The sequence below is a fragment of the Triticum aestivum genome, chromosome 5A (assembly GCF_018294505.1).
Source record: "Triticum aestivum cultivar Chinese Spring chromosome 5A, IWGSC CS RefSeq v2.1, whole genome shotgun sequence".
In the NCBI taxonomy this organism is placed as follows: domain Eukaryota; kingdom Viridiplantae; phylum Streptophyta; class Magnoliopsida; order Poales; family Poaceae; genus Triticum; species Triticum aestivum.
In genome coordinates, this window is record NC_057806.1 from 663,896,670 (window position 1) to 663,967,137 (window position 70,468).

Genomic DNA, 70,468 nt, shown 5'->3' on the forward strand with positions numbered 1-70,468 from the left:
CTCATGGGCAAGATGACTAAAACACCGTTCTCCGGTACTATGGAGAGAGCAACAGATTTGTTGGAAATCATACATACAGATGTATGTGGTCCGATGAATATTGAGGCTCGTGGCGGATATCGTTATTTTCTCACCTTCACAGATGACTTAAGCAGATATGGGTATATCTACTTAATGAAACATAAGTCTGAAACATTTGAAAAGTTCAAAGAATTTCAGAGTGAAGTTGAAAATCATCGTAACAAGAAAATAAAGTTTCTACGATCTGATCGTGGAGGAGAATATTTGAGTTACGAGTTTGGTGTACATTTGAAAAATTGTGGAATAGTTTCGCAACTCACGCCACCCGGAACACCACAGCGTAATGGTGTTTCCGAACGTCGTAATCGTACTTTACTAGATATGGTGCGATCTATGATGTCTCTTACTGATTTACCGCTATCGTTTTGGGGTTATGCTTTAGAGACGGCCGCATTCACGTTAAATAGGGCACCATCAAAATCCGTTGAGACGACGCCTTATGAACTGTGGTTTGGCAAGAAACCAAAGTTGTCGTTTCTTAAAGTTTGGGGCTGCGATGCTTATGTGAAAAAGCTTCAACCTGATAAGCTCGAACCCAAATCGGAGAAATGTGTCTTCATAGGATACCCAAAGGAGACTGTTGGGTACACCTTCTATCACAGATCCGAAGGCAAGACATTCGTTGCTAAGAATGGATCCTTTCTAGAGAAGGAGTTTCTCTCGAAAGAAGTGAGTGGGAGGAAAGTAGAACTTGACGAGGTAACTGTACCTGCTCCCTTATTGGAAAGTAGTACATCACAGAAAACTGTTTCTGCGACACCTACACCAATTAGTGAGGAAGCTAATGATGATGATCATGAAACTTCAGGACAAGATACTACTGAACCTCGTAGATCAACCAGAGCGAGATCCGCACCAGAGTGGTACGGTAATCCTGTTCTGGAAATCATGCTGCTAGATCATGATGAACCTACGAACTATGAAGAAGCGATGGTGAGCCCAGATTCCGCAAAGTGGCTTGAAGCCATGAAATCTGAGATGGGATCCATGTATGAGAACAAAGTATGGACTTTGGTTGACTTGCCCGATGATCGGCAAGCAATTGAGAATAAATGGATCTTCAAGAAGAAGACTGACGCTGACGGTAATGTTACTGTCTACAAAGCTCGACTTGTCGCAAAAGGTTTTCGACAAGTTCAAGGGATTGACTACGATGAGACCTTCTCACCCGTAGCGATGCTTAAGTCTGTCCGAATCATGTTAGCAATTGCCGCATTTTATGATTATGAAATTTGGCAGATGGATGTCAAAACTGCATTCCTGAATGGATTTCTGGAAGAAGAGTTGTATATGATGCAACCAGAAGGTTTTGTCGATCCAAAGGGAGCTAACAAAGTGTGCAAGCTCCAGCGATCCATTTATGGACTGGTGCAAGCCTCTCGGAGTTGGAATAAACGCTTTGATAGTGTGATCAAAGCATTTGGTTTTATACAGACTTTTGGAGAAGCCTGTATTTACAAGAAAGTGAGTGGGAGCTCTGTAGCATTTCTGATATTATATGTGGATGACATATTACTGATTGGAAATGATATAGAATTTCTGGATAGCATAAAGGGATACTTGAATAAAAGTTTTTCAATGAAAGACCTCGGTGAAGCTGCTTACATATTAGGCATTAAGATCTATAGAGATAGATCAAGACGCTTAATTGGACTTTCACAAAGCACATACCTTGACAAAGTTTTGAAGAAGTTCAAAATGGATCAAGCAAAGAAAGGGTTCTTGCCTGTGTTACAAGGTGTGAAGTTGAGTAAGACTCAATGCCCGACCACTGCAGAAGATAGAGAGAAAATGAAAGATGTTCCCTATGCTTCAGCCATAGGCTCTATCATGTATGCAATGCTGTGTACCAGACCTGATGTGTGCCTTGCTATAAGTTTAGCAGGGAGGTACCAAAGTAATCCAGGAGTGGATCACTGGACAGCGGTCAAGAACATCCTGAAATACCTGAAAAGGACTAAGGATATGTTTCTCGTATATGGAGGTGACAAAGAGCTCACCGTAAAAGGTTACGTTGATGCAAGCTTTGACACTGATCCGGACGATTCTAAATCGCAAACCGGATACGTGTTTACATTAAACGGTGGAGCTGTCAGTTGGTGCAGTTCTAAACAAAGCGTCGTAGCGGGATCTACATGTGAAGCGGAGTACATAGCTGCTTCGGAAGCAGCGAACGAAGGAGTCTGGATGAAGGAGTTCATATCCGATCTAGGTGTCATACCTAGTGCATCGGGTCCAATGAAAATCTTTTGTGACAATACTGGTGCAATTGCCTTGGCAAAGGAATCCAGATTTCACAAGAGGACCAAGCACATCAAGAGACGCTTCAATTCCATCCGGGATCTAGTCCAGGTGGGAGACATAGAGATTTGCAAGATACATACGGATCTGAATGTTGCAGACCCGTTGACTAAGCCTCTTCCACGAGCAAAACATGATCAGCACCAAGGCTCCATGGGTGTTAGAATCATTACTGTGTAATCTAGATTATTGACTCTAGTGCAAGTGGGAGACTGAAGGAAATATGCCCTAGAGGCAATAATAAAGTTATTATTTATTTCCTTATATCATGATAAATGTTTATTATTCATGCTAGAATTGTATTAACCGGAAACATAATACATGTGTGAATACATAGACAAACTTAGTGTCACTAGTATGCCTCTACTTGACTAGCTCGTTAATCAAAGATGGTTATGTTTCCTAACCATGAACAAGGTGTTGTTATTTGATTAACGAGGTCACATCATTAGTTGAATGATCTGATTGACATGACCCATTTCATTAGCTTAGCACCCGATCGTTTAGTATGTTGCTATTGCTTTCTTCATGACTTATACATGTTCCTATGACTATGAGATTATGCAACTCCCGTTTACCGGAGGAACACTTTGTGTGCTACCAAACGTCACAACGTAACTGGGTGATTATAAAGGAGCTCTACAGGTGTCTCCAAAGGTAGATGTTGGGTTGGCGTATTTCGAGATTAGGATTTGTCACTCCGATTGTCGGAGAGGTATCTCTGGGCCCTCTCGATAATGCACATCACATAAGCCTTGCAAGCATTGCAACTAATGAGTTAGTTGCGAGATGATGTATTACAGAACGAGTAAAGAGACTTGCCGGTAACGAGATTGAACTAGGTATTGGATACCGACGATCGAATCTCGGGCAAGTAACATACCGATGACAAAGGGAACAACGTATGTTGTTATGCGGTCTGACCGATAAAGATCTTCGTAGACTATGTAGGAGCCAATATGGGCATCCAGGTCCCGCTATTGGTTATTGACCGGAGATGTGTCTCGGTCATGTCTACATTGTTCTCGAACCGTAGGGTCCGCACGCTTAAGGTTACGATGACAGTTATTATGAGTTTATGCATTTTGATGTACCGAAGTTAGTTCGGAGTCCCGGATGTGATCACGGACATGACGAGGAGTCTCGAAATGGTCGAGACATAAAGATTGATATATTGGAAGCCTATGTTTGGATATCGGAAGTGTTCCGGGTGAAATCGGTATTTTACCGGAGTACCGGGAGGTTACCGGAACCCCCCGGGAGCTATATGGGCCTTAGTGGGCTTTAGTGGAAAGGAGAAAGGGGCAGCCCAAGGTGGCCACGCGCCTCCCCCCTTCCCTAGTCCTATTAGGACTAGAAGAGGTGGCCGGCCCCCCTCTCTCTCTTTCCCCCCTCAAGGAGTCCTATTCCAACTAGGATTGGGGGGGGGATCCTACTCCCAGAGGGAGTAGGACTCTCCTGGCGCGCCCCCCTTGGCCGGCCAGCCCCTCCCCTTGGATCCTTTATATACGGAGGCAGGGGGGCACGTCTAGACACACAAGTTGATCCTTGAGATCGTTCCTTAACCGTGTGCGGTGCCCCCTACCACCATATTCCACCTCGATCATATTGTAGCGGTGCTTAGGCGAAGCCCTACGACAGTAGAACATCAAGATCGTCACCACGCCGTCGTGCTGACGGAACTCCTCCCCAACACTTTGCTGGATCGGAGCCCGGGGATCGTCATCGAGCTGTACGTGTGCTAAGAACTCGGAAGTGCCGGAGTAACGGTGCTTGGATCGGTCGGATCAGGAAGACGTACAACTACTTCCTCTACGTTGCGTCAACGCTTCCGCAGTCGGTCTGCGTGGGTACGTAGACAACACTCTCCCCTTTCGTTGCTATGCATCACCATGATCTTGCGTGTGCGTAGGAAAAATTTTGAAATTACTGTGTTCCCCATCAATTACATCATCCAAACACTCATGGCCCGACTACGGCGCCAAAATAAAAGATAACCCAACATGCGACATGGTCCCGATCAACCCCAACTGGGCACCACTACTGATCATCAGGAAAGGAAACATAGTAACGTTGAGAGTCCTCGTCGAACTCCCACTTGAGCTCGAGCGCGTCTCCTGGAGCGGAATCATCAGGCCCTGCATCTGGTGTAATAGTAATCTGTGAGCCACAGGGACTCAGCAATCTCGCACCCTCGCGATCAAGACTATTTAAGCTTATAGGTAAGGCAAGGTAAAGATATATATGTGGAGCTGCAGCAAGCGACTAGCATATATGGTGGCTAACTTGTTCGCAAAAGAGAGCGAGAAGAGGAGGCAAAGCGCGAGTGAGAAACTAGAGAACAACCTGCGCAAGCATTACTCCAACACCGTGTCCACTTCCCGGACTCCGCCGAGAAGAGGCCATCACGGTAACACACTCATTTGATTCATTTTAATTAAGTTAAGGTTCAAGTTATCTACAACCGGACATTAACAAATTCCCATCTGCCCATAACCGCAGGCACGGCTTTCGAAAGTTCAAACCCCTGCAGGGGAGTCCCAACTTAGCCCATGACAAGCTCTCATGGTCAATGAAGGAATAGACCTCCTCCCAAGGCGTTCTGATCAGACTCGGTATCTCGGTTCTTCAAGACAACTCCGACAATGGTAAAACAAGTCCAGCAACACCACCCGTTGTGCCGACAAATCCCGATAGGAGCTGCACATATCTCGTTCTCAGGGCACACCGGATAAGCTAAGCGTACGGGAGCCAACGTAACCCAAGTTGCCAAGGGACGGCCCCGCACGGTGCTCTAGGTTGGACCAACACTCAGAGGAGCACTGGCCCGGGGGGGTTAAAAATAAGATGACCCTTGAGTCCGCGATACCCAAGGGAAAAGGCTAGGTGGCAAATGGTAAAACCAAGGTTGGGCATTGCTGGAGGAGTTTTATTCAAGGCGAACTGTCAAGGGGTTCCCATTATAACCAAACCGCGTAAGGAACGCAAAATCCGGGAACATAACACCGATATGACGGAATCTAGGGCGGCAAGAGTGGAACAAAACACTAGGCGAGAGGCCGAGCCTTCCACCCTTTTCCAAGTATATAGATGCATTAAGATAACAAGATAATATAGTGATATCCCAACAAGTAAATAAATGTTCCAACAAGGAACGGCCTCTAATCTTCACCTGCAACTAGCAACGCTATAAGAGGGGCTGAGCAAAGCGGTAACATAGCCAATCAATGGTTTGCTAGGACATGGTGGGTTAGAGGTTTGACATGGCAATTTGGGAGGCTTGAAAGCAAATGGTAGGCATCGTAGCATTGGCATAGCAAAAGAGCGAGCAAACTAGCATAGCAAAGATAGTAGTGATTTCGAGGGTATGATCATCTTGCCTTCACAGTTGTCAGAGTTGACTGGATCCTTGAAAGCAAACTCAATGGGCTCCTCGTTAGCGGACTCGTCTCCCGGCTCTACCCAAACAATACAAACAAGCAACAAGGACACAATCAACCACGTCCAAGGATCAAACAAGATGATGCAAAGATGGTATGCTATGCGGGATGCGATGCGGGATGCATATGCAAGATGTGACAAGGCATGCATGAACCTGGCCTCAACTTGGAAATCCAAGTGTGCCACTAGAAAGATGAGATGAAATCGTTTGAAAACGATATAGAGAACACCGGAATCGGAGTTACGGTTTGGAAATGGCAAGCGATGCAAATATGACACCGGTCTGCGATTTACAGCAAGTAGCCATCTAAATGCAACGAAATGAACATGCTACAGCACCCAAACATGGCAACAAAATACATGGCAGGGATGCACAAAAGATGCTTAACAAAAGTCTAGCACTGAGCTATGGCCAATTCATCCATTAACAGGTTCAAACAAGCATGGCAAAAATGCATATGACAAACAGATTTCAGACTTAGTGAAATTAACACTTGTCTGGAATTTCAGATCGGATAGCACTCTTCGGAGCATCAAAACTACATGCTACAGGACCTGAACATGGCAAAGTAAAGCATGGCATGGAGCTACTCAAAGAGCTTAACAAAAGTCCCTTAGTGACCATGAGCCAAAAGGGATCAGAAAATACAATTGCAAGCATGTGAACATGGCAAAAACATAATCAGTTTTCAGACTTAGTGAAAACTGGCACATGCTGAAACATAACTCAAGTAGGCATGTTTACGAACTCGATGCACTCAACACGGAGCAAGTCATGATAAGCTAAGCATACATCTATCAAGAACACATAATATGCCAGATAGACAAGGCAAGAACAAAAGCATAGCATGCACGGATCAACTACAACATCAACGGCAAAATTGCAAACAAGTTGACAATCTGCCCAGATTCACAAAGTAGCAAAAGTAGAGCTCGATTGACTCAAGCTAGGGTGCTCCATAATTGCAAACAAAGACATGGATGGATATAGCACTACAAGATTAACAAAACATCCTTACTGATCATCCTCAAAAGAGGCACGGATCACTAGGAAACAACATGAACATATGGCCATATGAGATAAACAGCGCAAGGACTTAGTGGAAATGCTAAGTCCCTGAAATCAGAATTACCAAGTGCACCACTTTGCAAGCTTGTGCTAGTCACCACACACATCATAAAAAAACATGGGTTGCACCTTTGGAAAGATGACAAGACCCTTAACAAAACATATGAAGAGCATCAGGGCATATCATGCACACAATAAACATGGCAAAAATGACAAAAAGGCTAGATGGAGTAGCAGATCTGACAATAATCTCAAGTAGCCCTCTTCTAACAGCATTTCGGGCATCAAGATAAACTTAAATGAAAATGATGCAATGGAATGAAATGATGTACTCTCTGAGATGAACATTTTGATATGCTATATGCATGAATCGGAGCTATGGATGCAAAGTTACGAGACTATGAACATGGGCATATGGATTAGGGACTTAGGGAAAAAACATGGGGTCAACCCTGATATTCCAGATCTGGATCGGGGCACGCAATCCGAGGCGATTCCGGCGAGCACTGTTCACCGGCGGCGGGGACGACGCCAGAGGAGGTCGCCGGAGGAGGGGGAGACATGGAGGAGGCCGGTCGGGGCAAGGTCGTCGACGGGGCGGCTCCCACGGCGCGGGGCGCCGGCGCGGAGGCGGCGGCGAGCGGCCGGGCGGCGGGCGGCGGCGCGGCGGCGAGCTCCGGCCGGGCGGGGTCGGGCGGCCGCGGGCGCGAGGAGGCGGGAGGCGGCGGCTCGGCGGCGGATGGGCCTCGGGGGCCCGATCTGGGCCTCCCGGGCCGGCGGCGGCGACGAAGTGGGGCGGCGGCGCGGACCAATGGCGGGACGCCACGTGGTGGCGGTGGGGCAGGTCGGACGTGTCCGTCGGTGGGGAAAGTGTCCGGCTGCGCGCGATGAGGGTGGATCTAGGGTTTCGTCCATGATTTCGAGTGGGGTTCTTTAAATAGGCATAGAGTGAGCTAGGAGAGTCCAAATGAGGTGCGGTTTTCGGCCACGCGATCGTGATCGAACGCTCTAGATGATGGAGCAGGTTTAGGTGGGTTTTGGGCCAAATTGGAGGGGTGTTGGGCTGCAACACACACGAGGCCTTTTCGGTCCCTCGGTTACCCGTTCGAGTATCAAACGAAGTCCAAACGATACGAAACTTGACAGGCGGTCTACCGATAGTAAACCAAGGCCGCTTGGCAAGTCTCGGTCCAATCTGGAAATGTTTAATCCCCACACATGAAAGAAAGGTAGAAATGACCACCAGAGGAGAACGAAGCGCCGGAATGCAAAACGGACAACGGGGAAAATGCTCGAATGCATGAGACGAACACGTATGCAAATGCAATGCACATGATGACATGATATGAGATGCATGACAACGATAACAACACACGGAGACAAAAACCTGAAACCGAGAAAATAAATTAACTTAACGCCGGAAACGGCAAGAGTTGGAGTACAAATTGGGAAAGTTACATCCGGGGTGTTACACCTCATGACCGGGCTGAACAGAACTAACAGCTGGAACATCTAAAGGCACATCATCGTCCTCAGACTCCTGATTAGAAGGTGCTAGATCCGCACATAGATTATCTAGCACTCTAACCCCTAACGCATCAATCTCCTCATCATTCATGGGTTTAACCGCTGCAAGATTACGAATAGTCTCTAAGGCACGCTCCGCCTCCAAATCTAACATATCATTTGCCGAATTAGAGATCTCATTAGCAGTAGCACCAAGTGAAACTCCTAATTGGTTCGCATTATTAATAATGTCCTCATGAGAAAAATGCAATAAAGAATTAGATATGTTGACGGACATACCAGAAGATATCGCAGCATTATGAAGCTTAGCCGCCCTCATAGCGCACCGCTGCTGCATATCATCCACCTCCGGAAGGTCCTGAACGCGAGCACTCATCCATCTCCCCGTCGAGACCGGGTCCGGGATCCCGCCAAAGGCAACAACCTCCTCTCTAGTGAACAGAGGAGGCGGCTGCGGGCTCCCAGGGCCCTCAGACAAGTTCCCCGCGGGTAGGACAAGAGACAGGACAGCTGGGGCCACCTGCCCGCTCCCTCCCCCTGCCCCACCCATCGGCTCGGAGCGAAGTGTCGAAGTCGCAGGAGGCGCGATCCTCCTGACCGCAGTGGAGAAAGGGAGGACTAGGGCCACCTGGCCCAACGCCCCCTCTGCCAGCGCCTCGGGAGACGCAGGTGCCATCGCCAAGACCTGAGGAGGAAGAGCCGAGGCCGCCTGCCTCGGGCTCCCAATCCCAGCGCTGGGCGACCCCGACGCGAGCGGCGTCACCGGCGTCGGTACAGGGAATGGAGAAGTCGAGGCCACCTGCCCTGACCCCCCTCCCCCAAGGCCCACCTCGAACGTAGAAGACATCACCGGAGCCACGACCACCGGTGAAGCAAGGGAAATAGAAGCGACCTTCGGCTCCCCTTCCCGAACTGCAGCCCCCTCAAAGTCCAACAAAGGAAGCGTGTGTTCAAACATATCATCAGTCTCCACCCGATCACTCCAAAGTCTGGGAGGCGCAGAAGCAGGCTCAAAAGACCCAAATCGTAGTGACGTCATAGGCACCGAAGGTGAGGGTGCCGGCTCAACCCCGGTCCCCTCCCCCGGCAACTGAGCATCTGGGCGAGACCCGGTCGACCCCTCTCGAGCGGACTCGGCTGATGCCCCCTTGGCTCCTGCACCGTCGTCACTCTCGTGCATATCAACATCATCCTTATTAACCTCCTCAGCAAACATCTCAGTGTCCTCGAACTCTATGTCGAGCGGAAATACCTCTCCCCTATATGTCCAGTGGACCACATCAGGCACGAAATCAACATTCAGAACACTCACCAAGATCCGGGCCACTCCATGAGCACGAGTGAAAGCCATATCCACTCTCTCCGTCTTCCCAACCATGATACCCATACTGGCCACAACTCGAACATCCTGCAAAGGCTTAGATGGGGCCCCAGAAAACCTTAACCATGCCTGCGTAAGTGGCTTTCCTTTAGGCTCCACCTTAGTCCACTTGTGAAACTCCAAAATACACTTAGTACCAGGAACTCTACACAAGCCAAAGCTCAGCAGTTTCTGCAAATCCTCCACAGAAGGGAAATCCACCTTGAAAACATTAGCTTCGAGGCTGACCAGCTCCCACTGGAAGTCACCCGGTGCCAACTCCTGAAGCCTCCGGATAATCTGAGCCTCAGTCACCTCGCCCTGGATTGCTTTCACAATCCCGGTAGTCAAGCCTTGTGTCTCCTCTGGAATCTCCCTCGCGACCAGGGACTCGAAGAATAAAAGCTCCGCACAATATAGTCCATACATAGTCAGAGCAGGAGCCTGGTCACGCAATAACGGGCACTCTCCCGAAGCATGTACTGGCTTGCCACACGAGTCACACAGCTCTGCCACGCACTCTGCAATAAAATGGCCCTTCTCACCACACCGGTAACAGAGCATCTTTTCCTTCTTGCGCGCCCACTTGGTCGCCCTCTCAGAATCAGACCTGTCAGACGCCTCAGCCACAGCCCCAGGCACAGGAACCTCAACATTAGCCAGGGCCGTTACCACATCCATCGCCTGACTAGTAAGATCAGTAGACTGAGCATTATCTGTCTCAACAGCTGTCGCCGCATGGTCAACAGCAGCTAGGGGCGGAGGCTGTCGACGAAACCTCCCACGGCCACCACCCCGACCACCTCGATGTCCACGGTAGCCACCTCTCTGCATGTGAACGATGCATGCCGTCATATTATTAAAATCTCAAAGAAGTACAAAGTATTCAAAATATTACAGCTCGCAAAAGGAGCAAATAGACATAAAAGAACGCAAAGTCACAACCGGTATGAATTAAAGGACTAGGGCCCTAGACTCCTATCTTGTTATGCGACGGTCATCCAAACCGGTCGAATATAGCCTGTGCTACCATCTTCCATTGGTTGCACCCAATAATCAATGGCTCCCTGAAGTCCATAGGAGTGAGTAAGGACCACGTACGGATCCATGTCGTAGCTCTGAAGATGACCTGCAAGAAGGTTAAAATATGTTGTCTATTAAAAATCATATCATTCCTGCAGTTCCATATAGCCCACATAAGTGCACATATTCCAATTCGAATACGAGCCACGGTAGTATGGTCCACGCCAGCTAACCACATCCCAAATAATGATTCAATGCTAACTGAAGATGTTGAAGGCTATATGAATCTTTCGCCAAAGTAATTTGGCGAGAGGGCAGTCTATGAAGAGATGTTGTATTGTTTCATCATGATCACAAAAACAACATTGTGAACTGCCTACCCATCGTCACTTTAACAAATTATCTTTGCTAGGATCACTTGCTTGTGGACAAACCACATAAAAATTTTAATACGCAAGGGAACCTTAACTTTCCATATATGAATAGATCTCGGGATTGGGCCAGAATTAATGAGATCCAAATAAAAAGATTTTACCGTAATCACTCCGTTTCTAGCCAACTTCCAGTGTAATGAGTCAGGTTGGTCGGATAATTGAACATCCATCAATCTCCGTACCAAATGCATCCACGAATTTCACCGCTCCCCAACTAAAGATCGCCTAAACTGAATATTTAAGGGAACCGATTGTAATACTGTGTTTACATAATCTTCCTTACATTGGACAATATTATAAAGGCTTGGATATTGTATGGCTAATGTCGTCTCCCCTAGCCACGTATCCTCCCAAAATTCTTGTTGTCATCCCATTGCCAACAAGAAATTTGGTCCTACGAAAGAACAAGCCTTTCAGTCTCATAAGCCCCTTCCAGAATGGCGAATCATTCAGCTTCGTGGTGACTTGGGCAAGAGTTTTCGGTTGCAGATATTTATTGTGTAATATTTGTGCTCACATACCGTCATTCTCTACTGATAACCTATAAAGCCATTTACTCATAAGGCATTTATTCTTAATTTCCAGGTTCTCCATACCGAGACCTCCCTGATCCTTGGGTCGGCATAATATATCCCATCGTGCTAGGCGATATTTCTTCTTGGCCTCATCTGACTGCCAGAAGAATTGATATCGAAAGAAATCCAGTCTCTTATGTACCTCTTTGGGTACCTCAAAGAAAGATAGTAGGAACATCAGCATACTAGTGAGTACTGAGTTAATAAGCATTAGCTGGCCACCATACGACATTAGCTTTCCCTTCCAACAGCTAAGCTTCTTTTCAATTCGATCTTCGATGCATTTCCACTCTTCATTGGAGAGTTTGCGACGGTGAATTGGTATGCCCAATTAACTAAAGGGCAAAGAACCTAATTCGCAACCGAACAATTGTCTATATGTGTCTTGCTCCTTTTTGGCCCGACCAAAGCAGAACAATTCGCTTTTGTTGAAGTTGACTTTTAGCCCCAACAATTGTTCGAAGAGACATAAAACTAATTTCATGTTCCGAGCTTTTGCAATGTCATGCTCCATGAAAAGAATAGTGTTATCCGCATATTGTAAAATGGAAACTCCCCCATCAACTAGATGAAGAACGGTCAACATATTCGCCACTATATTAAATAAGAGGGGAGACATCGAATCCCTTGTCTCAAACCTTTATGAATCTGAAAATAGTGACCCATATCATCGTTGACCTTAATTTCGACACTACATTTTTGGACTAGAGAACCCACTTGGTTCCGCCGTATCTCATTAAAACCTTTCATGCGCATTGCTTGCTGGAGAAAAGGCCAATAACTTTATCGTATGCCTTCTCAAAATCCACTTTGAAGATAACCCCATCTAGCTTCTTCGAATGGATTTCATGGAGCATTTCATGGAGAACGACTACCCCTTCTAGGATGTGCCTCCCAGGCATGAAGGCCGTCTGACTAGGTTGCACCACTGAATGGGCGATTCGTGTCAGTTTATTAGTCCCTACTTTCGTGAATATTTTGAAACTCATGTTCAGAAGACATATCGGCCTAAACTGCTCGATACGAATCGCTCCTTCTTTCTTTGGCAATAACGTAACCATACCAAAGTTAAGATAAAATAGTTCTAGATGCCCGTTAAAAAAATCGTGAAACGTAGGCATAAGGTCATCTTTAATAATATGCCAACATTTTCTATAGAACTCCGCAGGGAACCCATCTGGTCCCGGTGCTTTGTTCGGTTTCATTTGTGATATTGCATCTAGAACCTCCTTCTCGGTAAATGGTGCGGTTAGGATCTCATTTTCCTCTGACCTAAGTTGAGGGATATCTCCAATAACAGACTCATTCAGGAAAACCGTGCTCTCTGCCGGAGGCCCGAATAGTTGTTTATAATAGTTGAAAATATACGATTTAAGATTCTCATGACCCAGAATTAATGCGTGATTGCGTGAAGTTGTAGGCCAGCACACTATCTTCAAGCATCGAAGCGGTGCTGGACCCGAGACCCAAATTGAATATCCACTTCATAAAGCACCAAGAGCATGGTACACAAAACTTGATAAAGGCCTAGTGCCACTCATGTTTGAGAGAAGCCCACTTGAGCATGCTGTCTACAAGAGAATTATTGGTGATACAAGTCTCCTAGTTGGTGTCTATGTGGATGACTTGATTATCACAGGAACGAGAGCACCCATTGAAATTGCAAAATTCAAGATGCAGATGAAGCAATTATTCAGCATGAGTGACCTCGGATTATTAAGCTATTATTTGAGGATTGAGGTAAAACAGAAAGATGAAGAAATTTATCTTGTGTCAATTATCTTATGCAGCAAAAATATTAGAAAAGTGTCGGCTTGCTACTTGCAACGTCACAGACACTGATAGAGGCGAGGTTAAAGTTGAGTAAATCAAGCGAGAGGCATCTAGTTGATTAGACAGACTACCGCAGTGTAGTTGGAGGCCTTTGATATTTGGTGAATACAAGACCATACATAGCTTATGCGGTTGGAATTGTGAGTCGCTACATGGAAACACCAACTAAGAAACATATGGGTTGCACGACTGCTTAATGAATTGAAAACCCAATCAGATGGCAAGGTTACGCTCAGGGTGAACAACAAATCAGCAATTGCATTATGCAAGAATCCGGTTTATCACGACAGAAGCAAAGCACATCGACACAAGGTACAACTTCATACATGAGTGCATGGAAGATGGTAAAATCGAGGCAAAGTGCGTCTCAACTAAAGATGGCCAGTTAGCAGGTATCTCTCACTAAACCCCTCGGCAGACCCAAGTTTCTGCAAATAAGAGAGCGAATAGGCATACAAGATATCAAAGATAGGCAACACGATTAAGGCGTGAAATGTTGCAAATAATCATGTTGCCTGGCAAGTGCATCTAGCAGTGAACTGATTGCTGGAAATATCTAACATGCATGTCGGCAGTGCACAAATATCTGGAGAGAAGAAATATCCTGATATAGGAAGTCGGCAAGGCTGATACCTTACCGGTTATAGTATTAGCTTCTAGCAATATGTGTGCTGGCTGCTCACGTGCAGCTCCATGTGGCTAAATTTTGTGTTTTGACTCTTTTTTGAAATCTATTTAAGATTTGACCCTAGTTTAAAAAAAATCGAGATCTGACCCTTTTACTACCGTCAGGGACCATGACGGTAGGGTATAACAGCCTGCCGCCAAGGTCCCTGGCGGTAGGGTTGCATGCCCTACCGCCAAAAATCTTCTAAGTATTGAACACAGTGTGTGCTCGTGCCTACCGCCAAGCACCTTGGCGGTAGGGTTATGCAGGCTACTGCCAGCCCGGTTGGCGGTAGCGATGTTTCCTACCGCCACAGTCCCTGGCGGTAGGTTGTTAGACCCTACCGCCATGGACTCTCGCGATAGCAAAAGGGTCAGATCTCGAAAAAAAAATCAAATTAGGATCAAATCTCGAATAGATTTTAGAAAAGGGTCAAAACACGAAAATTTGCCGCTCTATGTCACCTTGTAGTAATCTCCTATATAAGGATTGGAGTCCTCGTGCAGCTGCTCCGGTCCTCTTAGGTTTGATCTTGGGACAGCTAACTATATTTAGCTAACACTAACAAGGAGCCGAGCCCCAGCTCTATCCCGCAGCAGCAAGAGCAATGCCGGCCACCATGCCGCTAACCTTGTCCCCGGCCCGCCTCCTCCTCCTCCACCGCGGCCGCCAAGCCAAGGTCCAGCAGCCGCGCTCCCTCGCGCGGCTCCGCTGCGCCCCCGACGAGGTCGCGGCCACGACCGCCGAGCAGCAGCAGGGGGAGGAGGAGGAGCTGGTGCTCCTCGCCTCCTACCGCACCGCCTTCAACGAGGTCATCATGGTCATCGACTCGCCCTCCAACCGCTACCTCGTCCTCGACCCCACCCGTACGTGTCACCGCTTGCTCGCCGATTTGGACTGGTGTTGGTTTCTGAATCGAGTGAGTTCGAGCTCCGTGTTTGGTTGTCTCGTGCAGAGAACATCCACAGCATTCTCCCCAAGAAGAGCGCCTGGACCAATTCCTACTGGGTAGGTATCTGAACAGAATTTGGATGCATGAGCCGACATTTTTAGATTACCGCTCTACATCCATCATATGAGTATATACCTCGTATGACGGTAGAGCTTTTCTTTTCTTTTCTTTTCTTAACAAAACGTATGACGGTAGAGCTGTTTTAACATGGCCCCTCTTACCTCACGGGAGGTAGTAGAGGGCATAGAATATCTGAACAGTTGAGAAAATTAACACTTGTAAATATATTTGCCTTAGCCGGTCATCTCTTACCTCAGGCCACATAAGGAAACGCCCCCATTTCCAAAAAAGAAAACGGAAACGCCTCCAAATCACATGGTCCAGGCCAGATAAGGAAACCTAGCTGACGTGTTTTCTTTACTATTTTCGTTCGTAAAAGTTTTTACCCATATATTTCCCACACGAAATAAAAATATTGAGCGATATTTGTGGATGGAGATTGAACAGCCTGGTTCACTATCAATCGAACGGTTCTACCGGTTTTTACTAGTTTGATGATGGGGATAGTCGATATGCTTAAAAACCACTAAGGCTAGTTTTAGCTTTTCTCCTTTGATGTATGGTACGGTCCGGTTTCTATAATATATATATCAAGTACATTGATGTTTCCTAACTGAATTAAACCAACGAAAGCCAATTTAAGAGACATTTATGTTTAAACTTTAGGTTGCTTTTGTTTTTTGTTTCAAAATTTCATAGTGTCCAGTCCTACTCGGAAGGGGAAATTTTGAGATTGACGAGGTCATTCTGGTTCTCACGACGTTATTTCGCCGGTCATGACATGTTGAACGATATAGGTTGTGTAGCCATATCCCTCTCCATAAAACCACAATAGCCGCCACCGCTCCACCTACTCCCCGCCGACAAAGCCACGAGTCCCCTCCTCCTCCGGTGCGGAGTGACCCATATATGTGTTGCGGCATTAAAGTTAGGTCTCTTAGGGTTAAGAGTTTTGTTCCCCAGTAATGGCATTGTGGTGGTCCACCTTGATACACCTTGTTGGTGACGGTCATGTTGGCACCATAGAGGAGGTCGGTGGATCGTGTGGTCACTGCTCTCCTAGAGTGTTGGATCTTGACGTGCCTTGGTGTTAAGTTCTAGTCCACCTTCTTGTTGTTTCTTTACCAACATCTTTCTAGTTCATATTAATTTCAATTATTTTTATGTATTTGTACTAATCATCATGAATTATCAAAGATATGGAGGTAAATACAAGTTGAAAATTAGAGCCAATGTTTGTATTTAAAAAAGTTAGGGCCTTTTTAAGACATTTTAAAACAACACATTGTTGCATTTTATCACTCTTAAAACAGATGAAATATCATCCTCGGACCATCCCAAACTGTTTGAACAGCGTTGCACATGTTGCATCCACATGATCCGTAAATCTAGATTAATCTTGATTGAAATTTTAATTTTCCAAAGAAATTACCTGCAATCACATCAGATAAAAATAGTGAAAAATTGTAAAATAGATGAAAATAGCAAAAACACAATACAAAGTTTTGAACTCACAACCTAACCAAAGGCTCAATACTAGAAGAGCGTGACATTTCCAATGTTTTTCCTGGCAGTTCTAATTGTATAGGGGGTGACAATTTCTTCAAAACAGCATGACATTTTTTGGAGGATGGCGGTTTTGAGTCTTCATTCCAGAAAATGCCATGGCTTCATTCCAGAAAATGTCATGTTGTTTTAAAGAAACTACCACCCGCCAACCAATTAAAATTGTCGTCAAAACGTGATGTAGACCGAACCTCGTGGTGAGATCCGATCTGTTGTTGCGGCCCGATCTTTCACGACACTCCACCACCAGTAGTAGCAACCTCTCGCCCGCGCACGCGATGTACACGAAGTAGAGGGTTTGAACCTTGCGGCCCAGCACGAGAAAACCAATCTCAACGAAAGTACTCACGCTCAAAACAATTTCCACGAAGAGAAATCGCAACACAGAGGTTTTTTAAAGATCCCTTCAAAACTTGATACGGGTGTCTACCCTGAAAAACACATCGTGTCTATTTCATATAAAAATAACCTGCCTTTTACATGGCGCACCTTGACTTTTATATTACCCGACCATCTAAGAAACTTGATAAGCAAGGACGGAAAATCCTATCTCTACTCTCACGGCTGAAAATTAAACAAAACAAGTCCAAAGACTTGCCTAAAGATAACTTTAGGACTCTAAGAAATTTGCCTTTTACATCTTGGCAGTTTTTATTTCCTAAACAAAACTGATGCGCCAACTTAACATAATCAGATGTCGGTGGCCCCCATCCGCAGGCTTGCAAGGAGAGCACGTCACGTGGTAAAAAGTGAATGGACCTGGAACAATCTGGTGGACGAACTCTGCCGAAGTAGTACTCCACACGGCTTCTTGTTTTCTTTGTGTTACATGCATCTAGGACTCCTACGTGTGCACCAAAACCACAATGTGCTAATATCTTGGTTGCACGCCAATTAAAATCATCAGCGTAATCACGTGCACGTACATGATCTGGTGCATGTATGACTACATCCAATTCTTTTTCACTTACTTTATCTTGGTAGTTTTCTTTCGACTGAACAAAACTCATCTGAGGTCTTGTAGCTTCAGGTTTACCGGCAGACGCAACAAAAGTCTCAGCCTCCTTATTATCTGTACCAAATTGAATTAATTTTGGCATGCAAATATTATTGATCCGTAGTTCATTAAAATGCGATAATGTCTGAACAGCAACAACATCATCTGCAGTCGTGGTCATATCATCCTCTCCCTCTTGAAGTGAAACCGTCCTCGGTTTCGAATTGACCTCTTGAACAATATTTTTGTTTGCAGACTGAACGACGGCTGTACAAATTTCAGTAGCTTCGACTGTATTCTTTTTTGCATCTTCCTCTTCTTTTATCTTCTCAAGATGTTCTTTCCTCCAAGAAATAAAACGCTCATCATCCATTGGCACAAGGCTGCACATCTTACCCCTCTTGACGGTATATCTATGTGTTTTGCAATCATACGCAACATCATGCTCTTTGTACCATGGCTCGCCCAATAATAAGTGACATGAAATCATTGGTACCGGAATCACGTCGCACAAAACCTCGCAAAAATAATTTCCCAACAAAAACGGTACCTTGGTTTGCTGCGTGACAGTGAGCTCTTCTTGACCCCAACGAAACAAGTATGGTTGTGGACATGGTGCCATTGGTACATTCAGCTTCTCCACCATCTCGATGCTTGCGGCGTTGATCAAATTCATGTGATCGATCGGCATGGCACATGATCTCTCTCTCACCACCACACGGGTGTGAAATAGCCCGGCCCAGCGGCCTTCCTCCTCCAACTGAAATCCATAGCTTAACTTACTGAATGATGATGCGCTCGTCATCTTCTCCATAGTGTCGTGAACAACCTTGCTCTGAATACCACCTGATGTAGACCGAACCTCGTGGTGAGATCCGATCTGTTGTTGTGGCCCGATCTTTCATGACACTCCACCACCAGTAGTAGCAACCTCTCGCCCGCGCACGCGATGTACACGAAGTAGAGGGTTTGAACCTTGCGGCCCAGCACGAGAAAACCAATCTCAACGAAGGTACTCACGCTCAAAACAATTTCCACGAAGAGAAATCGCAACACAGAGGTTTTTTAAAGATCCCTTCAAAACTTGATACGGGTGTCTACCCTAAAAAACACATCGTGTCTATTTCATATAAAAATAACCTGCCTTTTACATGGCGCACCTTGACTTTTATATTACCCGACCATCTAAGAAACTTGATAAGCAAGGACGGAAAATCCTATCTCTACTCTCACGGCTGAAAATTAAACAAAACAAGTCCAAAGACTTGCCTAAAGATAACTTTAGGACTCTAAGAAATTTGCCTTTTACATCTTGGCAGTTTTTATTTCCTAAACAAAACTGATGCGCCAACTTAACATAATCAGATGTCGGTGGCCCCCATCCGCAGGCTTGCAAGGAGAGCGCGTCACGTGGTAAAAAGTGAATGGACCTGGAACAATCTGGTGGACGAACTCTGCCGAAGTAGTACTCCACACGGCTTCTTGTTTTCTTTGTGTTACATGCATCTAGGACTCCTACGTGTGCACCAAAACCACAATGTGCTAATATCTTGGTTGCACGCCAATTAAAACCATCAGCGTAATCACGTGCACGTACATGATCTGGTGCATGTATGACTACATCCAATTCTTTTTCACTTACTTTATCTTGGTAGTTTTCTTTCGACTGAACAAAACTCATCTGAGGTCTTGTAGCTTCAGGTTTACCGGCAGACGCAACAAAAGTCTCAGCCTCCTTATTATCTGTACCAAATTGAATTAATTTTGGCATGCAAATATTATTGATCCGTAGTTCATTAAAATGCGATAATGTCTGAACAGCAACAACATCATCTGCAGTCGTGGTCATATCAAAACGTTCACAAATGCCACCCCCTCCCAGCGAACGGTCGCCAGATAAGAGGGTCTATGGACAAAGCATGCTAACCGGTATGAATACATAATTGTTATAAGCATATTATCGAGCACCTAGTAGGCTGTAGGCATTAGGAATTTATGCTCGATGCTTCCAATAGGTCTGTTGCTCTGTTAGCATTATAAATGTACCCCTACGTTTTCGGTATGACAACAAAAAAGTTGTTTTCACCGCACAGGATTTGTTACATATGTAGAACCATCGCACGGAAAATATGTTTTATCACACAGAAAAAGTTTTAATCAGCTTCCAACACTGCTCATTGCTGGCATCATCATTCATCGCCAGTTGGCCGTGCAATGCAAGGGGTTAATTTCTTAATGAAGGCATCATATATATTATTCTTTCACCTCTTGTATTTACATAGTACCATTTTTCTTTCCCTCAAAGCGGTCACTGAATGTAAATTCTTATAACCCGTTTTGTTTTTTTTTTCATTCAGGATGAGTGTGTCAGCCTACCTACCGTTGTTCCACGCGGCCCTGTTGCACTTCTAGGTTTGGTAAATCCATTCTCTGACATTTCTTAGCCATGCTCCTGTTCTATACACGTCATTGTTTCTGCGAAACCAAAGTGACTTTGTGAGCTCGGGCTCACATGAACAGTAAAATCCAAAAAATAGTAAAAAAAATCTGCTGTTTTACGCGCTACTTTAGTATTCAACCAGTTGCAACGAGTTTGTATAGAGTATTGTACGTCACAATTCCTAGTAAGAGCATTAGGTGATCTACTTAGACAAGCAATACAGCGTCATAGCGCTCCTTATTTAAATAATTAGCTATTCACACCTCTTGCAGATGTGATTCATTTCTTCTCTACATGCTTCTTTCAGGGTGCTGGGACAGCAGCACACATGATGCTAGAAGTTTGGCCTTGGATAGAACTTATCGGATGGGAGATTGATCCGACGGTGAAAACTGTTATCACTGTCCTCCAATTTGTTTACTGAATACATGACTGAATGTCTGGAGAATTTTACCAATTTCAGTTATACGGTAGTCTTGGAAACTTGTCAGAACAGCATTGTTTTTTTGTAATTTTTTTGGGCTTTTTTTTATACCAGTAATGTTGGTTATGCTATTTCAAGAAAACATCCATTACCATTATTCTGTGATTGCTTACGCAATTACAACTATTCATGTTTTTCAGCCTTGTTTTTTGTGTTTTATTCTTTTCCTGATCATACAGCCATCTATTTATATTTTCATAACTGAAAACCCTGAAAAACTTTATCGTTTCATGACAGGTAATTGAATTGTCGAGGGATTATTTTGGTATGTCCACTTTAGAGAAGACCACGGAACTAGGTGGTTCACTTTCAGTGCATATTGGCGATGCACTTTCCCCATCGGCTACAGTCGAAGGAGGATTTGCTGGTGAACATTTTATCTGATGCAAACATAATGCATGTTTTACTGCCTTCTTGGAATTTAATTATGGCAAGCTCTCTAGTAATCAGTTTTCAATGATTATCTGTAGTAAATTTAGACTCAGTGTGATAAAAAATGGTGATAGAATACATATAATTGGCTTTTCAGAGGCTTTAAAGTTTTTAGTTTGGGGAACTGACTTGCTCGTGCCTGACGGTACCTAGCTCATGTCTGCAGGTATTGTTGTTGATTTATTTGCTGATGGAAAAGTCTTACCTCAGCTACAGGAAGTAAAATCTCCCTTGCTATTCCCTTTTAGTTCATTTGTTATTATTCTGTATGTATTTCTACCATGGCTAGCATTTAGAGTTTATAGTTTTTCAGTATTATATATGTCTCGTGCTCCCTTCACAACACAACAGAACCATATTGTGGTATGGTCACCATAGCTCCACCACAAATAAATTCATGGTGGTTACAAATTTGAACTGTTAGCATGTTGTATAAATGAATGCTCATACTCAGTTCGGTCTGGTATGTAATTGGCATTGAAAAGCTGACATAAAAAACTTATACATTCCAGAATAAATGCAAATGCATAAAAATGAAATGATCTTTATAACAGAATTAGAGGAACTGTGGTACACAAAGATTTTGCATATTTCTACAAACAGCACATCCGAGAATTGTAAATTGATGAATGGTGCTTTTACGGAGTATTTACATCATTTCGACGAACTTCCGCTGTCTTCACCGTGGTGTCGACATTGTTGCAGGTTGAAACTTGGTTAGAGATTGCGAAGAAGCTGATGCCCGATGGTCGAATCATGGTCAACTGCGGCGCTGGAGATACCGCCGTATCTCTTGCTGCCGACGGGGATGTTTCCTCCTGGCTTCAGAATCCCACAATCAAGGCTCTATGCTCTGCATTTCCAGGGCAAGTAAGAATCTTTTTTTTTACCAGACTACTGAAACTGTGTATTCTCGACTGCTGGTGCAAAATGATCTCCTGCTGATGATACGACCCTACTATATCGCAGCTAAACTGGAAGAGGCTTTCGGAGAAGGAGAGCGTAAACTACATCGCGTTGACGGGTCCCCTTCCGGATTTGGAGGAGTGGTCAACCTCGGTTCCTAGCGAGCTGAGCCTGAGAGTGAAACAATGGGTGCCTTGCGAGCTGGCGTGAGGATGGATCGATGTAAGTTCTCCTCCCTCCACGGTTCTTTTCTGGTGAGTAGAAGCCTCGGTCAGTCGGCAGGTGCCGCGCCGTTGAGCACGCTTGATTATTCGATGCACTAGTTCATCATGAGCCCATCTGACTCGTTGAACTATGTATGTCGTTAATGGTTGACTTGTTGCTTGTTTAAGGTGTAGTTAAGTTAAGGCCGTCGATCTGCATTTGAAGAAGTTCATGTCATAGCAGCGCTCACATGTCCAAGGTGATGCATCTGTCTGGCCCCAATTTCTGTTCCTAGTTTGAAGAAGAGCAGAGGGAAGACCTGCTTGTTAAATCGGGCGAGGGGAACTCCGGAACGCACCGCGCTACAGTTAACTTTTGCCATGTCCTGCTGTCGATTAGTACAGTGCTCCCTCTGAAAAGAAATATAAGACCGTTTATATTTCTCTACAGAGGGAATATCATTCATCAATCACCATCCCATTCCATGTCTTGGCAGTGTGTCGCAAAGTGACAAGTTGATTCCCCTTCCACGTTACTTGTACACACGGTTGAGCCGAATGTGTTGTTGTGGTTGTGTCTTCATGTTCTTAGGCAGCTGTCGTGTTTGTTAGACACAAGAGTGAGAGAAATGCGTACGGTCCGTTTCTCTGCGTCGCAAAAGGCAAAGGCAGGATGCTTTGCAGGATCAAGATGCACCACCCACGCACACTAGCTATGGAGATGTATTCATTCACCTAACTTATTACTACTACGGTTTCTTAATTCTTGAACCAAACAATAATAACACCAGAGTTTGACAAAATTGAGGTGCTAGTCCGTGATAATAATGAAACAAGTGGGCCCTAATTTTTGTTGTTGAAAAAGGGGTCAAGACTTGAAAGACAAGCCCGACGACCCGTCGAAGCTTTTCCTCCACAAGGCTCCGAGAAGCCGCGCCAGCTCCCTGGCATTGCCGACGCAGCATCTCCTCGTGCCGCGGGAAGAGGAGAGGACCCTCCCCGGGCCGGCTCTGCTCGCCATATGGTATGTTTGGGGCCGTTGGCGTGCTTCCCCGGAGAAGGGGTAGGTGCCGCCATCTGTGTAAAATTGGCGTACCTGCAAACGTAGACGATCTTGCAGTGTGTGGGGCGACCGGGGGGGGGGGGGGGGGGGGGGTGTTTGATCAGCCTGGGCGACGGCAGCGCGTCCAGCTTGGTCTCCTGGCCGGCGCTGAAGAGGCTGTCGGCCAGAGGCAGAGGGGCCAAGGAGAGAGCCTTGGACCACGTGGTGCCGCACTTGGGCGGGCTGGCGAGGAGCACGTCGCCGGGGCGCGCCGCTGGAAAGAGAGGACCTCCGCCACCCGCTGGGCGCTGGTGGACCTGCCTGCCAGGCGCCCTGTTTCTGGCGCATCACCTGGCCTCCACGCATGGTGACCGTGGGCACGGCGGAGATGACGTCCGCGTACTCTTCCGGCGGGGACAAGACGGCCGAGCGGGCACGGGGATGCGCCTGGAGTGGAGGCCATGGTTCTATCGGCAATGCTAGTTCGCTAGCCACCCGATCGACCTCCAACGAATTAACGATACTAATCAACGTGACGCTAGATGCAATCCAGAGTTGACATCAGTCCACTTGAATGAAATGAAACGCCATTGAACAAGGAGAGTGCCGTGCTCCAGCCCTGGCTGGATTGCTGCCATTTCAAAATGAACGGATATGTGCCAATGTGCATGTGCTGTGTCTGCAGATTTTTCAATTTCTTGGGCTCAAACTTGAGCCTGGCCGTATGCAACAATTTGGTACCAGCCTATATAAGATGGACCACAGCCATTCATTCACTAACAAACCATAGCCACGCAATCCAATGCAAATCCCGAACCTCCATTATGAATTATTATTTTTGATCAAAGAAGGGCTTCCCCCTTCCGATTTTCATTACTGAAAACTCACTGTAGAACCATTAAGATGAATGGACGGGTACTCCTTTCATGGTTTACGGCAATCAGAAATGAAAATAATAAGAAAGATAAAATCAGTAGCAACCGACCGACAAGTGTGTCCGTGGGCAACCAATCGAGACCGCATTTGACCGACCCTCACCGTCAGGGCAGTATATTCCAACAACCTGCAAGATTTCATACTCGCCTGTTATAAAAAAAAAAGCAGATTTCATACTCACATCCAGGGAACATAAATGTTATCACAGAGGATCGATAACCAACCCTACCTAGATAACGCCTGGATCATGTCGTGCTCAGGCCAGAGATGCGTCATCCATACTCTGTTCTGTTGCCATCAAAAATAGCTGATGTTAGACCTGCCTCAACCTCTAACCGACAGTAAATTATCAGATCAATGTAGGTCATCGGAAATATAAGAGACAACTAACACGGTACAAACACTTTGTAAGCACACAAGGCTTTCCACCCATTTTCCCGTTCAATTGCTTATTAATTTTTGCGCCTCTATGGTGAGCACGTGATAATGGAAAACTAGCCTTCATAAGGCACACAGTAAGACATGACCTTACATATAGCTTGTTAAAGCTTAAATCGGATAACAGAGAGACGAGAGACCGTTGGCGCAACATACTACTGTACCAAGGAAATATCTAAAGTCCCTTTGGTCCACATAGCTCCACCTGAGTCCATATATGCAAAGCAGTATATCCGGAGCTAGATCAAACACAAGCTCACATGTCCATCTCGACTTTACAACAACAACAACAACAAAGCCTTTAGTCCCAAACAAGTTGGGGTAGGCTAGAGGTGAAACCCATAAGATCTCGCAACCAACTCATGGCTCTGGCACATGGATAGCAAGCTTCCACGCACCCCTGTCCATAGCTAGCTCTTTGTCGATACTCCAATCCTTCAGGTCTCTCTTAATGGACTCCTTCCATGTCAAAATCGGTCGACCCCGCCCTCTCTTGACATTCTCCGCACGCTTTAGCCGTCCGCTATGCACTGGAGCTTCTGGAGGCCTGCGCTGAATATGCCCAAACCATCTCAAACGATGTTGGACAAGCTTCTCCTCAATTGGTGCTACCCCAACTATATCTCGTATATCATCATTCCGGACTCGATCCTTCCTCGTGTGGCCACACATCCATCTCAACATACGCATCTCCGCCACACCTAACTGTTGAACATGTCGCCTTTTAGTCGGCCAACACTCCGCGCCATACAACATTGCGGGTCGAACCGCCGTCCTGTAGAACTTGTCTTTTAGCTTTTGTGGCACTCTCTTGTCACAGAGAATGCCAGAAGCTTGGCGCCACTTCATCCATCCGGCTTTGATTCGATGGTTCACATCTTCATCAATACCCCCATCCTCCTGCAAGATTGACCCCAAATACCGAAAGGTGTCCTTCCGAGGTACCACCTGGCCATCAAGGCTAACCTCCTCCTCCTCACAGCTAGTAGTACTGAAACCGCACATCATGTACTCGGTTTTAGTTCTACTAAGCCTAAACCCTTTCGATTCCAAGGTTTGTCTCCATAACTCTAACTTCCTATTTACCCCCGTCCGACTATCGTCAACTAGCACCACATCATCCGCAAAGAGCATACACCATGGGATATCTCCTTGTATACCCCTTGTGACCTCATCCATCACCAATGCAAAAAGATAAGGGCTCAAAGCTGACCCCTGATGCAGTCCTATCTTAATCGGGAAGTCATCGGTGTCGACATCACTTGTTCGAACACTTGTCACAACATTATTGTACATGTCCTTGATGAGGGTAATGTACTTTGCTGGGACTTTGTGTTTCTCCAAGGCCCACCACATGACATTCCGCGGTATCTTATCATAGGCCTTCTCCAAGTCAATGAACACCATATGCAAGTCCTTCTTATGCTCCCTATATCTCTCCATAAGTTGTCGTATCAAGAAAATGGCTTCCATGGTCGACCTCCCAGGCATGAAACCAAACTGATTTTTGGTCACGCTTGTCATTCTTCTTAAGCGGTGCTCAATGACTCTCTCCCATAGCTTCATTGTATGGCTCATCAGCTTAATTCCACGGTAATTAGTACAACTCTGAACATCCCCCTTGTTCTTGAAGATTGGTACTAATATACTCCGTCTCCATTCTTCTGGCATCTTGTTTGCCCGAAAAATGAGGTTGAAAAGCTTGGTTAGCCATACTATCGCTATGTCCCCGAGACCTTTCCACACCTCAATGGGGATACAATCAGGGCCCATCGCCTTGCCTCCTTTCATCCTTTTTAAAGCCTCCTTCACCTCAGACTCCTGGATGCGCCGCACAAAACGCATGCTGGTCTCATCAAAGGAGTCATTCAGTTCAATGGTAGAACTCTCATTCTCCCCATTGAACAGCTTGTCGAAGTACTCCCGCCATCTATGCTTAATCTCTTCGTCCTTCACCAAGAGTTGGCCTGCTCCGTCCTTGATGCATTTGACTTGGCCAATATCCCTCGTCTTCCTCTCCCGGATCTTAGCCATCTTATAGATGTCCCTTTCACCTTCCTTCGTGCCTAACCGTTGGTAGAGGTCCTCATATGCCGACCCCTTGCTTCACCAACAGCTCGCTTTGCGGCCTTCTTCGCCATCTTGTACTTCTCTATGTTGTCTGCACTCCTATCCAGGTATAGGCGTCTGAAGCAATCTTTCTTCTCTTTAAGCGCCTTCTGGACATCATCATTCCACCACCAGGTATCCTTATCTTCGCTTCTCCTTCCCCTGGACACTCCAAACTCCTCCGAGGCCACCTTACGAATGCAAGTCGCCATCTTCATCCACATATTGTCCGCATCCCCTCCTTCCTCCCAAGGGCCCTCCTTAAATACCCTCTCCTTGAACACCTGAGCTACCTCCCCCTTGAGCTTCCACCACTTCGTTCTAGCGACCTTGGCACGCTTATCCCGCTAGACACAAATCCGACAGCGGAAGTCAACAACCACCAGCTTATGCTGGGGTACAACACTCTCCCCAGGTATCACCTTACAGTCTAGGCACGCACGCCTATCTTCTCTTCTCGAGAGGATGAAATCAATCTGGCTAGAGTGTTGGCCACTACTAAAAGTCACCAGATGTGATTCTCTCTTTCTAAAGAGGGTGTTAGCTACAATCATGTTGTAGGCTAGAGCAAAGCTTAAGACATCTTCTCCTTCTTGATTCCTGATGCCATAGCCAAAGCCCCCATGCGCCCCTTCAAAACCTGTGTTAGATGTACCCACGTGGCCATTGAGGTCTCCTCCTATGAAGAGCTTCTCACCAATCGGTACACTCCTAACCATGTCTTCCAAGCCTTCCCAGAACTCCCTCTTGGTGTTCTCATTGTGGCCTACTTGCGGGGCATATGCGCTGATAACATTGAGAACCAAGTCCTCAGCTACCAGCTTGACCAGGATAATCCGGTCCCCACGTCTCCTGACGTCTACCACTCCATACTTGAGGCTCTTGTTGATCAAGATGCCTACGCCATTTCTATTTGCAGTCGTCCCCGTGTACCACAGCTTGAAGCCGGTATCCTCCACCTCCTTCGCCTTCTGTCCTCTCCATTTGGTTTCTTGGACGCAAAGGATATCAACACCTCTCCTCACTGTTGCATCAACTAACTCCCGAAGCTTCCCTGTCAGAGACCCTACGTTCCAGCTACCTAAGCGAATCCTCCTAGGCTCGGCTAGCTTCCTTACCCTTCGCACTCGTCGAGTCAAATGCGAAGACCCTTGCTCATTTTCCACTACATCCGGGCGCCGATGTAGCGCGCCACTAAGGATGCGACGACCCGATCCTCGCTCACTTGCCACCGTATCCGGATCAAGATACGGCGCGCCACTTGGGGGGTGATGGCCCGGCCCTTGCCCATTTTCCACCACACCCGGGTTCCGATGTGGCGCGTCGCTGAGAGGGTTACGCCCCAACGAAAATCTTTTGGGTTTCATCTCCATAAGAGTGGCTGAGTTTTTACGTTGGCTCGCCAAGCCTATCACAACCCTCCTCCTTTACCCGGGCTTGGGACCGGCTATGTTGAGACAACATAGGCGGAGTTTGAAAAAGGGCAACCTGGTGCATGTAGCTCCCGCTTGCGCAGGGTCCAGGGAAGGGTCCGACCACTTCGACTTTGGGTAAAGGAAATGCGATGCGTTCTGGCTTTGCTTACATTCTTTCCTTTAAGACAGAGATTCTTGTTCCTGGTGATATGGACCTAAAAGGGCTATGTCACCAGCAACTCTTAAATGTTCTTCGAGTAAAGTTAAGGGGAATTTGCCAAAAAGGACATATTCCAACATCTTTATAACAAAAAATACATAGGCTAGTTCAGCAGACGCGCTATTTTACTAATAATAATGAAATAAATGCAAGTACACCAAGCCAAGCAAGACACAAGTTTTTGCTAAGTCTAATAGTAACAGTAGTTCCAGCGGAAAAGTTTCACATCGACAGTAATACTATCTTATGCAGACATACAATAGCTAAAGTATATTTCAAGACAAGGACGTCAGAAGAAAAGCAAACGGTATTGTGCAAATGCAGGAAGACAGGAGAAAAATGAGTAAATGACAGTTGATACCTTGACTTTCCCTGGGCACAGTTATGATAAGAACCGATTTTGCTTCACTTAGCCATGCCAGGCCACTCACTGTCAACAAAGGTCAACTGAGGTTGAAGAACCTTGCTTAGTTCCTCAGTTTCCACAACCACAATGACACCTCAGGATTGAACCATATGCTTGATTGCTCACTCTCCACAAGTGTGCATCATCCATGAGGCTCACCAAGTAACTGGTTCTGCCTTCAATTGCTGCCAGACTCTTTTCTTCTGGAAATAGGAGGGGTTGTACACCGCAGCTGTGGGGCATTATAGATCGCGGCTGTGAGGTCCAGAAGAGGCAATCTGTACATAATAAGCTGTGAATCTAATGAGTACATGTTTTTGCCCACAAAAAAGGTTGTAGGTAAGCATTACATGGACAGTCCGCATACCTGAAAACAAACAGCGGATATTCTGCAAAGAACTTTCTTCTTCATATGTCCAAATATTAATGCCATTCAGGATTTGGTTAGCAGTACTCCCTCTGATCCATATTAATTGTCACGGCTTTAGTACAAAGTTGTACTAAAGCTGCGACAACCAATATGGACCGGAGGGAGTAAAAGAATTAAAAGAAAACTCCAGAAAAGGGAAAAACTTCGCTGACAATAAGGACAAAACAATACTGTGATACACTGTTCGGCCACAAATATCAGTACTGCTGGTAACAACCTGGAAAAGGATGTTCGTGGAGTACCGATCCAAACCATCCATAATGTTAACCAAGTGGTATGTTGAGCAACCAGATAAAATAGCAAAACCTTCATTCTCATACAGCTAGAGATAAAACAACATATTGTAGAAGTATCAGCACTTCCAAGTTTTTGTGACATACAAAATGACTATGTCTCTAACTCACATTATCAGCATCACTGTTTAAGTTTTGAGATGACAAGACACATGCCCAGATGCCATACAAGATGATTTAGGAATGGCTAGCCCCAGACCAACAACTGTATACAAAGGTGATAGTCAAAAGTAGTAGAGGCTAGGAAACTATAGAAACTAGCAGATGTCAACAAATATTTGATTCAAAACGGCAGGTCAACAAAGGCATAACCGAGTCAGCATCAACTGTTTTAATCAGCATTTAGAAGTTCCCTCTGCCTCCTTCACAGTTTCAGTGATTCCCTGAAGAAGTTCTTTAGAGATAGCAGCTGGATCTACCTCAAAGCTACCTTTAGGGACATTTGGAGCTTCTTCCCCTGACATCCTGTAAAAGGGAACCTGATGTGAAAACCGAAACATCTCTCCCTTTGGAATCCTCTTGATGGCATCCCGGTCCTGATGATGCTGGAAAACTGTTCGAAATCCAGTGAGCTTAATCAAGGGAATGACAGAAATTCCATTATCTTCATCATAATCATCCTGTACCTCAACCAGATCATAAACATGAAGCACATTATCAGGAGTATCTCCATTCCAGTCAGGGGACCAATTTCGGTACAAAGCCCAGATATCACCTTTCCGCGGATAAATTTTGACCACCCCACGTGGACCTTTCTCCCATTTTATCTGGTGAGAGAACATATTGATTATATCTACGGTTTCGTATTTACCAATCCTGAAATCACCGCATGTCTTTATGAAGCCAGAAGAAGCCCAATTCAATGGTCCAAATTCACTATTTGTCCTCGATGCGAGATAACTTATTTTGACCTTAAATGGAGTCAAGGAGATAACTTTCTGAATGTATGCGTAATAACGAGGCATACCATCTTCATCATCATATGAAGCCCAAATTTGATCACTCTGAAAAGATTCCTCAGTACGATCCTTGTCAAAATCATGGAAATCAGGATCAGGAACAGTATAGGAGAAAGTGCTGTCATCTTCATTTTCAGCATCTGCGCTATTAGAAGAACCATTCTCCTCTGGATCAGCAGAGACATCTTTGTTTGCGGTAGAATCATCTGATGCAAGAGTTTCATTACCCTCAACATGTTCGTTAACCACATGTTTCTCGCTAGCTTTTCCATTAACTGTAACTTGGAGTGGTTTACTTCTTATCTCCTTTAGATTCTCCCTCAAATTGCTCTTCATCTTGTCAATCAAAATGCTCCTAATATCCTTCTTAGAGAAAGTCCTAGTTACGCTGATCCGAGTAGAAGGCCTGGGTCTCCAATTCGGTATCACACCATTAGCACCTTGAAACTCAAAGGCTCCACTGTTGCTTGAAAATGGTATAGTTCCACCAGGCGTTCCAACATAATTGGCCCATGGACCTGAGAGAATGGAGGAAGAACCAACTCCAGCATCGTTACCCACAGTTTTCATCTTCTTTCCAGATGCAACATCACCCATTCCATGGTTAACATTCTCGGACACATTTGCTTTCCTTTTTAGAGGATTGTGCTTCCTCTGAAGAGCTTCTTCCCTTCTTGCTGCAGCTTGCGCCTCCTCCCTCTCTCTCTTGACTTTCTCATACGTCTGATGAACCATATTAGCAGCTTGAGCACCAGCAGCAGATGATGCAGTAGCACTAGCTGGACCAGCTGTCCTTGAGAACAGACCCCACTGAAACTTTCTGCCAGTGCTTGCATCGTGAGTTGCACCACGGATGTTTGAATCACGTACTGCCTGAACAACCTCAGGTGGTGGCATCGGAACCTCTTTTGCTATGAATGGCTCGCGGCAGCTAGGGCAAAGCAGATTGCGATTTAAATACTCTCTGAGGTATTCAAAATTCATCTTGCACCTGTTGCATGAGGTCCAAAATGTAGGTTGTGCTGCTGGAGGTGGAGCTGGAGCAGCAGCCTGATGGCGGGGAAGCGGCCGCTGTGGTGGCGGGGGTGGAGACGGGCGCTGTGGGGGTGGGGGCGGGGGCGGGCGCTGGCGCACTGCAGATGTTGCTGATCCTGTCTTTTCTTTGTTTGCACTTGCCTTGGAAGCGGGTGCTTTGGCTGCGAAATGTTCAAAGCCATTGGCTGCACTTGTCTTATTTGATTGAGATGTCTTCTGTTGCATTGCAATCAGTTTCCTTTTTTGGTCAAACAGCGCTCTCTTAGTTTTGTCGGACAGCACGGTCCATGCCTCTTGAACCATCTGGAAAGCACCCTCAGCACCAACTGACTTGTTCTTGTCGGGATGGAGCTGAAGCACCAACTTCCTGTACTGCTTCTTCAGAGTTTCATCATCTGCCGACATGTCCACGGAAAGGATAGAGTACCAGTCCTTCCCACCAGCAATCTTCACCTCCGAAGTAAGGTAAACATCCAAGGTAGTGATCATCTGCACAATACCTTCGAGATCCGGAAAGAGAGCCTTGGCCTTGAGGGCAAATTTCTTGGCCCCCTGCAGGTCCCTGGATTGGAACTTCCTCTCTGCAATTTCCTTCGCCCTAAGGGCCTCATCCTTGTTGCACTCCATTCCGTCACAGCTCAAAAAGGTACGAACAGCAGCCACGCTCTCACTATGGATTCCAGCGAGATATCAGACAACAGAGAACCACAACACCTTCCACCAATCAGCACTGAGAGTGTGACCAAACAAACCTTCCAAGCCCTGCCCAAAAGGGATCAAATGTTAACAAAAATCATAGTATATACAACTAATTGCAGCATCAAGATTTTTGACAAATACAGTCCTCTCCAGCATGACAGTAATTATAACTACACAAAACCCAAACACCGCCCTATAGAGTGCATGAACGTCACAGAGATACGAAAGATCAACTGAAGATACATAATTTTGGTACAATTCCAACCATCAGGGTGCATAACTGAATTATAAGTACATCCAACTCAAACAGTGCCCTAGTGCCCAATGGGTGACAGCAGTGGATCTAGAATTCTAGATGGTGCCCCCCCACCCACCCACCCACCCACCCACCCACCCCGGTCCACCCCACCCCCCTGGTGGGAATTAACTAGGAGAATTGCTGGATGAAAACAGCGAACTTATTCGCTTGTATTCAGTTTACACTGGTATGTCAGCAGGCAGTTGTAATTTAGTTCAAAAGAAAGCATCAAGTCCGACAATTTTCAAGGATATTCATAAACAGTTCATGAGCGGGGAATCAAACTAGCACTAAGGAGCACCAAATCTGCACCTAATCAAACCGAGAGTGGAAGGAATCTGCAGACGCTCAAGAGGTCCGTCGCTCTGGATGGGTACGGCGGCGGCGGTGGCGGCGGGGAAGCACGGAAAGGGTAGAAGGCCGCGCCGGCGGCGGAGAAGCGAGATGAGGAGGCGCCCGCGACAGAGACCGGACGCAGGGGGAGAAGCGAAGGGGGTGGCAGCGGCGGGGAAGCAGAAGACGGGGAGGCGGCGGCCTCGCCACGACCCGCCGGCGGCGGCGAGCAAGCACGGGACGAGCCCCGTGTTTATGCCCGGAAAAAAATGGGGACGGGGAACAGTGGTTTTGTTTTTGAGATTTGATGATTTTGACTGGATTTCGACGATTTGCCTTCGTTTACTTTGCAATACATATATATTGCCCTAGCTTTTCTTGTCAATTTTTCCTCTCGATTTAGCGTGAAAAGACGAAAATACCCTCACCCTAGGTCTTCTCATCGATTCCATGTGTAAAGACCAAAATGCCCTTGTCCCCCATTTTTGTCCAAGTTTTTCTTGGTCGGATTCAGATGCAAGGACCAAAATGCCCTTTACCCTAGCTTTCTTGGGGGCTCGTATGTAAAGATTGAAATGCCCTTGCCCTCTCACACCCCACCAAGCGTGTAAATCGCCGGCCTTAGCTTGTTATATAGATGGGCTTTAGGCCCATAAAACAATTTCAGAAAAAAAAAACTCTAAAGGCCCATGCAGGTGTCATGACTAGGTGGTCAAAGTTTAATACTATCTCAAGAGTGAAGAAAGTTTTAGATCTTCTTAAAGCCTTGTTCGGTTGAGATGGATTTGAAGGGGATTGAGAGGGTTTAAATCCCGAGAGAAGGTTTAACTGAACAATGCCTACAAGGGATTCTTTTTCACATGCTATTGGAGCATGAGAATAAAAGTGATTCATGCGTGCTCCTCCTCCGCCACTCGTCTCGCCTTGCTTGCGTCATGTGTGCGGTTATTTTTTACCGGTTAGGAACGAAAATTTAATTAGTACTCCATCCATCCCATAATGTAAGTTTAATGCTATCCCAGGAGTGGAGAAAGTTTTAGACCTTTTTAAGGCCTTGTTCGGTTGAGGTGGATTTGAAGAGGATTAAGAGGGATTAAATCCCGAGAGGTCTAAATCTCTCTAAATCCCCTTCAATCCTCTCCAATCTCTTTGAGCCAAGGTTTAATTGAACAAGGCGTATAAGGATTCTATTTCACATGTTATTGAAGCATGAGAATAAAAGTGGTTCCTGCGTGCTCCTCCTTCGCCACCCGTCTCGCCTCGCTTGCGTCATGTTTCATGAATGAGCCGAGCTCAGGCCTATGTCATGTGTGTAGTTATTTTTTGCCGGTTAGAAACGAAAATTTAATTAGTACTCCATCCATCCAATAATGTAAGATATTTTTTGACACTACACTAAAATAAAAAAATGTCTTACATTATGGGGCAGATGAAGTAATTAATTACGATTGTTAACGAACGCGCTACGAATCCGAAACGTCAAATCATGAATTGTTGTCTACTCGAGCATGGTCGAGCCCACGTCTTCTTACCACAACCCTAATATATTGGAGGCATCAACAACCCTAGCATTCACCCACATCAGCTCGCATTTGCCTCCTCACACACAACCCACCGGCGCTCCACTCGTTGTTGCTGCTTTCAATGATCCAATCCCGCTCGCCATGTGCACGGCTATATGGGAGAGCAGGCCTCCAGACCTTTGTCCTTTGCAATCCTGCACTAGGAGAAGGGGATTAGGTTTTTGAGGAGCGTCTCATACGCGGCTGCTCGCCACCGTTCGTCTTCGTCCGCTACCCCGTGTGATGAGCCACTAATCGTGAGTCAGACCGAGTCCGAGAAGAAGGCTACCGAGGGTACAATCACCATCGCGACTATGGCTTGGCCGATAGAAGGGTATGATCTGTTCATCCCCCTCATGTTTATTTCTGTGGTTAACGTACTAGCTATTTACGTAGATGTATCTGCTATATACGCAGCACATGCTTACATGATAAGATATCAATATGAGTTTAACACTGTTAATGACATGTTCATAATTTATTCATGAATAAATCAATCCAAAAATCGATAACTTATCCATCATAGCCATCACCATGTCTCAATGTCAATTTGACACGTCTCCCCTTTTGATCCCTTCCCATCAGGAGTTATGCTCGATGCTCTAATCCTTTTATTGATTGAAATATTTTCCTAAAAGATTTGATGTTACATCTGAGACCGGATGTTATTTTTAAATAGCTATTTGGTTTATAAACATATAGCCTTTCTGGCCTTTGTTTTCGGTTGGAAGATTTCTCATAGCCGAGCCTTAGGTACTTTTATCTTTAAAAATAGATAATTGTTTGTGTATTACAGGAATGTATAAATTTTCTAATATGTTAGTATGTGATTTACCTATCAATATTAATACGATTGTGTAAAAATATTGATAAAAATACTTATTTGGTAAGTACTTATTGGCTTACTAAAGAAAATATATTTTATTTGGAAATTCAATAAGTGATGGGCATTGCGACGGTTTTCAAGGAGAACGGTGGGAAAACCGAGTAGTGATAAAATAAGGGTCTGACGAAGGAGGAATGGACTGACTCGCAACCTTACGTCTTTTTCAAATAGCAAGAGATGTGAAGATTTGTGCAAAATCAGTGTATTGTACTACTATTTCATATTACACAGAGGTTTTATATATTTTCTGGACATTTTTCTACACCTCGAGCCCACTTTCTGTGCGAAATTACCTCTACCCAGATTCATAACTAGATGAACTAGAGCTCATCTAAACACCAATTGGTAAGACTCATCCTTATCGATTACTAGTTACATGAGCAAAGGGGGCACAGCACAAGGCGTTTGTCACCTGGAAAACGAGGAAATCTCCAATGCAAATCAAGTTACACTAAAGACTTAACGGGAACCATGTTTCGATATATTCAAAAAGTATTTAAAAGACGTTTGGGAAAGAAGTTGTCTGATAAACATGTGAAGTTAGAAGTTCAAAGTAGTGTGCATTTGGGAGCGAAGAGAAAAAAATTACAAACTGTGCATGAATAGTGGCGTTATATAGGGTTGGACCAAAAGCTAGTAGTTCACGAGATTAATGAGCGCTCGATAGCTCGGCTCGTTAAGCTCGTAGCTCGATTCTTAATGATCAGAGTTAATCATTGATTTTAGCTTGTTAAGCTTAACGAACGAGCTAACGAGTTTCATGAGCAGCTCGTTAATACAACACACCGCATTTTTGCCTTGTGACGACAATTTATAGCACATCAGACCATCTATTCAATCAAATCGACACAACCTAGCCCATATGAGGCAACAAATTAACTAGTGCACATCCTTTTGTAGTCACCGTCTTACTTTATAAAACACACCAACACACTCATTTAGTAGGCCGTAACATAGTCTTGTCTGTTAACGAGTGCTCATGAGATCTCACGAGCTTAACGAGCTTCAAACGAACAGAGCCGAGCAGAGTTTTTCTGCTCGTTAAGTTTAACGAGCCTAGTCTTAACGTGCCGAGCAGCTCGTTGATCCACCCCTAGTGTTGTACTATTTGTCACTAATCATCCTTGAATTGGGGTCTTCCATACATGTTTGATGACATCGATCCCAAGTTTGATTTTTTACGTGCTTGTAGAACATCACCTTCCCAAATTTACTTCTTATTTTAGAAATTTCAGATTAATTGTAATATAGTTTTGGAAAACGCTTGTGTTCACCCGACAGATCTACCTGCCCGCGTCAACCACCTTTGTGCCCGTCAAATCTTCATTGTCAGACGGTCGGGAGCCAACCCCCGCCACTTCACTTTCCTGCAACTTGACCCATGTTTCAGAATCATTTCCGCACTCGGCCTTTGTTGCAAACCACGTCGTCGCCGGGCTCTTTTGAAGGAGACGCTACAAGGATGTTCGGGTGGTGTAGGTCGCCGTTGGATTTCGCGGGAGACCGCCTCACCATGGGTGGGTGTTGTAGGGTGGGTCGTCGGAATTTCTGCAACAAGTCGGTGGTCGGTGATCGCAGTGCTCCGGCATGCTCATTGGTGTGCTCGTCATCGGAGAGGAGGATGGCGGCGAGGTGACTTGGTCAGAGGTCCCGACACTTGTCGGCAGCGGCGCGATGGCAAGGACGGGCGGCGCTGCTCCTCCCTCACCATCATACGATGGGAGATCACGGCGTACGACGGCGGATTTTTTTCTTGCAACATCCTCCCTACTGCAAGACAGATTTCTGCAACACCAGTGATGTTGTATAATTTTCTCCCGTAGCACCACATAAAAGGTAAAGACAAAAAATAATCTCCAGCATTAGCTCTGGTGCAAAAAGATTCTGCACGAATACCTATGTTGCAAAAGTTCTGTAACATGAACTCTGTTGCAAATGTTCGAGTGCAGCATCATCCTTGTTGCAAAACTCGTCTGACGACCATCCGGCGTTAAATTAATGGCTCGTTAGGCGGGGGATCTTTCTTTTTCCGAACAAGTACATACGTAGACAATCATACACTCATCCCTATGAAGCGCACACACACACCCTATCCCTACGAGCACCTTCGAGAGACGGAGCCGACACATCATCTTGAGATTCATGAAGTTGCCACATACGCCTTCCTGGTCGACGGGAGCACCTTCTCCCACTGAATGCACATCGCCGGAAGGCCTGAAATAAATTCAGGAAAATGCCAGCACCAATGTAAATGTATGACTTGAACTCTGATGGACCGGGGATACCACTGTCCTGTCCTACCACAGGTTGGTTGCGAGGCCGCCGACTGACGTGTAGCACTCCCTATAGGTTTTTGGCATGGTTTTCGTGATAACCTGGTTTTCACCGAATTTTTTTGATGGAAAAGAAAAACAAGGCGTTTGCTAGCAGCAAAGGTGCTGGCGCAAATTTGGTACACCAAAACAGGCAGCGACGGATGCTGCACACAATTGAATTGAATCCGGCGGTTGCCACGCTCGCCTCGTGAACCGGTGGGCCCGGGCCCACCCCTCTCTCCCCCTCCCTCTCTGACAGGTCGCGCGTCGCGCAGCAATCCGTTCCCCCAAACCAAAGCAAAAGCCCCCGCCGGAGCGCTTCCCCGCCCCCCGATCCGACCGGCGCTCCGGCGCCCGCGGGCCCACGATGGCCCACTCGCCGGCCGGCGCCGCCGCGGGGCTGCCGCTGGTGGTGTCGCTCAACTGCCTCGACGACCCGTCGCCGGAGCGGGAGCTGCTGGCGGGCGTGGCGGGGGTGGAGCACGTCTCCCTCTCCGCCGTCGGCTCGGGCCGCGTCGAGTCCGCCGCCGCTGTCCTGCTCCCGTCGTTCGCCTACCTGCCGCGCGCCGCGCAGCGCCGCCTCCGGCCCTGGCAGCTCCTGCTCTGCCTCGGCTCCCCCGACCGCGCCGCCGACGCCGCCGCCGCCGCCGACCTCGGCCTCCGCCTCGTCCACGTCGACGCCAACCGCGCCGAGGAGGTCGCCGACACCGTCATGGCGCTCTTCCTCGGCCTGCTCCGCCGCACCCACCTGCTCTCGCGCCACGTCTCCTCCTACCCCGCCGCCGTTGCCGCCGGCTGCCTCGGCTCCGTCCAGCCGCTCTGCCGCGGGATGCGCCGCTGCCACGGCCTCGTGCTCGGCATCGTCGGCCGCTCCGCCGCCGCGCGCTGCCTCGCCACCCGCAGCCTCGCATTCCGGATGAGCGTCCTCTACTTCGACCCGCGCTATCTGGTAAGCGCCCGATCTGCAACTTCCCTCCTGCGCTTCAGGAATTGCTTTCTGATGATTCGCAGTCAGTCTTTCACTAACCATTCAGGTTATGATATGAGGCTGGAATGCTGTGAGATTAATGCTCTCATTCGTCTGTGATTTTGACTAGTCTAGTACTACTGTTAGTCTTAAGTTGCTGAGTTATTAAGGTTCCTACCAATTTCTTCCTTCCTGGGAAGTACAAATGAAAAACACTGGTAACTTATGCAAAATTGGTACAAACTGTGGTGATTTTCCAAATCACACTCCTGCAAGTGCACATAGGTGGGTGTATACTGTTGGTCGGATTTCGATTTTTCTAACTCCAGTATCGTGCCCTTTGAAGGCTGAAGGGAAAATGCGGCGGCCTTCCATTGTATTTCCTGCTGCTGCTAGGAGAATGGATACTCTCAATGATCTGTTGGCAGCAAGTGATCTTGTTTCACTGCATTGTACATTAACAAATGACACAATGCATATACTTAATGGGGACTGCCTGCAACACATTAAGCCTGGTACGATTTTTCTTGCTTCTTTTTTTGTTCTGCTTGTTGCATTATAAGTTTATAGCACTTTCAGTACTCTGAGATCTAAAATAGTGAGTCGCTTTTCTTTTAAATTCCACAGGAGCATTCATTGTCAACACTGGTAGTTGCCAACTTATAGATGACTGTGCGCTCAAACAACTCTTGCTTGATGGTACCATAGCTGGTTGTGCATTGGATGGTGTTGAAGGTCCACAATGGATGGAAGCATGGGTATGGAATTTAAACTTATGATATGGATGTTGTCCGTAAATGGCCACTTGGGTTGGAATAAGTATATCTAAGATCGAACTGCATCATCATTCGAAAGCCATATTATTCCTGATATGGCTCCAATGAAGAGGAATCTCTGAAACAAAATGAAAGAGAAAATATTTATTTTATTTTAACATTCCTTCATTTAGAAGTTGACCATTTTGTATAGCATTAAGATGTGTAGCACAGTAGCAGTGAAACAACAAACTAGCTACAAGACCTTTCTTGTCCAAACAGACAGACCATTAGTGTGAAGTAAGGGCAGGCAATTGGTGCCCCTTTTTACAGCTATCACTGTATTACTTGTTTCTCGGAAAATTGATGGCTAATATGTATTTGTTACAGATTAGGGAGATGCCAAATGTTCTAATTCTTCCTCGAAGTGCAGACTATAGTGAAGAAGTGTGGATGGAAATAAGAGAGAAAGCAATCACAATACTACAGTCCTTTTTCTTTGATGGTGTTGTTCCAAGTAGTTCAATTTCTGATGAAGATGAGGAAATTAGTGAAGCTGGAAATGAAGATGATCAAGACAGAGGAACAAAAGATAACCATTCACAAGTTTTTGATGGCGAACATCAGACTGATGAAAGCCATTTAACTCTCAACCATGAAAAGAAAAGAGCCACATCCCAGTATAAAGAATCTCAAGCTCCAGGGCAATCATCACAAAATAGTGGCTCACGAACAGAAGGAAGGCGTAGTCGCTCTGGAAAGAAAGGGAAAAAAAGACCTGCTCACCGCAGATCTCAGAAAACAGACGACTTGTCTGCTGTAGAGAGTGACAGTAATTATTCCTTCTGCAGAGATGATGATAATGCAACGAGTGGCAGAGACCAGGTGGTAAGTTCAAGTTCACGGTTTGCTTCCCCTGAGGACTCAAAGTACAAGCAGAAATCTCCTGCTGAATCCCCAATGGAAATAACTTCGGAGAAGAAGTTACCTGTCGTGCTTGGTAGAAAATGCCCTGATACACTAAAAGATGGTTATGTTGTAGCTTTGAGAGCAAAAGATAATTCAGGGTTCCATGTTGCAAGACAAAGACTTGCTGGTGGTGGTGGTTGGATCCTTGATGTTGTGTCAAATGCTACGAACAGGGACCCTGCTGCTCAGTTCCTTGTCACTTTCAAAAACAAGGTATGACTTTAGTTGTTCCCCTATCATTTTGGTTGTTGGTTGTTCAGTCTCATAGTTTATTCAAGTGCGATGCATATTCGGTACTAAAACGGTTAAACAAATTGACATTTCAGGATCTGATGGGATTACGATCCTTTGTTGCTGGTGGCAAACTGTTGCAGGTGATGTACACAATCTGTTCTGTTCTGTTTGACTTTAAAAAGTGCCTTTATCTGAACTTAACAACAAAAGGCAGCATTCACGTGTTGTATGCTCATAATTTTGGATTTGATGCTTTGTCGCTGTTACTTGTTTCACCTCAAGTTTTGTGGGTAGGAATACTCTACTTGCACAATTACTCTGTTGAAATTTTATACTAAAGATTCTTGATTGCCCTTAGTTAGCATGCAACCAACACATTCCTACCAGTGCATTTCTATTTTTTTTCCGTTAAGTATACGTCTCCCAATCTTGATTCCATTGGAGCTAGTCAAAGTGGTTGGGAAATAGAAATTCTCTTGCGATCTTTCTTGATAGTGATACCCTCGGTTGACGACGCTTGACATGCAACCGCCTTTCAACATGTTAACAGATCAATAGGAAGATGGAGTTTGTGTTTGCAAGCCATAGTTTCGATATCTGGGAGGGCTGGGTGCTGGAAGTGGAAGGCTCCTTGCTGGAGGGGTGCAAGCTTATCAACAGCCGAAATTCCTTGGTACGTGCACTTTGCCATGGATTGATTCTCGATGTCGCTTTGAGAACAATGCTGCTACTCCCTCCGTCCGGAAAAACTTGTCCCAAGCTTATCTCTCAAATGGGTGTATCTCGCACTAACTTGGTGCTAGATTCATCCATTCGAGGGACAAGCTTTTTTGGACGGAGGGAGTATATTTCAGAATACTTGTCTAGTTGTCTGTAACACCCTGGTTTCTGTTGGTTGGGATTTCTGTAGGCTGTATTGGACGTGTCCATTGAGGTACTCGCAGCTGCGAGCGAAGAAGATGGAGTCACCCGGTGGCTAGATTAGCCCTGCTGTGCTGAGATGAAAGAAGGAAATGAACTGACTCCTTGCTGTTTGGTTTGGTTTGGGTTTGTGTGGTTTGCTGTCAATTTCGATCTAGTTTTGGCGTGTCTAGTATAGAATGGACCTAGTAGGCATTTTGTGTGTATATGTTCTTATATAACTAGTAGTAGATCTGATCCTCTCCACTGTAAGGGCATCTCTAATCAAACTTTGAAAAACACTCAGCTCCTTGAAAGATTTCGTTTTTGAGGAGGTAAGCCTCAAAAGTTCCCCCTCTTGCTCAAATTTGAGCAGCCGGCTACACTCATTGAAAGATTCCTTCGTCTCGTCTTCCCTCTATTCTGACAAAGTTTTTCTTGGTTTTCTTGTCGTTCCCACCCACCCCTGGTGAAATCCCATCGTATTCGAGGAGTTGAAGGATTTGCTAGGAATTCCAAATCGCTGTTCACGCCTCAACTCCCAGCTCCCAGCCATTCCACACGCTTCCTAACAGAGACGTGGTTATCTGAAGTGGATTCTTCCTTTTTTTTTAGTACTCCCTCCGTCCGAAAATATTTGTCATCAAAATGGACAAAAAAAATGTATCTAAAACTAAATTATGTCTAGATACATTTCCTTTTATTCATTTTGATGACAAGTATTTCCGAACGGAGGGAGTAGATGCGAAACCTGCCGCTCAGTGCATATGAGGAAGCGTTTAAAAAGTTATTACCTCCTTTCATCCATAAATAAGTGACGTGGTTTTAGTTCAAACGGAGGGGGCAGTCGACGAGTTTGGTTGGAGACGAACTAAAGTTTGTGTTTTCTTCACCCGCGCAAAACAAAAAAAAGCTTGTGTTTTCTTCACAGCTTCTCGTTCCACGTGGAAACCGCGCGCAAGTTAGATGAGATGGCATTGTGTGATCGCCGCGACTGACTGACAATACTATCTGTGTGTCACATGACGTAGTACTAGTCGGGTATTCTCCTCAGCATCTGCACGCCACACGTCTGTACTAGGTGAGAGGATCGACGCAGACGCCACCAACCTCGCTGCTCTCTTCTCTCGTGCGTGTCAGGGGCCAAGATGGAAGTGGAGACGGCCGGAGGAGCAGCACAAAATTAGAGCAAGGCGTGTGGACGGGACGGCGGCGTCCGGAGAAGGGCGCCGATCTGCGAGCAGGAGCAGGGAAGAAAGGTACGGACTGCTGCCGGCGTTGAGTGAGTCCAGTCCTCGCCGCAGCCGGCGTTGGACTTGTATGCCTTGGACCCGGCCGCTCCCTCGCTCGCGGATCACCGTCAAGCCACCAAAGTACGTGATGCACGCGCACGTGTGTGTGTCCCGTCCGCAAATGGAATGGAATGGAATGGAATAAAACATGAGATTTCACCCTCCAAGCAAAGATAACAAAGATTATCTTCATGATGATGTCATGGGGTAAGTAGGTAGGTGGGGTGGCCTCAGACTCGGGGATAAGTTGCCGTCTCATCTAGGGATAGAGACAACGTGGGGTCGCGCAAAGAATTACGAGAGGAACGAGCAAAGCTGGACGTTTTCTTTCTTTGTTTTGACGGGGTATAAAAAAGTGAAAAAAGTTTTGTTTCCAGTGCAGCCAGGACGACCTAATCGTACGTACAAGAGGCGAGGAAAAAACTTACCATTGATGTTGATCGAACGAGCTCGCAGGACGGGTCGCCACGAACACGAGCTTTTTCTGTTTTCCCTCCTCCCCTCGACTTTGAACGGCCAAAAAAGCAGCATATATGCACGTGCTACAACAGTTAGGGGATTTGAGACTTGTAGCGTAGTGTTTTTTTTTCTTTGAAATGACAAGATTCCTGTGTAATATTTTTTTGTTCGAAAAGACAAGATTCCTGTAAAATTAATTAAGACGAAAATCGGTTAATTAAGTAAATGTAAGCGAAAACCCGATAGTCTAGTTAATTATGGAAACCGGACAAAAATCACCACAGTACGCACGCACACCGCTTCAAAGAGGGCCTCGACGAGACAATGCACAAGCATCATCGTCATCACTCCTTCCCTAGATGTGTCATCATCATCCCTAAATCTTGAGCACACGAGTCTGATTTCATCGTAGGCGATCGTCGACTCAACCCATACTGTAAAAGGCCGTGTGGGGTTGTAGGAATAACCAAGCCAGAACCCAGCGACTTGCAACCACACAAATGCTACTCTGACTCTGACTGAGAACTACGAGGGAGAACTAGGCATGGCTAGCGCCGCAGAAGATCACCCAATGAACCACATGTTGCCCGTCATCACAAGACTTCATAGCAACAAACAAGCCGAGACGATACCGCGGACACGCCATAGAAGAGCCGACTACCCTCGATCATTGCCGTGTCTCCGACCTCGCTCCTGCATCATCGTTCCCGCAGACGCTTCGACGCCAACACCACCACCTTTCATGCCCAAGACACAAAGCTAGGTCGTCGACGCCCCCATGCCACCAACCACTCTGACACATGAGATTGCAAATCATCAACTAGCACCAAGGAGTGAGAAGCGCCTTCGAGGAAATATACAAGGCAATCGAGCCCCTCTCCCTTCCACTCCGACCCATAACGCCAGCGAAGAAGAGATGAGGAGAGAATGCTAGTAGGCGTGCGAGAAAGTATGGGCTAGGGCATCTCCACAACTAACCCCCAAATCAGACATCGCATCCATCAGCAGACAGAAGAGAGCAGTCTGCATACACGGATGCGGGAGCCGGACATCCAACTGTAGCAACATACATTTCAAACCGGATCAACTAAGCGGACGATTTCCATCAAACACGACAGAATTCATCTAAAGTTCAGATAAAAAATAGTACAAATCATCCATAAATAACATATAAATATGTCTAGTACAACAATAGTTCAAATGCAACAAGATTAACCGTGTGTTCAACAAGGTGTTCGCGGATGAATCATGTTATCCCACACATACTATCCCTTGAGTTTCATCCAACAATGTATGTGCGTGAATGGTCTGCCCTTTGACATGTAGCTTATCACGGCAATGCGTGCAGGCTACACAACGTACAACAACAAATGAGTGAATGAATGAAGCAATCAATCAATATGTAGAGCAAGAAGAAGAAAAACTTATGATCTCCATGGTCGTCACGCGCAAGCCGATCAATCGCACCACAATACTTCATGACACAGTCCCGGATCGTGTACCATCGATACGCTAAGGATTTGACACCATGTTCATGGATGATGTGCATGTCATAGAGCGCAGTGTGCTTTCGCGCATGAAACGAACCATGCACGCACTGCCAAAAGGCTCCCTTCTGCTTCAGCCTATGAAGTCCGCAAATACGGCCAATCACACATCGTACAATAACTCTTCCCCCTTCACCTAGTATCCCACCATCCTTCTTACTCTAAAAATGACATGAAGTTCGAAAATAAGCCCAGTGACATTTGACCGAACACCTGTCGGGCGTGGTGTCCCCCATGGACAACATCGACAGGGGGACGAAGGGTACCTGGCTGCAGACGAATCTTGGGTGAAGGATGCCGTTGTACAAGGCGAGAGGGTGCGTGGGTGGGGGCTGTGGACATCTCGCAATGCCTGGGCGGCGGCCAGAGAGTACATCGACAACATCGACCGAGGAGGGGACGGATGCAAAGCATGGGGCGGGGGAGGGGGGGAGTGAAAAAGAATGGGACCGAAAGAAAGGATTTGAGTGGGTCGGCGGTGTCCGAGTCCTACGTGGCAGCGGTACAGACCCCCGTAAAGCCCCCAATTTACTTTCTACTAGAACATGGTAGCACGCGTTGCCGCGCCCGTTCATCTTAAGAATGAAATGACATAAAAATTTGAAAATAAAAATCTTGGTATTATAAATATTTGTTCCATTTGAATTAGAGTACATTAGATGAAAGGCCATAACAAATAATGTCATCACCCATCAATACAAAGGAGGATTCATAAGATAAAAGGTTTTGCTCTATGTTCTCATCGAAGCAAATTAAAATTAACGACAACACTCCGTCTCCATGTTTAACCTACTGCCATAAAGATTTAAGTGCACAACCACCATTGTAACAATTGAATTAACACTGGAGAAATTCAAGCAATTTTTTTCTTAAACATGGCAGGGAGTGCGGCATTGTTTATGAACACATCACTAAGATAGTGTGAATCGCCAAATGTACAAATATTTACTAAAATAAAATACAAAACAAACCGTCCTCATCGAATAGCAAAAAAAATGCCTAGCTAACCTAGACCTGCCACAGCACACGAACAAATGAATTGAGGCCTAAGGCGCCACGAGTGCTTGCTGGCAGCCACAGCAATGCTCAAGAGAGCTCGCAACCAAACGATTGAAGGAGTAACAATAGAAACAGCCCGTAAACAAAAAACAATAGAAACAGGTTCTCCAGGGAAGCAGTGTGTATATATATATATATATATATATATATATATATATATATATATATATATATATATATGACGCCAGTTTGGGACACCTAAGTGTCTAGGCACCTTGCCTATCCATTGTTAGATCGTGTTTAGCGATAAATTTGAAAACCAATGTAAATGATTTAATTACTAGTTAATTTGGCAGGCTTTAATTTTTTAACTGTCCCATGCATGCATGTCACATCATAGAAAAGGAAGGTGATTAAAATACCATAGTGAATAAAAATCAACATTTATTACCTCCTTATATACCACTTATTGATTCGTAGAATAAATTACTACGTATGTAAAATACACATGTATGTTACGTAACTTCAGCAGTAGGTATACACATACCCACCATCTAATTGGGTATACACATACACATACACATATACGTACATGTACCTTTTTTCAAGGCAGGCACATATGTACATAATTTCGTTAGGGGTATATGCATACCCGCATATGTACATAATTTCTTTGGTAGGTATACGCATACCCGTGTATGTATATAATTTCTTTTTTTGCAGGGGTATGTATATAATTTTGTTCGTAGGTATATGTATACCCACGTATGTACATAATTTCGTTAGTAGGTATATACATATCCGCTACGTATATAATTTCTTTAATACCTAAAAACCTAGAATAAATCATTGGATATATACATACCTGTGTATGTACATAATTTCATTAGTAGGTATATATACCATGGGGTATATTTATATTATTTGGAGTCGGCCCACAATTTGTTGATATAGATAATAAAAATATTTTGTTATGAATATCTCAGAATGGTATCAACTTTTATGTATACATTTATTCATCTGCGCGTAGAAAAAATCCACAGGCCAACGAGTCACATTGTGCGTACATACTATATATGTTTCCTTTTTATTCTGCCATTCTCTCTCCATCAATTAATGTGTGTTTTAATTCTATTTAAATCAATAAATACAAACGGGTGGACATGCGAGCTATTAAATGCTAGGTGCCTATATATATATATATATATATATATATATATATATATATATATATATATAATCATAGTGGACTGCATTTTGCTGATGGCAAGCAACATATATATCTATAATCATGATGTGACTACCAAGCTACATGGTACAATTTGCTCATGTCGTTTGCTTGTTTTTCTTACACATACCCAAAACAATTTGGTAGACCATTAATTTGGAGCTGAGTGGGCATCTAGAGGGAGTTGGCAGCGGAACGTTCGCAACAGAAACTAAGATCTGAGTGCTAATTGGAGCAGAACAAAATAATTGTACCATGCAGGAATCCTAGTAACAATTCATAACGAAATCTTACCATGACGGAAGGTGCTGACTCTGGTAAATCGTAGATGTTGCGGCCAGATGGTGCAGCGGTGGACACCTGGATTGGATCCCATGTCTTCCTCAACCTTCTGTCTCTTCCTAAGCAGCTGTGCTAGATGGATCAAGCACTCCTCTTCTTTCTTCGTACTCTTAAGTCGTTGGTGGTGCCGCACCTCGTCCTGTCCACATCGCCTGCCGCCGCTGTCGCCGTCGCCAGTAACCTGCCGCCGCCACCCGTCATCTCACGCGCCACAATCCATGAGACAACTGCATACAAGAAGCCCACGGATTAACACCCAATTCGTACATAAGAGAGAAACTGCGGCCCGTTGACGGTTCCTCGGCCCGATTAATGTGAGGACGTCCAAGTCGGTCAACGGAGCAGCAGCCCATAGACGTGGGCCAGTCATGAAGCTCGGGACTGGCGAGATAAAAAAGGCTCATGCGTGCACTACGGGATAGTTGAGCGATCTGGTGTGTTTGTATGCAGAATCCAACGGCTGAAGAGGTCGAATCACTGTGGAGGGGCATAGCTCGCCTCGTTTTACTGTTTCCCAATTTGTGAGAAAAATGATGTCCGGACTGCTTAGCGGATTGATACACGACCGTGTTTGACGATGAAATTCAGGGGTGGTTCGAGGGAGGATGCCCTTACACGAGGGTTTTTGCAAGAAAAAGGCAATTGAATATTTTGCACGTCAAAGAAAAGGCCGCTCGGTGTGGGTGGCTCCCGTGGCTGCTGCAGACGGACAGGATCACAAGGCAGACGGCGGGCCTCCCCCGGAGTGACAAAAATCCAAGCCCAGTCAGCGGCGGCCGCATATAAAACCGCCTGCCGCCGGCGCCTCCCTCCTCTGCCACCGGGATCTCTCCCCCACCAACCCCCCGAATCCATCCAATGGCGACCGCCTCGCTCAAGCTCTGCTCCCCCAAACCCCTCGCCCCGGGGGCCCCCTCCCCCCTCCTCCGCCGCCCCAGCGCCGCGCGGCCCATCGCCCCCGCCCGGCGCCTCCCACCGGCCCGCGTCGCCGTGCAGCCCGCCGCCTCCCCGGGCACCGCCACCTTCGAGCAGGTTCGCGCGCGCCGCAATGACTCCTCCCTCTGTTCCCCTTCGGTGATTGACCGTGTTTCCTTTCAATCTCGTGTCCTGTGGCCGTGACGGCGCCAGGTGCTGGAGCAGCTGATCGGCGGGGCCGACTTCTCCGAGGACGAGGCGGAGGCGACGCTGCAGCTGCTGCTCAACGAGAAGAACGAGGCGCGGATCGCCGCCTTCCTCGTGCTCCTCCGGGCCAAGGGCGAGACCTACGACGAGGTCTCTGATTTTTTCTGAACTGACACGCTGCCAGGAATGGAGCGAAATTTCTGCGGCCACTGATCTGGTTTTTTTTTCCAAGCCGTTCTTCAGATTGTCGGGCTGGCCAAGGCGATGATGAACAACTGCGTCCTGGTCGAGGGGCTCCACGACGCCGTCGACATTGTCGGCACCGGCGGCGACGGCGCGGACACCGTCAACATCTCCACCGGCTCCACCATCCTCGCCGCCGCGGCCGGCGCCAAGGTCGCCAAGGTATTCTGACTTCTCGCCCCCACCTTTTGTATCGGATTGCACACGCGCGTTATGTACTGTACTGATGTCCTCTCCCGTGCGTTTCTGCAGCAAGGGAGCAGGGCGAGCTCGTCGGCCTGCGGCAGCGCCGATGTGCTTGAGGCGCTGGGCGTCAACATCGAGTTGGGACCCGAGGTACTGCCCGATTGGCCTTATGATTGCTCTTTTTCCTCCGTTCTGCACTTGCTTTTCTGGTGCCTGATATCTTATTAATAGCCTGTACAGTATGTGTGCATCGATTTCTAATGCTGTACTAGCTAGCACATCGAATGCAAATCATACCGCAAGGGGTGCCTCCTGCTACTGGAGATAGATTGCGACTTGTCGGATGAAACAGCCGTTGTTATCAGACATCACTTGATGTATTCCTTGAGAAGTAATCAGACTGTCAGAGGCACCTCTTGGCTGCTTTGACTTTTCTATGTATGTTTTTTTAGGGAACTTTTCTATATGTTGGTACTGCAAAGTAGCACGGGCATCTTACCAACCACCGTGACTTAGGCAAACATACACCCCCTTTTCATCTAAATAAATCAATGCGTTGAGATGGATGCATAGATCTGGGCCTTTGACAGTCATCTTTATTTTGGTATTCTTATTATTGGTAAAGAAGGAACACGCTCCCGGTTGAATGTTGGTTTCCACCTATCAAATCATGTAAACAAACATTCAAAGTTACTCACACAATTGGTCCAACTGGGCAAAAACTGGGGTTGCATGGTGCTACATACTTTTCTTAACCAATCAAAATACGCAATGACACCCACTTTTGTGTCACATAAACTACATGCTATGGAGTTGATTGTTGGTCATGACCTTTTTTGCAATATTTATTCCAGATCTTGTAGCTTTGTGCATTATATAGTTGCATAAACTACATACTATGGAGTTGATTGTTGGTCATGACCTTTTTTGCAATATTTATTCCAGATCTTGTAGCTTTGTGCATTATATAGTTGCATAAACGCATAGTCGACCGGCACGTCGGTTATTTGCTTATAATGTTTATTCTTTCAGTCATGCATGGAATGGTAGCTGTCCTTGAACTTCTAACCCCTCACATATTATATTTCAGTGCTGTGTGTGCATCTTAAGAAAACCTGGTGGGTTAATATCAGTTATTCCCTTTCCTGTTACCAGGGTATTAAACGGTGCGTCAATGAGGTGGGTGTTGGTTTCATGATGTCTGCAAATTACCATCCGGCAATGAAAATTGTCAGACCTGTGAGGAAGAAGCTGAAGATAAAGACAGTTTTCAATATCCTTGGTCCTCTGTTGAATCCAGCAAGGGTACCTTATGCTGTTATTGGTGTTTACCATGAGAACATAGTAAGTATCTTGTATTCATCTTTTATTTTCTTGTAGTAACTATTTGTACCAAACGGTAAAAGCAACCATAGCATGTTCTATGTACACCATTTTTAAATTGATGATTTAATGATCCACATAATTCCATGGTCATCATCCGGTGTTGTTATGAACTTTGGACTTGAGTATGTATACAATTGTTTTTTAAGCTAATATATGCTGCAATCATAATATTATTAGATAAACAAATAAACACAACCAGTAGTCATCTGTTGTAGAGTTGCTAAGCGAATTTGCCTTCAAATATGTGATTCTTCCTTTTCAGTTTCTAGTTAATTCCGTTGTTAACAAAGATTACTGATACACCGACACTGAACAAGCAAATAGTAAGTAGGAAAGCGCTTCAGAAGCCATAGAGATAGTCTCGTGACAAGCTCTATATGCAACTGTTGTCATTACATGTAATACTCTGTTCTAATCCATGGAATTTTTTTGTTGATAGGTTACCAAGATGGCTAAAGCAGCTCAGAAATTTGGAATGCAGAGAGCATTGGTTGTCCATTCGAAGGGTTTGGACGAAATAAGCCCACTTGGTATGAACACACACTTAATACTAGTGTACTTATGGTGCTCTACTGTTATTGCCACTTGAGAAATTAACTTGGAGCTTTCTGATCATAAAACTGATATATTTTGCATCTAACTGAAGATTCTTTGTCAACTTTTTGTAGGGCCTGGATATATCCTTGATGTCACTCCAGGAAAGATTGAAAAAATGCTCTTCGATCCATGTAAGATTTGTTCTTGGAACTCATAAAAGAAATGGAGATAATCCCTTGAACATGCTTTATGTTAACTTGTGAAATATGCAGTGATGGTATTATTAAAAGAAAAAACTTCAGTCTCACTTTTTTTTCCATTTTATTACAATCCAGTGGATTTTGGCATTCCTCGCTGCACATTATTAGATCTTAAAGGAGGCGATCCTGCGTTCAACGCAAAAGTTCTCCAGGATGTTCTTGCTGGACAAAGAGGCTCAATTGCAGATGCCCTTGTAAGTTCATCCTTACTCCTCTCATTTTAGTTACACTGTACCTTGCATACTCCCTGAAGAAATATGATTGCGTCTTCCTCGATGTACATTGAGCTTACTCAGCATCCTGTAAAAATCATGTTACCCAGCAGTGATATGGTTTGTCGTGATGAGCCCGCCCTTTATTTCCCTGAAGATCTCTTTTTTTTTTAAGCGTAAATGTCATTGGGGAAGCAGTTCTTCAATCGTGTGCCAAACTTGAATCATTTTCTGCTTTGCTCCATAGGTTCTGAACGCCGCGGCGTCCCTCCTTGTCAGCGGCAAAGTCAAAACTCTGCATGAGGGTGTCGCGCTGGCACAGGAGACGCAGCGCTCCGGGGTGGCCATCAACACGCTCGAGTCTTGGATTAAGGTTTCCAATGTAAGTACTAGCATGTCCATTTGTTGGCTTGTTATGAATATATCAGTTGCACAGGTGTGTGTGTTTGATGAGCTAGGTACAGAGAGCATGACACTTTCCAAAACCTTGTTGTTGACACAGAGCTGCTGAGGTCGAGGTTGCTTGGCGAGCAGCAGAGCTCCGCAATAAGACGCGAGGAATGGTGTTAAATAAAGGATTCTTGTAGTCCGTCCGTCCGTTCTTCCCCATGTCCCTGTCTGTCTGTCTGTTCTTCTTGTTCCCTTTGTTCGCCTTTCTTTGCCACAAGCGTATGTACGTAGTAGATGCCGTTTGGTCTGGTTTGATTTGTTGTTCATCTAGCAATGCTGCGGTGCACACATTTTTGCCCCGAGTAGGTTGACACTGGTCACCCCAGAATTCTCCTAGTCTTCAGGCGCCATCCATGAGCTGCTTTGAACACTTCTCCAGCCACCTCACCCACTTGTTTCACTCCAGCCCCCATCATCTTACTCTTACGGGATTGGTCTGCAAAACATTCCAATCATTCAAATTTTTAAGAAACAAATTAACAGGTATACAGGGGTCATTCTCCTTGTTGTTATCAAAACAAGCATGATGAAACTGCTGGTTTCTTCTGACGCCATACATTCTAGAGAACATAGCCTAGATGGCGCGTCTTGTTAATTAGGTTTCTTCATCCAGCAGTGCTGCGGTGTGAGCAAATCCCTGTCCCAATGCCTGGGTTAGACTCTTAACTGTAACCATCTCAGCCCTTCCCATGGGACTTGACGCACTTCAAAATTTAAGAGCCTAAACTTTGTTGCACTTAACTTCATATTAATATAGGCCAGCTCCTATACTTAACTTCATATTATGTGTACAAAGAGGTAGGTCTATGTGCATCGGGCCACCTCCTCAGGCTGTGCAATGCGTACAAAGAGGTTTATGTGCATCCAGAAAATGCGGCCCGACCGAGAACACGTCGCTTATCATAAGCAAGCATCGTGGACGCCGTCGATGCTGAAATCCGGATGTGAGAGACCACATATAGGCTGTAGATGCGATTGATACTAAAATCCGAATGAGAGAGACCACATGCCTGAATACCACGGTACAATGTGCACTCACCGTGGTGAAGGTGCTTGGAGCGGAGTACCTTATGAAACCAACTGTCGAGGACACGGAAAGGTTGATGGCAATAGGGCGGCGAGAGACAGATACCGTTTAGATGCCATTGATACCGAAATCCGTCTGACATATGGGCTGAGAATGGAGGATTGGGTGATCAGGAAGTATAGGGAGGGTTTTAAGGGCTGGATTGTACATGCCCAGACAAAGTTGCGCACTGAACCAGGTAAATAAAAAACATGCCTCTCCGTTGCATTTGATCCTGCCCGGGAATGCCATAGCATATTTGTTCTATGCTGTACAGACAAATTAGTTGTCGAGATACATGGAGTCCATGCCACTCCTACACCGCACTCATAGCACAAACTAAACAACCAGACAGTATTGCGTTGCGTGCGAAGTACGTACGTACGTATGTACAGAACCGCAGAAACGCGCGTGCACATTCAACAGTAGTTTGGTACGTAGATCTGCCTTGCTTTTCTCCGAGGCGGATGCCGTTTAGAAGAGCTCACCATGGTTCACCTAACAAGAAAGATAAAGGTGTTCAGACTCTGTCCGCCGCCGTCAGCATCGCCGACAGCTCGCCGGACGTCGCGGCGGCGGGGTCCTGCCGCCGCCGGCTCGACTTGCGCCACCGCCGGTCCCACGGCAGCGGCCAGCACCTGACCGTGTCGCCGTCTCTCTCCCTGCACCACCACCAAACGCAACGCACAAACATTAGAGTTAAGAAGACTCTGTCAGTCTGTTTGGCATCGCACTGACTATTTTTTTTTACTACCAAGAGAGCAAACCATGATGAAAGTGCAGATTTTCTCCACGCGAAAGGAGATTTACGCTGGATTCGCATATTAGATTTTCTTCCTTAGCACGATCAGATATTCTTCTAATTAAGTACCACTCTCTTCGATTCATAGTAAGGAGCTGTTCGGCAGTCCACCCGCTGCGTGGAATTTATTCCAGGATCTGCGAAGTACCTGTTCGTGGAGCGGAGGGACTCCGAACAGGCCCTAAATGTCACAGTTTTAGTTAAGGGAGTAGTAATCAGATTGCACTGTGCAACACGACACTTGCAAGCTGCAAACTGCACCCGGCAGGCAGGCCACGCTCATGTGGTTGGCTGGCTGTCTCACCATCAGCTAGCGGTGCCTTTTTTTTTTTTGAACAGAAGGATTTCATTAGTATGGCATTAAGCACACTTTACAAATAGCTCCTATGTTGCCCAGATGTATGGGTATGATCGATCAAGCTAATTAACTAGCTAGCTGCAAACGCCTCACAGCTGCAACTAATACTCCAGGATATAATTTTCAGTCGGCGAGCGGAACAATGAGCAGCACCAATGGCCTCGACTATGCACCATGGCTGACGTGCCCGGCATCTATCTACCCACACATTCGCCTCGGGAATTGTCGTGCGTGCCGGCCCTCATTTGGCCGGCCAGCTGCTCTGTTCCGGTCAACACTGAAACAGAGAGCACGATGTGCTTGCTTCTTTGTTCCTATGCATGACTAGGTGCGCCATCTAATCGATCCAGTGACCAGTGGTAATGATTATCTATCCACGACTGGGCAAACGAGAGCACGACGGATGATTTGCATTTTGCAGGCCAACCTTAATTAATCATCGAGAATTCGAGATTGGTATGGATGAGTTTGCTTGTGCGCGCGCATGTGCATGTTTGGATGAATTTCTTCTTCCTGCCGTGCTCTGGCGGCAATTGACCGAACCAGAGTTCCGTGGCATGAAATGGAATGTCTAGGGAAGTAGTACGTGCTCTGTGGCCAGTGAATTACCTCTTGTTGCAGTCGTCGGGGGCGACGGCGCTGGCGGCCCGGCCGGAGGTGGAGAAGGAGGGGGTGCGGGGGGGGCGCGGCGCGGTGAAGCTGCGGGTGAAGGAGCGCGGCATGTAGAAGTTGAGCAGGACGCCGTCGCTGCTGCTGCGGAGGCCGCTCCCGCTCCCGCCCCCGCTGCCGCCGTCCCCGCGCCGCCTCGCGGAGGCGGAGCCCTTCCTCTCCGTCGCCCTCGCCGGCTGCTGCTGCGGCTGCGGCTCGGCCTGCCCGCCGGACTCGGCCAGACCCAAGGGGCTCGGGCTCGCCTCTTTCCTCTCGACCGGCAAGGGCAAGGGCGGCACGCATCCGTTGGCCCCGGGCGCGGCGGTCTTGTCGACGAGGTCGGTGAGGGATAGCTCGTAGTCGGCCTCGGGGAGGTCGCGCAGCATGCCGAGCATCTCGTCCCGCCTCCGCGCGATCTCCCGCGCCCTGGCCGACGCCCCCGCCCCGTCCGCCGCCACGGGGCTCATCCCCGGCACCCACAGCCTCGCCGCGCCCGGGAGCGGCGCCGCACGCTCCGAGCCCGCCTGCAGCATGGCGCCCAGCAGTTGTGGGTGGGCGCGCGCGTCGTCGACGTCGACTCGGCTACGAGGCTGACGCGACGGCGCAAGGAGGGGAGGGGGAGGTGGCTGTGGTGGTGGTGGAGAGCGCGACGGCCGATTTGGTACTTGAGGAGGAGGGAGGCCGGCCGGGGAGGAGGGAAAGGCGGTGCGCGTGGAGACGAGGACGGGCGTACGCGTATGGATCCGGGCCACAGGGGCGGGCTCGTGATCTGCCGATGGTGACCGCGCCGGATACGCTGGGATCTATCTGCTAGAAGGCGAAGGTGTCAGCTTTGCTACGAGCTGTGGCTCCGGCCTGCTCGGTGAAAGTGAAAGCGAAGGCATCTGGGTTGCAAGCATGGAAGTCTTTGCGCTCTAGAAGCAACGGCGAGCAAAGTCCAAAAGCAAAGCGCCCGGTCGGTCATCTGAGAAGAAGCTCCCAAGGCTGCATGCACTCACTCGGAGCATCTGACACGCGTCCTCTATAGCCACATCGCACGCGCCTCAGATGTTCTCTTCCACAACCAGCTTGGGTCGCGGCGTGGTCTTCGGCGGTCGGTTCTTCCCGGCGTGTCCGAGGTGCTCTTCCGTAGTTGCTTGGAAGTCGGAGCTGCGTTGGAGCGAGTTCAGGTGGTGACGATGACAGGCATTCAGTGGTCGTTTGCGGAGGGCACGCTCGGCGCAAGTCTTGCATATTTCCCTTGTGTTGCTCGTCGTCAAAGTCGGAGCAGTCGGTTGCTTGCGCGTGTGGCCATCCGTTGGCATGTGCCGTCGTGGCTTCTGTTCCATGTCGGTGGCCGGGTTGGCCGGTGGTGCCCATGTCATATGGGTTGTGTTGTATCGGTTTTAGCCCGTTTTTTCGTCAATTAACCGGGTAATTATCTTCTTCTTAATCAATGAAAATGGCAAGTATTTTGCCTCATTTAAAAAAATCCATATTATACATGCACGGAAAACCTAATCTAAAGCGGAGCCGTGTTCAGCTCCGCCGTGGCCATGTCCATGTCCGGCGGCCGGTCGTCGACAATGTAGAGTAGGACATAGGACACGAACCGACTCACGGGAATTGAGGCCCCGCCGTCTTCCATGCCCTGCTCTTCCTTGTCAGAGTCTGAAACCTTCACGGTGCCGATGGACGTGAAGTCGATGATGGATCCGTCTTGGGAGGAGTCAGCAACGTCCACCACGACGCGGGTGCGGTGCCTGAGGTGTCCGTGCACCATACGGGGCGCCGGGAATGCGACTCCGCCTCGTCAACGTCTGCCACCGCATCCCGTGCTCATACCTCGCACGTCGGGCACGTCGCACCATCTTTGCATCGGACGACATCCATGCGTCTAGGTTGAGCGTTTGATACTGGTTTGAGGAGCCCGTCTAGGTTGTTTTTTTTTTGACTGAAGAATGGCCGGGACGTACGTCTGGGTGTATGAGGGGGGTTCGAGGCGCCGGCTGCAGATGCTCTAAGCATAAATATGGAGTGTATCAAGTGATACTGGAACTTGGATGCTCGCAAGGAGCTTTTTGACCGTGGACCGTGGATCCAACGGTCTACATCGAAGCATCTGGACCAAGATTTAATTGCAGCACTCTTGTAGGGTTTCTGCAGAATTGTGGAAGCTCTCCTGTTGACTACTGGATCCAGGATCCAGGATCCAACGGCAGAGACGTTCCTGGAGCACCGGAGCATCCTAGCTCCCGTATCACCTGATATTTTTTTCCAGAAATAGGACTAGCTATTTCGTGAGTTGCATGAAGATTTATCTTGACGCCAGTCGGCCTCCACCCCGTCCTCCTTCAGCCTTTCCTTTGCAAGCAGCACCACCTCCACCATCGACCCACTTCGGACACCGTCGAACTACCATCACCCTCTACCCGGATCTAACCGGGCCGAGAGATCCTTCCTATGCACCCAATGCATCAAACTGATTTGGGCCGCTAGATGAGAAAGCAATGGACAAGTGAACACATTTCACGAAAAGAACATCATATTTCTTCAAAATCAACCCGTGGTTCAGTTTGCACCACGACTTCATTATAGTGGATTGATTTCGATGAAACCCGAGGTATGCCAAAGTAACAAGAAGCATTGGTTGCACAGATTTCTCTGTTTCACATGTGACGTTCTCATTTGAGCTCCCCCCTCCCGCGCCCGCCCGCACACACACAGAGAGCCTCTTTGTCTCACATTAGTATTGTAAAAACACATGATTTGAATGTCATACCCATTCGAACCGTACAAGATTTGAGTTTGTTTGCAGAACAAAAAATTAGGGACTCTTTTGAGAGGTTTGAGTAGATGCTAGATTTACTATGAATTAAGAAAAAAAATCCCAAATGATTGAAGCCTACAATTCAAATGACCAAAGTGAAAAACTTCCTATGGATTCTAATCCTCGAGAAAATCCTTTGAATCAAAGAAGCCTTGAAAGAGGCCCTAAGACTGTACCAACAGTTGAGAACTTAAGATTAGCAAGGCAGATGCTCTAGAAGGGTTGGCTGGGTAGAAAACGCCCCCATGTCTATACACATGGAGAAATTAAGCTTTTTCATACAGAAAATAATGCATTTCTTCATGTGGATATATGAACTCCACATAAGAAAGCTTAATTTCTTCCACTATAATATCCAGCGGCGGTTATTCAGGTCAACGGTGATAGCACGCTCCGCTGCAGTTTTCTCGGGTCAGTCTCACCATCGTCCATCTACCATCACCAACTTAAACTACTAACATTGGGTGGGGAGATTGGATTATTTGCCCCAATTTAGTTGGGCATTTGATAGTTTGCCCTGCTTCACATAGGATTATACGTATTATTTGCCCAACTTTCCTTTTTCCTTTGGATGATATTGCCTTTTTTATTTACTGTAATCATTTTTGATGTTTTATCTCTATTTTCACCACGCGAAATGACTCTACTGCCTCTGTGGCAAATTTGCAATTCAAAAGCCACCGCCGAGTCGCTGGCTGCGGCTGCCTGATTCGTTCGTTACCTTGACCATAACTAACATTCGCTCGTTACCTTGACCTAACTAACATACACAATCAATACTCACAACCAGTACTGCTCACAACAGACATGTTGGCCGGGGACGTGGGAACGGATGGGAGTAATTCATCTGACCACTCACATCCCCTTGATGCTGAGAGAGCAACCGTCCAGCTGAACCATCCGGGGAAGTTTAGACAGCAGCAGATCGTGTGGATGAACTATGTAATTTTATTTCGAGCGATGCTGTAAACGTTTTGGTACAACGGTGGTAGAGCAGAGCCCGCGCCCTACTGCCGCGATGTGGCAAAGCAGTCCAGAGGCATAAAAATAAGCGGTAGTACTGCTTACATACTGCTTACAGGATCAGTCCCACTGTCGCCCTACTTCCGCTTAGCATTCTGAGCTACAGCAAGATCAGCGGTGGTAGGGGCGGTAGTACCGCAAGCCTTACTGCCGCACTACTTTCGCTGAGCTCAAATAGACAATAGAACACCCTAAATAAGCGGTAGTACATGCAGTGGCGGAGGCAGAAAATTTAGATTAGAGGCGCCAAGTGTCACTGAAATAGGTTGGGGAGGGCCAATCTATAGAAAAATAGATGTTTAGTAGTAAAAAAACTTTCTAATTCAGCACTATTCACCAGTAATTTAGTAGTAAATTCATGTTGTTAGGGGGGGCCAGGGCCCGTGGTGCCACCCCCTGTCTCCGCCATTGAGTACATGTGGTACAGGATCAACGCAAGTACTGCTTACAAGTGGTACTACCGCTGCCCAGAGAGGTAGCCATAGGACAAGTTTTTAGAAAAATGATGGAATTGCAACCAAGCGAGATGGAAGGTGGGTGCAAAAGAAGATGTGTACTTGATTATTTCACCCAAACTTTTTCGAAGTGGACCCTCTCTTAATAGTACGGTTTCCCAAAACTCAAGTCCGCCGAAAAAGAAACACATGAAAAATAACCATCTTGACTTTATATCTCTAGGGTCACGAATCGTCTTGTGTCATATGATAGATTATCTGAAATACTCAATGCACACGATTAGTTCGCAAAAGAATTGTGTCATCAATCACCAAAACCACTAAGGAGGAAATATACCCTAACACCGTGTTTCGTGCCAGATAGGTGGTAGGCACAACCGGAGATTGCCGCGGGCGTTGTTGACGAAAGGGATGCTGCCGATGTAGATGGTGCGTGTGGGGCGATCCGGCGGTTTGATGTCGACCCGGCCTGCCCGGTCAGCGGCGAACATGAGGGAGCCAAAGCTCAGGCTCTCTCCCGGCGAAAGGCCGCCAGGAGCAGAAAAATATCCGATCCAAGATCTGTCTCCAGCCGGCGCCTCCCGTGCTTGGCGCGCCAACTAACGGTGCAAAATACTATTAGATCCCTCGGTAGGGGTCCAAGCATAGCTGGAAGTCCTGGATCTGGGGTCACACGAGGGGTTTATCTAGGTTCGGGCCTCCAGAGAGTAAAACCCTACGTCCTGCTGGTTTTCGTTATTCATGGTCGAGGATACCTCGTACGAGGGGTTACGATGGTGTATGAGATTGCTACCGAGAGTTTCATATCCGTCGACAGATGATGAAGAGGACCCTAGACCTCCCTTTATATAGGCAGCCGTGGTCTAGGGTTTACATAGCGGTAGATGCGATTTGTGGCGCTGCCGCCCTCTAGTCTTGGAGGGCACGAAGGTCGTCTTCGCGTCCTACGGTTTGCTCCTTGTTTTGGGCCTAGTGGGCCCCTTGTAGTTCATGAGGCCGGGCTCCCTACCGTTAGCCACCCCCCCCCCCCCCCCCCCGCCTTAGCGTCACCTCCACCGTCACCTTCCACCCCGCCCTATCCGAGCCGCCTCCCCCACCCTTTAAAATATAATACTCGAACGGTACATTCCAGGGACGCAACGTGGGCCCGCCCCAGCAGGAGTCTACCACTGGACCAACAGTTCAGAGCCCCGGATCAACAAGGTACCAGATGTTCTAGAAAGATTGGCATGCGTGGTAGAAAACGCCTCCATGAGTTGTGTTTCCAACTCATGAAGCAATCGAGCCTTAGTACCACCATGCGGAATTTGCATGTCTCACGCCGGGAAATTGTGACGTGCTTCCACCATCACTATCCAGTGCCCGGCGGTTATTCAGTTCAACGGCGACGGTGCATTTTTCTCTCATGTTAGTCTCACCACCGTGCTAGCTGGATCAGTCCATCTATCATCACCAAATTAAACTAACACCGGTCAGCACTGTTCGACGTATTTTTGTGATTACTATTTTCAGAAGATATAAGTATAAATGTATTTTTTTCTTTCTTTTTTTAATTGCAAGTTATGCACATCTATGTTTTATATTGAGTGTATACGTACACACACGCATTAGGCAATTCTCGATGCAATGGTACGTGCATGCATTTTGAGTTTGCTCACGTACTAACCAATGTATACTTGCACTTGATGCTCCGTGGCATAGACTTATACACACATGCAGGTTACAATCAGAAGGCTGAGTCCATATCTACGGCGCGCCCACAAGATTACATACAGTATGCGTATTTCTTTAAGTGCCGTATATACCGGCCGGCAAGCGCGCGTATACGTACTTGAATACTTGTGATTATTTCAACTAGCAAACACCGGAGATAAGCATGAAGGTGGCGATCGAAGGAACCAGGCCCACCGTCAGTCAGGTAGCTAGGTACGCATGAGACGGTTTTCATTTTCTGTGTGCAGGCGTACGCGTCAAGAAGAAGAAAGATAAACATCAGCGAGATGATAAGATTCGGGGAGATTGCATCCATATTTACTCCAAGAAAATCGGGACGTTTGGCCCGTCTCCATCCGCCGGGTCGCCCATCTCCTGCCTATAAATACACACACCTAGCTACGCAGAGGGGACTCACGTACACACCCATTCTGAAGGCAATCGCATAACACCTTCAGCACGCATCCATCGCACAACACCTCAAGCACCCGTTCATCCACCGCGCAGCACTCCATTCATTCATCACGCAAGCCTGCAGAGGAACTCCCTCACGCACCGGCTCGCATCTACCCGGCAGGAGGAAGGACGCAGGCACCCGAGCCGGCGTACACGGAGAGAGAGGAGGCCGGCGTACAGGGAGCTCGGCGGCTGTGACATGGACGAGAAGCTCACCTTTCCCGAGGGTAAAACTTTGATCTAACCCACCCCTTTCCTTGTTCCTTCTTTGCATATAGCATGCACGCACACAGGTCAGGAGCGTTGCCAAAAGCAATGTTCGCATGATCGGACCCCCGTCGGAGATGGAGCCGCCGGACCGGAAGATGAAGTCGACGTTGCCGGAGATGGTCTTCACCAAGCCAGCGCCACAAAGAACGACGAGGAGGTCGTCATCACCACCTGCGGTTCGTCTCGTCACGACGGTTCGGCCAGGACGACACGGAGCACGCCACGGTGCCGCCCACCGTCGAGGTCGCCAGGTCGATGCCCAGGAGATTGACGCCACGGTGGCCACCCCACTCATCACCGCACGATGAGGACGACGCGTCGCCAGAGCTCATCTTCACCAAGCCCGCGCTATGGACGCTGACGCCACCGAGGTCGGTGTCACGGAGGTCGACGCCACGGTGGCCACCTCCACTCATCACCGCTCGATGAGGACGACGCGTCGCCGGAGCTCATCTTCACCAAGCCCGCGCTATGGACGCTGACGCCACCGAGGTCGGTGTCACGGAGGTCGACGCCACGGTGGCCACCCCCACTCATCACCGCTCGATGAGGACGACGCGTCGCCGGAGCTCATCTTCACCAAGCCCGCGCTATGGACGCTGACGCCACCAAGGTCGATGTCACGGAGGTCGACGCCACGGTGGCCATCCCCACTCATCACCGCTCAATGAGGACTGTTAGAAATAGAGATAGAATCTACTATCTTGTAATCTCAACAAACTCCATCTCTCCCTCTCCCTCTCGTATCTATCTCCTCTTATTGTAACGACCGAATCGTGAAACGATCGGTCTTGCCTTGTAAGCCAAGACAGGAGCGATTCCTGTCCCTAATCAATATAAACCAACGCGGCTCCTCATCGAGGAGTAGGAACGCTTCCATCTAACATGGTATACAGAGCCATCCTCTTCCCATCGATCTAGCCAGAAGCTTTCTTCCTCGTTCACCCTCGCCATCGCCATGTCGTCCTCATCCACCGTCATCCTCAACCTTGGAGCCCTACCATCCGAGAAACTTACCAAAACCAACTACATCCTGTGGAAAGCACAGGTCATGCCGGGCCTGCGAGGAGCGCAGGTCACCGGCCTCCTCGACGGGTCAGACGTCGCGCCACCGAAGACGGTGCAGCGAGAGTAGACGGACAAAACCGTCACCACGGAGCCCAATCCGTTGTATGCACAGTGGATATCAAAGGATCAACAGGTTCTGAGTCATCTTCTGAACTCCTTGTCAATGGAGATCCTCGCCCAGGTTGCGAGCAAGGAGACAACCTTTGATCTCTGGACTGCCATCACCACCTTGTTCTCCTCGCAGTCCCAATCTCGCATCACCAATCTGCGGATTGCCATCACCAACACAAAGAAGGGCTCCATGTCCAGCAGCGCCTACATCTCCAGGATGAAGAACCTGGGGGACGAACTCGCAGCGGCAGGACGTCCCGTCTCGGATCCAGAGATGGTGGATTATGTTCTCACCGGCCTTGACAGAGATTATGATCCTGTTGTGGCAGCTATTGGCGCAATCAAGAACCAGATCACAGTTGATGACCTGTTTGCTCAGATCGCGGCGTTCGATCAGCGAGTCGAGATGCTTGGCGATGGGCCTGACGGGGGTTTCAAAACCTCTGCAAATTTGGCGTACAGGGGGCGCGGACGCGGCTACAGCAGGGGCCGCGGGCGCAGCAGCAGCAGAGGACGCGGCCGTGGCAGGCGTCCTTCCCCGACTCCATCTGGTGGCCACGACGGCGGCAGAGGTGGTCGCGGTCGCCCACAACAACAACGACAGCAGCAAGAACATGATTATCCAGAATGTCAAATCTGCTACAAACATCATCCAGGAGGTGCTCGTGATTGTTGGCATAGGTATGATGAAGATGAACCCGAGAAGAAGAGTGCAAACATGGTCACCAATTCCTATGGCGTCGACACGAACTGGTATGCAGATACCGGTGCTTCACATCACATCACCGGCGAGCTGGACAAGTTGACGTTCAAGGAGAAGTACCATGGACATGATCAAGTACACACCGCAAGCGGTTCTGGTATGAAAGTTGCTCATATTGGTCATTCAATCGTTAAAACCCCTAAAAAAACCTTGCATCTAAACAAAGTTCTTCATGTCCCTGAAGCCTCACAAAATCTTCTTTCCGTTCATCGATTTACCTTAGATAATCGTGTCCTTATTGAATTTTACCCTTATTTCTTTTTGGTAAAGGACTTGGACACGAGGAGAATCCTTCTTAGGGGCAAATGCGTGGGAGGTCTCTACCCACTTATATCTTCGTCATCATCATCGAATAAACAAACGTTTGTCGCTATCAAGCCTTCATCATCCAAGTGGCATAGTAGATTAGGTCACCCTTCATCAGTCATTGTTAAATTTGTTCTTAGCAAGAATAAACTTCCTGTTTCTCATGAGATAAGTGAGTCGATTTGTGATCCATGTCAACAGGCTAAAAGCCATCAACTTCCATACCCTGTATCTACTAGCATATCTACTGCACCCTTGCAACTAGTTTTCTCAGATGTTTGGGGGCCAGCTCCTACTTCAGTTGGTAGATACTCATATTATGTAAGCTTTATTGATGATTACAACAAGTTTACATGGATCTATCTTCTTAAGAAACGGTCTGAAGTGTTTCAAGTTTTCACAAACTTTAAAAATCTTGTTGAAAGAAAACTAGACACTAAGATCATCGCCATGCAAACCGACTGGGGAGGTGAATACAGGAAACTGAATTCATTCTTTCAGCAACTTGGTATTTCTCATCATGTTGCATGCCCCCATGCGCACCAGCAAAATGGTTCAGCAGAAAGAAAACACCGTCATGTTGTTGAAGTAGGCCTAGCTCTACTCGCAAATGCATCTATGCCACTAAAATTCTGGGATGAAGCATTCTTAACTGCCACACATCTCATCAACTTGCTCCCTAGCAAAGTCATCAAGTTTGAGACTCCTATCACACGTCTTTTTGGCACTAGCCAAGATTACAAGTCTCTGCGTGTCTTTGGTTGTGCATGCTGGCCTAACCTACGGCCATATAACTCACGCAAGCTTGCTTTCCGTTCCAAACGATGTGTTTTCCTGGGATATAGTCCTATTCACAAAGGAGTAAAATGTCTAGATGTCTCTACTGGCAGAGTTTATATATCCCGTGATGTTGTTTTCGATGAGTCCATTTTCCCTTTTGCCTCTCTTCACCCTAACGCCGGAGCCATTCTTAAGAAAGAAATCCTTCTTCTTCCTCCAAACCTTCGGAATTTTGAGCAAGGGGGCGATGATTGTACTGACCAATATGACACTTCAATCAGTTCTAGTGGTGCATCTGTTCATGTGCAGGGTCATGGAGAAAACGCAGGAGAAAACGGTGCTCAAAACAATCAAGATTTGGCACAAAACGGCCCTATATTGCATGTGTTGGAAGAAGAAGAGGCAGGCGCAAACCACGAGGTAGATCCGGCGCAACCTGCGACGCCGCAGCGCCTGGCGTCCTTGGATCACGTGCAACGATCAACTCCGGATCGCGCGCCCGCCAGAGGCCAGCGCCAGCACGCCACGTCGCCGGACAGTGGGTCAGCTCCGCGTCCCATGTGCGGGTGGCCCACCACGACCGGTTTCCAGCCTGAGACGGTCGGCTCGGGATCGCGCGCGGTTGGCTCAGGATCGCGTGCGGTTCAGGTGACAGCGACGTCTTCAGGATCTTCTGCATCGTGCGGGGCTGCGGCTACAGAGTCTGCCAGTATTAACGCGAACACACCGGAGGCCACAGAATCAGGCAGCGGATCAGCTATGCAAAGTGGATCCAGAGAATCTGGTGCATCATCTGGATCTTCTGTGGCACGATCGCTTGTTCAGCCACAGCCAGTACCAGTCTCGCGTGTCACAACTCGTCTTCAGAAAGGTATAAAAAATCCAAAAGTTAGAACAGATGGTACTATACGCTATGGCATGTTATGTATTGCAGGAGAGCCGACTAGATTGGAAGATGCACTTGAAGATTCAAGGTGGAAAAATGCAATGGATGAAGAGTACTCTGCACTCATGAAAAACAAAACGTGGCATCTTGTACCTGAGCAGCGAGGTAAAAATGTTATTGACTGTAAGTGGGTATATAGAATCAAGAAAAATGCAGATGGCTCGATTGACAGGTATAAGGCACGTCTGGTTGCAAAAGGTTTTAAACAGCGTTATGGTCTGGATTATGAGGACACATTTAGTCCTGTTGTTAAAGCTGCAACTATTAGGCTTGTGTTAGCTATTGCTGTTTCCAGGGGATGGAGCTTGAGACAGCTAGATGTACAGAACGCGTTTTTGCACGGTGTTCTGGAAGAGGAGGTTTACATGCGACAACCACCTGGGTATGAAAACAAGAAAACACCCCACTATGTGTGTAAGCTTGATAAGGCTCTTTATGGCCTAAAACAGGCACCAAGAGCATGGTACTCAAGGTTAAGTTCTCAGCTAAGGTGTCTTGGATTTGTTGCATCTAAAGCTGACACGTCACTCTTCATCTATAACAAGGCAAATACAATCATATTTGTTTTGATATATGTTGATGATATTATAGTTGCCAGTTCTTCATCAAATGCCACTAATGCTCTACTTCATGATTTAAGTTCAGAATTTGCCTTGAAAGATCTTGGTGATCTACACTTCTTCCTGGGCATTGAGGTGAAGAAGATTCCAGATGGCATAGTAATGAATCAGGAAAAGTATGCTACTGAGCTTCTGACTCGCATGAGGATGAAGGATTGTAAGCCTTCACCTACACCATTATCCTCTTCAGAAAAACTTTCAGCTTTTGAAGGGGAACCTCTAAAGGAAGAAGAGATCACGAGGTATAGGAGTGCTGTGGGTGCCTTGCAGTATTTGACACTGACAAGACCAGATATATCATTCGCTGTTAACAAGGTTTGTCAGTATCTACATGCACCTACTACTGTACACTGGACAGCTGTTAAAAGAATCATACGATACATAAAGTACACTGTAAGCCTAGGACTCCAGTTTAAACGTTCTAGCTCCACTCTTGTCAGTGCCTTTTCTGATGCTGACTGGGCAGGGTGCAGTGATGACAGGAGGTCAACTGGAGGATTTGCAATATTCTTTGGATCTAATCTTATTTCTTGGAGTGCCAGGAAACAGGCTACAGTTTCAAGGTCAAGTACAGAGGCTGAATATAAGTCACTAGCTAATGCAACTGCTGAGATCATTTGGGTGGAATCATTACTTAATGAGTTGGGTGTTAAGCAACACCGCACTTCGTGCTTATGGTGTGATAATTTGGGAGCCACCTATCTCTCTGCTAATCCAGTGTTTCATGGTAGAACTAAACACATTGAGATTGATTTTCATTTTGTGAGAGAAAGGGTTGCAGAGAAGAAACTGGACATCAGATTTATTCCATCCAAAGATCAGGTAGCAGATGGCTTTACTAAGGCATTGTCCATCAAACCATTTGAGGAGTTCAAGAGAAATCTTAACATAGGATAGTTGAGATTAAGGGAGGGTGTTAGAAATAGAGATAGAATCTACTATCTTGTAATGTCAACAAACTCCATCTCTCCCTCTCCCTCTCGTATCTATCTCCTCTTATTGTAACGACCGAATCGTGAAACGATCGGTCTTGCCTTGTAAGCCAAGACAGGGGCGATTCCTGTCCCTAATCAATATAAACCAACGCGGCTCCTCATCAGGAGTAGGAACGCTTCCATCTAACAAGGACGACGCGTCGCGGGAGCTCGTCTTCACCAAGCCCGCGCTATGGATGCTGACGCCATCGAGGTCGATGTCCCGGAGGTCAACGCCACGGTGGCCGCCCTCCACTCATCGCCGCTAGACGATGATGCCGTTTAGCCAACCGTGGTGCTCCCCACCGGATTCTTCACCAAGCTAGCTCTATGGAGGCCAACGGCACACAAGTCACCATCACCACTCATGCCCACTTCGCCACGAGGCGCCGCGGAAGGACAACGACACGGAGCATGCCACGATGCCGCCCACCGTTCGATGTCGCCAAGCCGGCGCCATGGAGGCCGATGCCACGGAGACCACCCCCACTCCTCGCGCCCACTTCGTCACACGGTGCCGCGGAACACAATGACACAGGGCACGCCACGGCGCCGCCCACCGTCAATATCGTCAAGCTGGTGCCTTGGAGGTCGATGACACGTAGGTCAACCTCACCGCTCTATGGAGCCCGTCGTCCGCTTCGTCGCGCTGGAGGGACGCCGCTGAAGACGGTGATCTGGAGTTCGCCGTCGGGCCATTCGTTCACTTCATCAAGATGGTGCCGTAGAAGTCGACGACGCAGAACTCGCCATCACACTGCTGACCTCCATTTCATCACGCCGAGGACCACGACATGGTGCTCGCCACGATGCCTCCCGGCGTTCAAATCACCCGTCACACCCTTCGCCCACCTCGACGAGCCGGTACCATGAAGGACGAAGCCGCGGACCATGTCAACATCACCGACTCCTTCACGTGGCATGACGGTGCTGCTCGCGTCTCCTTCAAGGGAAACGAGATCCCATTTGGCATCGGGGTAGTGCCTATCCTTCATCTCGCCCGGACTCGATGGTGCCTTGGTGATGGTGTCACGTTAGTCCAGCCAAACATCATGAAGTGGTCTACACAAGAACAAGAAGGCATGCTCCTGATACATACTCGTGTGCGTCTAAGGCGTGAAGATGGCCGTTTGGCTCACCACCGCATGAAGCAATGGACGTGGTACTCGGGATGTCGCCGCACATGCCGTCCATTTCCAGCCGGAGGATTTCGTCTACATCAAATGCTATAGAAGAATGAAGCTGAACATTAAGTACGTCTGAATGTGTGGCAGTGCACTACGTAAGTGGCCTTTGCACATGCATGGGCCATGCACGTAGCCAATGGCGAGGTGGCATGCTCACCGCTGGTCGTCATTCGCTTCAGCGCGTCTTACATCATTCAAAAAGAAGAGGTGGAGCTCGTCACAGCGTCGTATATTCGTGGCGCCGCACGCTCAAGGAAGAGTCCTTGCAAGTGACGCCACATCGTGAAGATGACACCTTACAACGGCGCCTGTATCCTGCTTGTGAAGATGGTGCCTTGCCACGGTGCCGCTGCTACACGCGTCACGCTCATTCATAGGCCGGAGCCGAGCAGGTTGGCACCGCCCGAGGACAAGGCGCGGCTGCAGGGCGACGCGACTTCAACAACAACACCGCTCCTCTACGATCTCGTGAGACGATGCCTTAACTACGCCGACTGCCATGGACTCAGCGTCTGGCCGAGACGAGATGTCGACCACTCAGGCCACGCTGACGCGAGCAACGCGACGGTCATCACCGATGATGGTCTCCACCGACAATTACTCCCGCAAGGCGTAGCCCCTTGCACACCCTGAGAAGCTACTGGTCGTCGAGAAGTCCGAGCCGAGCGCGATCCATGCTACCCCAACAACAACTCCTCCAACGCCGTCAAGACCGACGAGGCACGACGGCGAGGGCAAGCGCGGCCACCGCAAAGGCCACGCTACTTGCGGCGCGTGTACCGACGAGGACAAGGGCTCTGCCGCCGCCCACACACACACACATCGCCATCATCATGCATGGAGAACGCGAAGCGAAGACGACGAAAACGACCACACAGGTCAATCGGAGGTATCCCGCGGAGCAACCCGCGGGAGTAATTAACCGGGAGCCTTCCGAGGCCCCGGGAACCAGGAGATCACACAATCGCCACAGCCAGCTTGGCCGTGCTAGTAGGCCACAGAGCGCACCTTTTTTTTATGGGATATTGTAATTTTATTTCTCCAATGAGATTAATGAAATACATGTTCCCGTATCTCTTTTTCTTTGTGTACTACGGTACACTGGCACGCCCGCATACTCAGTTTTCTTTTCCCGGCGTCTGAGAGAAATACACTCCCTTCTCCCTTCTCCCTGGAGTTTTAGATGTTTTTCTCGTGTCAAACAAGCACTTGACGCTTTAAACAGAACCACCGCACCTACGTACGTACTTGCCCAGTCGCTGGCTGCTGCTGCCTCATTCGCCCGTTACCTTGACCATAACTAACATACACACAATCAATACTCACTCATAGCAGACGGGTTAGCATCGGACCTGGAAACGGATGGGAGTAATTCATCTGACCAGTCGCATCCCGTTGATGCTGACAGGGTAACCGTTCAGCTGAACCATCTGGGACGTTTAGACAGAGCAGCAGATCATGTGGATGAGCTACGTAATCTTATTTTGGACCGACTTGGGCGTGTTTTGCTATAAACCTTTTGGTACTCGGTGACTTGGACTTACTTTTGCTTAATAAAATGGTTGTGTGCATCGTATGATGCAGTGGCCGGGCTATCCCCTTTTCGAAAAGAAAAATGCGTATTGCCAGTGAAACTCATTAGAAACATAAGCTTGTACAGTTCTTACATAAATGGGGGCAGCCACCAGCAGTACTAGCACCAACAGCTGCTTTACTTGAGTTTGAGTGAGTACAATGGCGGCTGTCAAACAAGAATACCAGCACAGATGCGCAGATGCGCGATACATACAGAATGCGTTTCTTTTACGTCGTTTCTCTCTGCAGTTTTCTTCTTTTGCAATGGTTGCTACAAGTTTGGCAAAAAGGGCGTCTACAGTAGGTGGTGAGAGCTCATCCATACTCAGGTTCAGATGCTAAGGGACACATATATATGTACAAGAAAGTCATAAATAAACAAGGACCAGCAACAAAGCAGAGAGCTGTGGGGTCTTCATTCTTTGACCCCTACACTCTTCAATGCCTTCATTTGATCTTGGGAGTGATCTCAACTGGGATTGTTGCCCCTGGAGCTCTTTGGCATTAGCTCTCACCACCATTTCTACGGATTTCGGTACGAATTCCTCGAGACCTGTAAAAGGAAGAACCAGAACAATGACCATGGCATGTAGGATGAGGTGAAAAAGATTGTTGTTACAACTTCAAGGGATTTTCTTAAGAAAACAAAGCATGTACAAAAATCATGAATAACCATCACTTGGTATACAAAACTGCTACTACCCACCCAACTTGAAGTCGGCG

The 70,468-nt window shown here is 47.2% G+C and overlaps 6 protein-coding genes, 1 long non-coding RNA gene and 1 pseudogene across 7 annotated transcripts in view; 3 read left to right on the forward strand and 5 right to left on the reverse strand.

The window, feature by feature from the left end:
• The first annotated feature begins 14,836 nt into the window (after positions 1–14,836).
• Positions 14,837–22,929, forward strand: LOC123105768 (uncharacterized). Its single transcript, XM_044527913.1, has 9 exons — positions 14,837–15,177; positions 15,267–15,319; positions 20,244–20,303; positions 20,634–20,711; positions 21,048–21,177; positions 21,409–21,461; positions 21,948–22,112; positions 22,212–22,370; positions 22,541–22,929. Exons 1-8 carry the CDS (start codon positions 14,919–14,921, stop codon positions 22,356–22,358), a joined length of 945 nt encoding a protein of 314 aa, XP_044383848.1. The 5' UTR covers positions 14,837–14,918; the 3' UTR covers positions 22,359–22,370; positions 22,541–22,929.
• Positions 22,930–24,196: 1,267 nt separating this feature from the next.
• LOC123105771 (uncharacterized) lies at positions 24,197–25,219 on the reverse strand. Its single transcript, XR_006451001.1, has 2 exons — positions 24,559–25,219; positions 24,197–24,456 (listed from the first exon to the last, which is right to left on the reverse strand). It is a non-coding gene; the product is annotated as an uncharacterized lncRNA (long non-coding RNA).
• A 769-nt stretch (positions 25,220–25,988) lies between these two features.
• On the reverse strand, positions 25,989–28,195 carry LOC123105770 (uncharacterized; annotated as a pseudogene).
• A 1,444-nt stretch (positions 28,196–29,639) lies between these two features.
• LOC123105769 (uncharacterized) lies at positions 29,640–33,300 on the reverse strand. The gene is made up of 2 exons (XM_044527914.1): positions 32,944–33,300; positions 29,640–32,396 (listed from the first exon to the last, which is right to left on the reverse strand). The coding sequence occupies exon 2, from the start codon at positions 32,259–32,261 to the stop codon at positions 29,976–29,978; it is 2,286 nt and encodes a 761-aa protein (XP_044383849.1). The 5' UTR covers positions 32,262–32,396; positions 32,944–33,300; the 3' UTR covers positions 29,640–29,975.
• A 4,695-nt stretch (positions 33,301–37,995) lies between these two features.
• On the forward strand, positions 37,996–41,869 carry LOC123105772 (C-terminal binding protein AN). Its single transcript, XM_044527915.1, has 7 exons — positions 37,996–38,676; positions 39,041–39,209; positions 39,322–39,452; positions 39,840–40,631; positions 40,745–40,792; positions 41,203–41,325; positions 41,563–41,869. The coding sequence occupies exons 1-7, from the start codon at positions 38,095–38,097 to the stop codon at positions 41,635–41,637; spliced, it is 1,920 nt and encodes a 639-aa protein (XP_044383850.1). The 5' UTR covers positions 37,996–38,094; the 3' UTR covers positions 41,638–41,869.
• Positions 41,870–48,105: 6,236 nt separating this feature from the next.
• Positions 48,106–52,185, forward strand: LOC123105773 (anthranilate phosphoribosyltransferase, chloroplastic). The gene is made up of 10 exons (XM_044527916.1): positions 48,106–48,451; positions 48,548–48,691; positions 48,785–48,946; positions 49,037–49,120; positions 50,126–50,314; positions 50,796–50,886; positions 51,025–51,084; positions 51,229–51,347; positions 51,613–51,747; positions 51,868–52,185. Exons 1-10 carry the CDS (start codon positions 48,278–48,280, stop codon positions 51,874–51,876), a joined length of 1,167 nt encoding a protein of 388 aa, XP_044383851.1. The 5' UTR covers positions 48,106–48,277; the 3' UTR covers positions 51,877–52,185.
• Positions 52,186–53,081: 896 nt separating this feature from the next.
• Positions 53,082–55,639, reverse strand: LOC123108284 (uncharacterized). The gene is made up of 2 exons (XM_044530106.1): positions 54,651–55,639; positions 53,082–53,543 (listed from the first exon to the last, which is right to left on the reverse strand). The coding sequence occupies exons 1-2, from the start codon at positions 55,220–55,222 to the stop codon at positions 53,402–53,404; spliced, it is 714 nt and encodes a 237-aa protein (XP_044386041.1). The 5' UTR covers positions 55,223–55,639; the 3' UTR covers positions 53,082–53,401.
• Positions 55,640–69,864: 14,225 nt separating this feature from the next.
• The window catches only part of LOC123105774 (DUF21 domain-containing protein At2g14520), a 6,298-nt gene continuing 5,694 nt past the window's right edge, over positions 69,865–70,468 (reverse strand). Inside the window, exons 10-11 of the mRNA XM_044527917.1 lie at positions 70,452–70,468; positions 69,865–70,298 (exon numbers count right to left, since the gene is read on the reverse strand). The exon at positions 70,452–70,468 is cut by the window's right edge and continues 236 nt beyond it. Of these exons, the coding sequence (XP_044383852.1) occupies positions 70,269–70,298; positions 70,452–70,468 (47 nt within the window). The 3' untranslated portion in view covers positions 69,865–70,268. The remainder of the gene's footprint in view (positions 70,299–70,451) is intronic.

Bases quoted from the DNA above. Each gene is read 5' to 3' on its own strand.
- LOC123105769 (XM_044527914.1), bottom strand. From the start codon at position 32,261: ATGGAGTGCAACAAGGATGAGGCCCTTAGGGCGAAGGAAATTGCAGAG.
- LOC123108284 (XM_044530106.1), bottom strand. From the start codon at position 55,222: ATGCTGCAGGCGGGCTCGGAGCGTGCGGCGCCGCTCCCGGGCGCGGCG. The intron at 53,544-54,650 runs GTAATTCACTGG...GTGGTGGTGCAG, and splicing joins CCCGACGACTGCAACAAGAG to GGAGAGAGACGGCGACACGG.
- LOC123105773 (XM_044527916.1), top strand. From the start codon at position 48,278: ATGGCGACCGCCTCGCTCAAGCTCTGCTCCCCCAAACCCCTCGCCCCG. The intron at 48,692-48,784 runs GTCTCTGATTTT...GCCGTTCTTCAG, and splicing joins AGGGCGAGACCTACGACGAG to ATTGTCGGGCTGGCCAAGGC. The intron at 50,315-50,795 runs GTAAGTATCTTG...TTTTGTTGATAG, and splicing joins GTGTTTACCATGAGAACATA to GTTACCAAGATGGCTAAAGC.
- LOC123105768 (XM_044527913.1), top strand. From the start codon at position 14,919: ATGCCGGCCACCATGCCGCTAACCTTGTCCCCGGCCCGCCTCCTCCTC. The intron at 21,178-21,408 runs GTGAACATTTTA...TCATGTCTGCAG, and splicing joins AGTCGAAGGAGGATTTGCTG to GTATTGTTGTTGATTTATTT. The intron at 22,113-22,211 runs GTAAGAATCTTT...ACTATATCGCAG, and splicing joins GCTCTGCATTTCCAGGGCAA to CTAAACTGGAAGAGGCTTTC.
- LOC123105772 (XM_044527915.1), top strand. From the start codon at position 38,095: ATGGCCCACTCGCCGGCCGGCGCCGCCGCGGGGCTGCCGCTGGTGGTG. The intron at 38,677-39,040 runs GTAAGCGCCCGA...TGCCCTTTGAAG, and splicing joins ACTTCGACCCGCGCTATCTG to GCTGAAGGGAAAATGCGGCG. The intron at 40,632-40,744 runs GTATGACTTTAG...TTGACATTTCAG, and splicing joins TTGTCACTTTCAAAAACAAG to GATCTGATGGGATTACGATC.